General features: G+C 33.7%; 2 protein-coding genes and 2 long non-coding RNA genes across 19 annotated transcripts; 2 read left to right on the top strand and 2 right to left on the bottom strand.

The window, feature by feature from the left end:
• The first annotated feature begins 11,764 nt into the window (after nucleotides 1–11,764).
• On the top strand, nucleotides 11,765–16,761 carry LOC134282852 (uncharacterized). Its single transcript, XM_062765241.1, has 6 exons — nucleotides 11,765–12,197; nucleotides 14,670–14,909; nucleotides 15,184–15,413; nucleotides 15,703–15,851; nucleotides 15,967–16,083; nucleotides 16,341–16,761. The coding sequence occupies exons 1-6, from the start codon at nucleotides 11,891–11,893 to the stop codon at nucleotides 16,597–16,599; spliced, it is 1,302 nt and encodes a 433-aa protein (XP_062621225.1). The 5' UTR covers nucleotides 11,765–11,890; the 3' UTR covers nucleotides 16,600–16,761.
• A 2,558-nt stretch (nucleotides 16,762–19,319) lies between these two features.
• On the bottom strand, nucleotides 19,320–57,070 carry LOC134282902 (troponin I-like). 15 transcript variants are annotated; one of them, XM_062765318.1, is made up of 17 exons: nucleotides 56,961–57,067; nucleotides 56,403–56,481; nucleotides 43,182–43,282; nucleotides 38,639–38,725; nucleotides 35,633–35,710; nucleotides 34,573–34,654; nucleotides 34,061–34,114; nucleotides 32,811–33,041; nucleotides 29,746–29,805; nucleotides 28,323–28,415; nucleotides 24,574–24,694; nucleotides 23,664–23,764; nucleotides 23,502–23,545; nucleotides 23,271–23,309; nucleotides 23,075–23,171; nucleotides 21,601–21,646; nucleotides 19,320–20,492 (listed from the first exon to the last, which is right to left on the bottom strand). In XM_062765318.1, the coding sequence occupies exons 3-16, from the start codon at nucleotides 43,241–43,243 to the stop codon at nucleotides 21,638–21,640; spliced, it is 1,158 nt and encodes a 385-aa protein (XP_062621302.1). In that variant the 5' UTR covers nucleotides 43,244–43,282; nucleotides 56,403–56,481; nucleotides 56,961–57,067; the 3' UTR covers nucleotides 19,320–20,492; nucleotides 21,601–21,637. The 15 variants fall into 15 exon arrangements, with proteins under 15 accessions (XP_062621302.1, XP_062621306.1, XP_062621311.1 ...); XM_062765322.1 differs by having other exon boundaries at nucleotides 38,651–38,725; XM_062765327.1 differs by lacking the exon at nucleotides 28,323–28,415 and having other exon boundaries at nucleotides 56,961–57,070.
• Nucleotides 42,237–45,272, top strand: LOC134282904 (uncharacterized). Its single transcript, XR_009995384.1, has 3 exons — nucleotides 42,237–42,495; nucleotides 44,423–44,548; nucleotides 45,031–45,272. It is a non-coding gene; the product is annotated as an uncharacterized LOC134282904 (long non-coding RNA).
• Nucleotides 57,071–60,721: 3,651 nt separating the features above from the next.
• Nucleotides 60,722–61,769, bottom strand: LOC134282851 (uncharacterized). Of its 2 annotated transcripts, none has more exons than XR_009995369.1 (3): nucleotides 61,509–61,769; nucleotides 61,170–61,273; nucleotides 60,722–60,948 (listed from the first exon to the last, which is right to left on the bottom strand). It is a non-coding gene; the product is annotated as an uncharacterized LOC134282851 (long non-coding RNA). The 2 variants fall into 2 exon arrangements; XR_009995368.1 differs by having other exon boundaries at nucleotides 61,513–61,769.
• Between the last annotated feature and the right edge of the window lie 10,320 nt (nucleotides 61,770–72,089).

Here is a 72,089-nt window from a genome sequence, read left to right as displayed (position 1 = left end):
TAGAGTAATATTGAATGTATGAGGGCGCAAATTTGAAAGCAGTAGACAGACGCTGCAAGCAAATCCCAGTTCAGTATTATCTGCGATGATTTCTAGAGACTTGTGCTTCTAGTTTGTTCAAATCATGACCCCCTGGGAGTTATAAAATACAAGCCCCTCCCCCTCCCCCCCCCGCAGTTAACTTTCAGTTCTGATCTGATATGTGCTTTTTTCTATAGCCAATTGCTCAGATGAACGATGTGGCCCCTGGGCCTCTTGTTTTAAGTTTTGAAATGAAAATACTGTAGGTGAATTTGTACAAAAATTCAATAATCTGTTAAGAAGAGTAATTCTCTTATTTTTCATCCCTTAAGGACAAAGATAAATTTTGATGCACTAGTATATGAAAGATAAATAACTCGGAGACAATTTGTGCAAATTTCATTTAATATAATGAACTTTTAGTTGTCTAAAATTTCAAAAATATGCTATATATTGGCACTTTTCACTTTTTAGTAAAGTATTAGTCAAAGTACTATGTCACGGTTCACGAGAGCAGTAAGCATGACAATTTACAAATGCCATAGTACCAAGTCCGCCGAAATATGGCTGAAATATTGCCGCCTCGGCGTTAAACAATATAAATCAATCAATCGTAGTGCCAAGAAATAAAGGTGCAAAATATTAAGTCCATATCTCTTACAGTTTTTGAGGTACAAAGTGTGACAGATGGAGAGACGCCGCGTACAGTGATCCCTTGGCCCCGCGCTGCTCCACAGACGACACAAAAATGATGTCTATCAAAATCTTTTGGATATCATAATCCAGTTAATCTAATGCATTACAACTCAAAACTGGATTTATGAAGTTAGGTCCAACCATGAGTATGTCAATCTGTCTATGCCAACAATGTTGCTAAGAAATTCTATATGTTAGTCTTTTGCTTTTGATTAATCATTTCAGTTAATGTATATAATGAATGTTGTGATGTTAAGCTTAAGGAAAGGTTAAAACCTTAAACATTTTTAATTTATATTGCAGAGAAGTTGGTAGATGTAAAGTTTGAAGACTGCTTCATTTATTACTTGTGCTGGAGAGATCCCTGTGAATGGATTTGAATCAAAAATGTACAAGCAGTTATATGACAATGATGATGAGAAGAAACTTCCATTTTCCTCTACATGTTTATTAACCTTCAGTTTGCCCCGGGGCTGCTCCTGTGATGTGTTGTCAGCATTGATTGTTAGAGCATTGAAAGAGTCACAAGGTTTCCATAAGATTTGAATGAAATATTTTGATGATGTCAGTTTTATAGTTTCATTTGAAAAGAATGTGACAAGAAGTCTGAAGATGTTCTGTTTAAGCTTTAATCAGTCAAATTTTACCTGTTATTTAGAGCAGACTATTCAGAGAAATGAAAGGAGAGTAGGCATTTTAGAATGTGTTGTTCTGAATTTTCAGGTGTATATATACAAATTAATGACCTCATAAAAAATTTTGCTTTATAAATACTATATACTGGGTTATTTTCGCCTGTGTTATTTTCGTCCTTTCACACTTCCCAACAATTTTGCCATTTTAAATTCGCCCAGTCACAGTTCTGTTTACGAAATTATGCTGCATTTTTTTGAATTCACCCCATTTTAAATTTGTCCACCTATGAGTAGGGCGAAAATACTGTAGATCACTAAATTTTCATGACACCTTATTTTCGCGAGATTGTCATTTACTCTTTGTTAGCGAGACATAATTTTCACGAATTGTTGTTACTTCTCAATAAATTCTTAAGGTATACTATCATACGTGAGAATGAAATTTTCGCGAACTCATTGTCTCGCTTAATTACGTGAAAATAAAATTCTCGCGAATAAAAAGTGATTTAAAGTAGAATGGGGGCAAAAATTTTCCTGTATATAATAGATATATTGGACATTCTTTGTAAATCATAAAATTATTGCTTTTTGTAATGGTTGTGTGACAAGTATAAAGTATAGTTACCTCTATTTTAGGTACTAAATGTATATGATGTTTTCTTTTTATAATTTTCTTTAGTACAAAACCTTAATAGGGTAACTGTGTACTTGTGTGTGTTTTCAAATTTTGCTTTTTAGCTCACCTGAGCCGAAGGCTCAAGTGAGCTTTTCTGATCACATTTTGTCCGTCGTCCGTCCGTCTGTAACTTTTCACATTTTCGACTTCTTCTCAAGAACCACTGAGCCGATTTTAACCAAACTTGGTACAAAGCATCCTTGAGTGAACAGAAATTTAAATTGTTAAAATGAAGTGCCAGGTCCTCTCACAAGGGGAGATAATCAAGAAAAGACAAAAATAGGGTGGGGTCATTAAAAAATCTTCTTCTCAAGAACCACTGGGCCAGAAAAGCTGAAACTTAAGTGAAAGCATCCTGGGGTAGTGTAAATTCTAAATGTAAAAATCATGACCCCTGGGGGTAGGGCGGGGCAACAATGGGGAATCAAAGTTTTACATAAAAAAAAGGAAAAATCTTTACAAATCTTCTTCTCAAGAACCACTGGGCCAGAAAAGCTGAAACTTATGTGGAAGCATCCTGGGGTAGTGTATATTTCAAATTGTCTAAATTATGATTAGTGGGGTAGGGTGGGGTCACAATATGTATTACAAGGGTGAAAACTGGTAAAGAATGGAATGGTCAAAGCTTCTCAGGTGAGCGATGTGGCCCATGGGCTTCTTGTTAATTATACATACTAAGCGGTAAAAGCTATAAAGTACATTCGGAACACCTCGGATGAGTATAATAGTTAACTGCATCCGAAGTTTTCCGGCTATTTGAAGTTATGGCGCCAAATCACATGCATTGTAGGTCATAATAACTGCTCTATATACGAGCTTCCCGGGCTCTGACAGTCAAACGTCTGCAGTCTCCCCATCAGAAAGGTTCTGCCCGAGACGCTTGACGCTCACAGAGCTAGGCTTGGAAGAGTTTAGATGGAAAATTATTAACCTGAATTATTATTGAATTATTAGCAACGTTTGATTGCTTTATTTATTGGTTTGACGAGTTTTACTCAGACACAAGTAGTGATCTGAATTCACCATTACTATTTAATCAGGCACAAGAAGTGAACTGTATTTGATTTTTTTTTCCTCCTGACATTATTATTAACAAATGCATGGTGCATTGTATTGAGTTTTGTTGAGATATTAGCATTTTGTGTCCCTATACAAATAGTTGTTTGCTATAATCTTGAATGTTATTAACAAATGCTTGACGCATTGTATTGAGAAATTAGCATAACTTTTTGTCCCTATACAAATAGTTGTTTTCTATAACCTGACGTTTTATATTCATACTCACTATGTGAAGAAATCACTAGACTAATCTTTAATCAAGACCTCAAGGTATTAGGTCTATTCACATTTATTAAAGGGTTTGTTTAAGGGTGGTTTTAAATAACATTTGTTGGAAAGGGTGGTTTTTATTTCAGCTGATGACTGCAGAGCCAAAGAATAGTTTTGTGTACATTTATTAGAATAAAATTTAATAAAAGATTGAGTCAATTTATATATTTATATAACATTCAGATTAAGGAGCCCCACAATGTAACGCCGCTAAACATAGACAGCCGTCAGTCGTAACATATCCAAAATCTACTAAAACATGGGAGGGACCTTATACCATCATTCAAAACTGGGTGATCTAGTGTATGAGATACAAAGCAGGAACAATGATGTTAAATTGTTCACAATAACTTTCTAAAAAAAAATATTATAGAAAAATTAATGTAGATAATTAGAATTAGACAACAGCTGACTTGACTGAGTGGACATCACATATGATCATTTTTTTTAACCTTTTAATAATTTTGTATCAAAGACAAAAACTTCAATCTTTCCAGTGTCTTCAAGATATCACTCGGCCAGACCATTCATATGCCGGATCGATGGATGTCTAAGAAAGTTTGATTTCTGGCAGCAATTTGCACAGAAAAGATAAACATGGTCATACAGAGTCTTGTCCGCACTGCCGGTACGTTGTACCGTGCAGTTGTTCCTACCTTATGAAGAACTATCTGGAGAGAATGCACAGAGCAAAGATCAAGTGCCTAGGACTTCATCATCTTCTCCTCACAGATCCAGATCTGATACTGGATAGAGACCCCTTATTTCCACTTCGATCTCCCAGCGAAGATTTTTTTTAACCCTGTGACATCATAACCAGATATCATGATCTGCTCGGGTATGCAATACAAGAGTCACAAATATTTGACCGCCCAGGAAAGTTATGAGGAAGGGCCAGTCCAAGTCTACCCCTGGAGGGGCCCAGGTCACCTTTTCAACTAGCTCACATGTTCTGTCTGCGCCCCTCTTTCCACCACCTGCGCCTTTTGTTCCTGTTTCTTCTGTGCCGGCCCCCCTACGTGTACCACTGTGGCTACCACTACATGTTTTCCAACATATTCTTCTGTGACTGTTGCCTCATCTCCCTTAGAGGCGGCTGTTCCAACCGCGTTGCCTCCCTAATCAAAACCTGCTTCTTCCGCTTGTGAGCCTGCTCAGGTCAGATTATTACATATACCTAAGACGCCTGGACAATGTACCTTGCCCTAGGACCGACAGGGACCATTTTGCCTCGGATACAGGTCGGTTCTTTGTTGGTGCTCCTTCCTCAATATTCACTACTGGAGCTTGCCAGATCTTGAAGGACGCCAGAGAGAAAGCCAGGAAGTGCGCGAACAGGAATTTTGAGATGGAAGTAATGCTATTATTTTAAATAAACCCACTAAAACTATTGATACTCATTATTCTAGTGTGTATTGTGGACTTTCTTTGTAAAACAATATCCCTTTAATTAAGCTTAAGCTATATACAGGATATGATTTTAGGCTTGGAGTCCTCTTACTGCTATACAAAGTGCATTTTCTGCAGCTGTATTGGTATCAAAGGGAGGTTGCCGAGCAAGTTTTAAGCTGAGAAAACGTGAACCAATTATAATTATTGTTTATAAAATTTATATAATTAATAATAAATTAATAATATAACTTCACTTTATTTTTTTTAAAAATCCCATTTCAGCCAAAGCGTAACATCTCAGAAGCCTGGTATCCTGTTCCAGGGCCTGTGTTGGACGCACTAGAGACAGAAATTAATTTAAAGTTACAGTAATGTTTAGAAAAACAGCTTGGTTTTGGAGGGATATTTTTCCTTAAGAAAAATTTTAGTAGTTTTTTTAACTGCATATGTGAAGCTTTCATGCACATTATCTAAGAAACCAACGTCGTTATTGCATAACTAGACACTGAGAGACGAATAACAAATTTTCCCACCCTAAATATCCTCTTTTGTTCCATTTCTTGCTGTCACTCCACATGCAGACGAAAGACAGACATAATTAATGAATAGATTAATAATATAAGCTTTATTGTATTTTTTTAATCCCATTTCAGCTGCAGCGTAACATCATTAGATGCCTGGTATCCTCCTTCCGTGCCTGTTTTGGATGTGCTAGAGATTAATTTAAAGTAACAGTAATTTTTAGAAGAACAACTTGGTTTTGGAGGGATATTTTTCTTCAAAACGTTTTAGTATTTTTTTATTGCATGCTTATGTAAAGCTTTCATAGACAATATCTAAGACCCAAAGTCGTTATTGCACAACTAGACACTGAGAGACGAAACACAAATCTTCCCACCCTACCCTCTTTTGTTCCATTTCTGACTACCACTCTACATGCAGGCAAAAGACAGACAAAATTAATGAATTAATTAATAATATAAGCTTTATTGTATTTTTGTTTATAAATACCATTTCAGCCGAAGCGTAACACTGAAGCCTGGTATCCTGCTTCAGGGCCTGTTTTGGATGTGCTAGAGATGCTGATAGAGATTAATTTAAAGTTAGATTAATTTTTAGAACAACTTGCTTTTGGAGGGATATTTTTTCTTCAGAAAAAATTTATTAGTTTTTTTTATTGCATGCTTATGTAAAGCTTTCATAGACATTATCGAAGACCCTACGTCGTTATTGCACAACTAGACACTGAGAGACGAAATACAAATCTTCCAACCTTATCCCCTTTTGTTCCATTTCTGGCTGTCACTCCGCATGCAGGCAAAGACAGACATGGGGTACCATTTAAGGACCATTCATTATCTAACTTAACTTTAGTTAAGAGAACAATCTATTACAATGTTGCCATGAGGTCCATCAGAACAAGAATTTTATTGACCCAGGCAGTTTATTAGTTATCCAGGTTCAATCAAGGGTGTACGGGGATTTACCCCAGGTTATATTCCATACACCCTGAGCACATGCACTTGTCTCTGTAATAAATTTTGACCCATAGTATAATAATTACACAATGTATCTAACTCCAATTTACACCGAGTACCCCCTCCCTTAGAATCGCGCTCATTTACACTTTCAGAGGAAATGCACGCGGGTAAGCTGTTTATACCTGTGTCTTCTACGATAATTTATCTACACAACCATATCTGACATGCTTGTCTTTATTTTCTTCTATCTCCGTAATCAGCTTCAAAACTCTGCTCGCCGAGTGGAAAGTGAGACTCAACCATAGAATAGTATGTTATAGATCTTGAATTTGTTTGGCTAAAAATCTGTTTCTAAAATTATCTCCAATATTGTAAGTTGTGTTCTCTTCCAGTGTAAGAGATATTTTTAAAACTATACAATCCATCTTAATTTGATTGAAAAAATTTAAAAGATTAAGGTGCAAGATCCTAAATTATTTTAGTTGAATCCAGAGCTTGAATTGGTTAACTTAGCCATGCACCACTTTTGCTGATTTCGTGATGTTCCTAGAAATCGATATTAGATGTTTGAGTGGCGTAGGTATTTTAAAAACAAGATCAATTATCAAATTATTAAATAATTAAAATCTGAGCTTGATGATTTCCTGATGTATCTTGTCCCCCTATTAATAGCATATAGTTGGATTTTCCTTTTTAATCTCTCTTGACTGTGGGATATCATATCGAAATCTCTCTTGAATTTTTTTCTTATTTATATGGCTTCAATGTTAGTGTCTTTCGTTGAATGGATTTACCCAATATTGAATCAGGATCTAATCATTCTGAGTATCATAATGGAAAAAGACTCGTTACATTGAGGTTATATAGATCATAGTATTGCATTGAGATTCATCATAATCAATAGGGTGGTGTAGATAGACTGATTGATTGCATGTTGTTTAACGCCCCTCTCGAGAATTTTTCACTCATATGGAGACGCCACCACTAACTTGCCGGAGAGCCACAAATTTTTATCAATTCTCGGCACTAAATGTCATTGAGCAGTGAGGAATCTTTTTCGTGCCAGCACCTACTGCGACATTGGACCTCGATTTATACGGTCTCATCATTAAGGATCATCTCTTTACTTCACGACTCTGGAGCCGACGCTCTAACCAATGCGCCACGCTGTTGGTGTACCCTTTAAGTCCCTTTTTCCATAATAAACATCTTCTAAAGGGTAACAGTCTTCATAATCTATCCTCATAACGATGCCCTCTTCCTCTCTTCTCTTTACAGACCCTGGTTTGTCGATGAAAATCAATTTCTGGCAAGTTGTTTCAACTGCAAATTTTTTCAGAGCAAATTCCATTTTTTATAAATGAGTCTCTACAAACTTCTTCAAAGATGGATCGTCGCCCGCGTGGCGCAGTGGGAAGAGTGTCTACTCCAGAGGAAGGGGTTCGTCCCACCGTGGGACGTGGAGACCGGTCCTTCGGATGAGAACGTATAAACCGAGGTCCCTTGTCGCCGTAAGTGCTGGCACAATAAAGATCACTCCCTGCTCGATGGCCGTGCGTGTCGAGTATAGGACAAAATTTGCAGCTCTTTTCCGGCAAGTGGTGGCGTTTCCATATGAAAAAGTTTCCAGAGACCTCAGATTATATGGTCTCAATCGAAGGACCAATATCCACGTCCTACGGTGGTATTCGAACCCGCGACGTAGAAGCATCCATGCTTTGCGATTCTACAGAGGATGCTCTAACCGACACACACGCGTCTATTTATATATGTAACGTCACCCTTTGTCTCTTGACCCCACCGTCGAGAATTCATATATCACCTTCCTTCAACCAAGCATAGATGTCATCAGCGTTGGTTTCTAACACGATAGTTCTCATGATCGCCGCATCATTGCTCTTTCCATCAGCAAAGAAATGATCCAACTACTGACATTTTATAGCCCGTCGCGATAACCACAACCATTGGATTGACTGTGACTAGCGGCCGATGTTTAGGCATGATGTATCAAATCCTCTGGACTTTTTTTTTAAATTTTTTTATGTTCCGTCAAGAATCAAAATAGCAGGATAGGACCAAAAAAATAGAATAGCAGTATCGGAAGTGCATCTTCTCAATTTATCGCATCAAAGCCGAGGAGATGGGGAACGGAGTTCGAAGTAAGTGCCAATTATGCTCTTTGGATCCTCTGTAAAACTTGGTTGTGTTTGTTTCTACCCACACAAAGTTCCTATTAATATGCAGTAAACCAATATACAATTCAAAACTATCATATATATTCTAATCTGCATAACAAGTGATATTCAGATCATGAATGAGTAATTAAGGAGGCTGGAGGGTCAACAAATTAATCACAAATTAACCACCAGATTTAACTTATTTTTATAAATACGGTAATTTAAGCTGTCTACTTTCATTTCACAAAGAAAAAATTCATACATTTTAATTTTAAAATTTGAGCATTTTCTATATCTTCATATGGAGCTCTCCTTTTAAAGGAGATAAAAATAGTCTGAAAATGGCTGCCACACCCCAGCCTCCTTAATGACAATTGGTGAGAGGTCTTTTTCATGGAAATATTGCTCTCGTCCAACCAGACACTCGGTTGTCCCCGTAAATTGACGACTGCGCGTAAGAATTACGGAAGCACGCGAGTATGTGGTTGAACGATACTACACTTGTATTGGAGTTGCTTGTATTGTAGCCTGGTCCCTTGCCTCATCCTTGCCTAATGTCGGGAAGTATATAAAGCATACCAGGGACAGAGAACCAGACTACTAAAATAGACGCGTCGATCATTGAAGTCAATAAATTTAGGATCTCTGAAGGTCCATGGTTCTATACAATGTTTAACTTTTAGTTCACCCGAGCTTACAGCTGAAGTGGTCTATTCTGATCAAAATTTGTTCGTCCTTCGTCTTATGTGGAAGCATCCTGAGGTAGTATATATTCTAATAAAAGTCATATCTAATTCAAGTCCTAACCCCAAGGGATTGGCTATGATCTCAACAAATATGAAAAGGTAGTGAAGAAAGCAGGGCCACAGAATTGAAGGTGAGCATAGTGGCCCATGGACTTCTTTTTTATATTATACCTCAATCCCTTTTTTAGGTCACCTGAGTAATTGTCGTCGTGCGTTAACATTTGAACATTTTCAGCTTCTTCTCTGCAACCATTCAACCAATTTTGGCATAAAGCATCTATGGGTGAAGGGAACAAAATCGTGACCCCCCCCCCCCTACGCAGTGGGGCTAAATCCACTAAAATTAGTGGTTATGTAGTCTGAAAATAAATAAATGTTTTGAAATCTGCTCTTTTGGTATTTACCAACCATTTATGATGAAAATAACATGTATGATAGAAGAACAAAGTTCACTTTTCCCTTTTTTGGTCCTAAAACTGCTTTGTTTTAGTTAGCAATGCATTGAATATCGCATAGACCTTTGGTGATTGCGTATTTATAAGAAATGACGTAATTTCTGGTTAGTCAAAGCATTATGACGTCATGAAATGCGTCATTTTCCTCATATTCCGAAGAAGTCCACAAAAACGGCCAATTTTAAAGCTATCTTTCGATATTTGATATAGAGCACAACCTCTGATCTAAAATTTGCAACTAGTAAATGATAGAACTGTTTCTGAGGATTAAATGACATGTGTTATTTTTTAGATCAGAGAGTGCGCTCATATTATTTTTCTTCACTGAAAGTACTACCTAAAAATTCAAGATCATTGCAATTTCATGTAGCCAGTTCTCCAAGACCTGGACTTTTAGGAGAAAAAAATTATTAGGAAATGAAAGCACCATGTCTCTATTTTATTTTAATGCTTTAAATGGAATATCAAGTGTTAATCAATCAATTAGTATATCAACAGGGCCATTCTAAGCATAAAGTGAACCGAGCTCTTTCCAGAATTTTAAAATATGTGCCCCCAAGGTCAGTGGTTCCTGTTGGATGGGGTGCACAACTGATTATAAAACTGAAAACGCATTTTCTCTTTGTTAATGTGATCTACCTCTGGGTATTAATTAAGTAACCAAAGTAATAAAGCGAAGTGTATAGTTACAATATTAAAGCAATGGCACCTCTTTCGAATTGTGAATTTCATGGCCTTTGGTTTAAAAAACGAAGCAATGCAATTGTTGTTACATGATACTCAGTTTTTTTTTTAAATCTTCATCGCACCTACATGTAGTGACTGTCTGTACCAGCAATAAGCGGCATGAGGACGCCATATTACAAAATAAAATTTATCCATATAGGAATCACTGTCTAGTGAGTAGAGTTTCGCCCGTTATGCAAATTCTAGGTTCCCAAGAAATTTTCGTTAAAGATAAATTAAAATTTTTCAAATCCAGTTCATCAAATTTTCTTAGCTCTACCCCCTTTCTAACATATTCTTTGAATCGATTTCTGTAAGTATATGTTAAAAGTTTGATTATGATATAAATATTAAGGTAGACCACAATAGATAGGCCAAATTTTTCCTCAAATTCAATTTTTCTGAAAGTTTAACTGATAAGATACAAATCTCTATTTATATGTAATGTGAAATATATTCAACCGCGCATTTTTGCCCAAACAGTTTGATATATGGCCTATCTGACCCCCGTAAGAAGATTGTGAAATCAGAAATTCGACTTTAGTATAACATGCATGTATAAGCCTTATTTGAAAATTATCAATTGATCTATTGCAATTTTGTGTAATACTCTTTATAGAGATAACCTTGTTGTTACTTAAACTCTGTTAGTTATATTGACTTAGTTAGATATTACGTGAAACTATAACTACATATCGGCGGAATTGAAATTTTACATGTAAATATCCTACATTTTAAGTTGTCTTACGAGAAAATGTATAATTCAATTTCAAAAAAAAAAAATCACAGAATTATTTAAATGGGTCCCAGAATAAAATGTGTAAAAATAAAGAAAATTGAACCAGTGGTTTCAGATATTTTGGCGTTTAAAAAAAATCAATGGCAAAATAACCCTATAAGATTCAGTAAATGACGTCACAATGTTTGACCTCTTAATATGATCTAGACCTTTAAAGTACATAAAGAATGGAAACTCGTCATATATGTGTCCAAATATCAGTCCTCCACTATTTGTTGAACAAAAGTTACGCTATATTAATTTAATAACAGACTGTTATGTGCTTGATTATGGCATTTAGATAACGTAAACGCATTTTAAAATGTAAGCTCCCAAGTGAACAATATATAGGATTCTCTGATTTTTTTTTCATAAAATATGACGAAAAGATGCCACAACTTTATGTTTTTCTACAGGGATCATTCATTGTTGTCAATATAGTAATATTCTTTTTTTTTCTCCAGTACTCTTTAAGAAATGAGTGTTTTGTACTACCTTAAATGGATCAATTCATGCCGATTCATTAATTATAATAGCTGTGTAAAAAAAAAAAAAGCTCATTCAACACGTGAGTTGTTGTGTATCTAAAGCACCAAGTTAGCCTTACACAATGAAGGTCGTTTCTTATCTAGTAAGTGAAACTCTCACGTTGGAACCAACGCAGGTTTTATTTATTTATCCATGTGTATGAAAGGTCGAACTTTTAAACAGAACTGACCACTCTATCGAAAGATACACGCTTTTTCTTATTCAGTATATATACTTGACATTTGTTTTGATGAAAATGTCTTGGAATTCCATTGTTGCGTTTATGATTCTTCTGTCCTCTTGTGATGGTGTACGCGAACTTGGAAAAATTCCTCTAAATTCGGCGGCATTTGCTAATGTATACGAAAATCCAAATGCTCGATCTCCAAGTGAAAAATATGACTTGCTTCTGTCAACGTTTTCTGGAAACCCATTTGTTTCAGGGACCGTCAGTCTTTACCGTGGAATAGGACAGCAGATCAAAAATCTCGGGAGTGTTCAGAAAGAAGTTCTTGCCGATCGAATGTCGTGGCCCAATGAGGTGGCCGGAGTACCAGGTTTGACTGTTTTAAGACTCCTTAGCAAAATAGATTATTCATTCATAACTGTAATGCAGTAAAAGTTGCTACATCTGGAAGATTTCAGAAACATGATACAATAATTTTATTGTTTTAGATGAAAACGAAAAACGCGAGATATGGACTTTTATTACTTATCATGAGGATATATAGAAGCAATTTCATATGCTCTAAGTTAAATGTAATGATTCAGTACAGTTAAATTATTTATGAACAACTGTTCAGAGAAATTATTAATGTTAAAGGAGTATTCAAGTTTAATTATCACGCATTTTTTGTAATACAAAAAGTCTACACTATGCATGCAACTATTCCATTTTTAGGTCACCTGAGTAAACTCAGGTGACCTATTGCTATCTGTTTTCGTCCGTCGTCGTGCGTCGTCCGTCGTGCGTTAACATTTGAACATTTTCAGCTTCTTCTCTGCAACCACTGAACCAATTTCAACCAAATTTGGCATAAAGCATCTATGGGAGAAGGGGAACAAAAATTGTGAATTTCATGGTCCCTGCCCCCCTGGGGCCTGAGGGGTGGGGCCAAAACCACTAAAATTAATGCAATCTTTAAAAATCTTCTTCTTTACTCCTGGACATCAAGCAGTCAAACTGTTTGCATGATTGTAATCAGCAATGAGTCCTCTACCAAAATTGTGAAATTCATGGCCCTGGGGGCAGGGGTTCTAGTGCTAGGGCGGGGCTAAATAAGTAGGTAGTGAAAATGCATTATTTCTTTGAAAATCTTCTTCTCTACTCCTGGGTATTAAATAAACCAACTAAGTACATAGTTATGATGAGCAAGAGTGCCTCTACCAAAATTGTGAATTTTATGGCCCCAGGGTCAGGGGTTCTGGTGTTAGGGCGGGGCTCTATTGATTATATAGTGAAAATACATGAATTCTTTGAAAATCTTCTTCTCTGCTCTTGGGTATTAAATAAACTAACTAAGTACATAGTTATGATGAACAAGAGTGCTTCTACCAAAATTGTGAATTTTATGGCCCCAGGGTCAGGGGTTCTTGTTTTAGGGCGGGGCTCTATTGATTATATAGTGAAATGCATGAATTCTTTGAACATCTTAATAATCCTTTGCTCCTGGTTAATATACTAATGATCTAATTACATATTTAAGGCCAGGATTTATTTTATTTTCAGTTTTACAAACCCTCCGCTAAAGGTTTTGAATTTTCAGAAAAAACAAAACAATTTTTTTCTTTCCGATGTCAAATTTGAGTCGGGATCGAGATTTCAAATTTACGAACTCGCACTTCCGGTTTTAAGATGAAATGGCGGGTAAATAAAGCTAGATCTGAGAAGATAGCTTGGTTTAGTGTAAAATTCATCGATACGAGTGCCATTCAAAACGTTTCACCCGTTCAAAGGACAAATAAAATGCTGACGACTTTGTTGCACAATGACATGCTGGTGAGATAATTATGTATTCGTTTCAAAAGTATCTGTCTGTAAATTATTTTCCTCCCCCAGGTTTTAAACTGCCCGTGGTAGCTATTGCATATTGCCAGCGACATTGTTTAGGTCTCTGTTATAATAGTCTAAGCATCATTCTTCAGAAAAGGGTTGCTTATGCATCAGATGTAATGAATAAAACTATGAGAGAAGTTAGGTCCATTTGAGGAAGAAATAAACAATAACCTGGAGAAAAAAAAAATCAACTATTAAAAGGCAAGAATATACAAATGTATACAGGCATGTAGTATCATTTGTATCAGCCAGAAAAATTATTTTACACTTAATTGAAAAAATGTTCACCCTACTCCCCAATACTCCCTGTCTGTTTTATGATAGGAATTATAATTTTAGGCATCAAGTAAATTTTAGAACAATGTCTACACATTCACCTAACAAATATTTAAAAAATGAAGATATATTGAAAGACTTTTAAAGAATTGATTTTTTAAAATATATTTGACCAACATCACAAAATTTATATAACTGCCCAAACTGGCAGATGATGAAATAAGCAATTGAATGTTCTACTTTCCTATTTGTAAGCATTATGTGTCCAGTGGTAAGGAGCCTATTAGAATAGCATAAAAAAGAATGTATAAAAGTTAATAATTGATTTATTTCAAAATTTTTTTTTATTTCCTTCTCCTTCGGGACTTTTTTATTCTCATGTTCATAACTAAACCTAAACATAAAAAAAAAAAATGCTGGCCTTATAATGAAGAAAGGGGCCTCTTTCAAAATAGGTAATTTCAGGGCCGCTGGGTAAGGGGTACCAGGGGGGTACTTTGACTAAAAATGAATTAATGCTGTGAAATCTGCCGTTTGATAAGCAATGGTGCCTCCTTCAAAATTTGTGAATTTGATGGCTTTTGGATTAAAACACGAACCAAATACAATCGCTGGAAAGTTGTTACATGATACTCAGGTGACCTGTAAGGCCCATGGGCCTCTTGTTTATATAAATTCTTTAATTTGATTACTTTAGAAAGCGTCTTTGGGAAGCGTATGGTGGTCATTCCTGACGGTTTTCTAGTCCCGTTTAAGGACGACGGCCACATATATATTGTCGATATATCCGGATCTACCCCCAAGGGACCGTACAAATTGACGGACCACACGGAGGGAAAATGGTTCTACCACCGCGTGCTATGGAAGGACATGGATGGTGATGGCGATTTAGACATTGTCACGTGTAGGGCCAGAGAGCCAGTTTTCTCAATTTTCTGTACGTTTCGAATTATACTAAAATGATTACAAGTTTAAATCCATAAATATTTACATAAGCGATTAGAACTTTTTGCAATAATAATAAAATTTACACTCTTAGAATAAAGATTCATGTTTATTCGTTTACATCTACCGAGTTTTGTTTTTTCCGGTACAACTGCAATCTCAACAGTACACCCAATATTAAGTAATTTTGTTTTGGTTAAATAAGGAACACTTTGAACAATTTTGATATATCTTGTTTCAAAGATTGCAAAGTAATTCTACTGTAGCATCAAAAGATACAGAACTACTCTGGCTAGAAAACCCCGACAGTCATCAGTACACATCTCCATGGAGACAGCATGTAATCACACATGGACCCGATGTTTACTTTCGAAATATAAAGCTGAATACGACAGATGGGGAATATGACGTCATTATTACGTCTGAGTTCTTTGCAAAGAAACTTACCATTCATTGGACAACAGACAGTATGAATAGATGGAATGATTTGTCAAAGGTTTCTGTCTCTCTCTCTTATCTGTTAACGTATATGTATAGATCCCGCCTTTGGGCATCTCAACTTCTCGGGCCTTTCCGACCAGCGGAAAAATCCTCTGACGGAAAGACCCGAGATGATGCGATTGGCCTTTGGGTAGAGCAATCTGCGTTGCAAAATGATAAAAAGATATTTTTTTAGTTATAGTCTTTGTGAAGAGTGAACCAGAAAAGTTACTTTTTGCTCAATTTTGGATTACAAATTATACAAAAATTGAGGTTAAAGTTTTATTTATATATTTCTTTATTAGGTTCATTCCAGAACAGTGGACGCAGCAGCCGGTGCCTTATTTGACATCGAGGTCAATGACCTCAATGGTGATGGCCGTAAAGACCTCCTCGTGGTTTCCAATGGAATGAATGGAAGTGTGTTGGTTTATGAAACTCCAAAGGACTTCCGGTAAGCTTAACTACAGTGGAAGGCAGTCAATTTGAAAGGAATTAGTTTTAATTTTATATAAATTTTACTAAATATATGACACTTTCTTCTATTTACTTTTTTAAAAAATGTTTAGAACGGACAATTTCCCAAGACACACGATAGCAACAAATTTTGTTCCAAGAACAAAAGGCCAAGGAAAAGGTGCTCCTGGATCAGCATTCTGTATTCGACCTCGTGCTTCTGACAAAAGGTTTGTTACAAAATGATTAGTTATGTAAACGGGGAAGCATAATGTCTCATAATTAAAAAAAACTTATTTCGATATTACAGGAAGACACTATTATTGTACACTTTTTCTTATTACTATAGACATTGAAATTACGAAAAATCAAACATGGAATGTTACTGAACCGGCCTTAAAGTTAAAGAAAATATTTCAGGACGACAATATACGCCAAAAATACTATTTGATATTTTAGAATAAATTGATCATACTTTTCTTTACAGTTCACGACCAATGATTCTTGTATCTGGTGACGATGACGGACGAGCTTATTTCCTAGAACCCAACAGTAACAATGCCCTGGACTGGACGTATACTAAAAACACATTCCATGACGCCGGAAGCGGAACTGTGGGACAGATCGCCTTCGCAGACGTCGATGGCGACGATTTTATTGACCTTTTTGTGCCAAACTATAATCTTAACGATGTCTCTATATATTCTTTTGCACCTACTGAGCAAACTGTTTTTGGTTATAAATGACTTTTATAATTGGTATTAATATCATTTTAAGGTTCATATACTACTATTTATATTTTCATTTTTATATTCATCAAGATTTTAAAAGCTATGGAATTTTATAATAGTTATGTAAAGCATATATTGAAACAATTTTCATGCAAATATTGAAATACATATAACTACTATAACTATATGTACATTATGAATGTATGTTTTCTGCATGCTTGTTTATGCAAATAAATGTTAAATACACGTATAAAATAAATACATGTAGCTGTTATTAACAAAAGGGACATGAGTGGTACCTGCATGTACACAAGATCACGAGACTTGTTCTCTTTTTGAATGTTGGCCTTATCTCCAAGTGTTTCGTTTGTCTAACTTTCCCTTTCTATATTATCAAGATCTTGACTTCCTAGGATAAAAGGTCATTTTTGGCCATGATGCTGTTTCTCCTAGAGCCTTTAGTATCCATCTTGCTTGGATGTGGGTATCTGTTGTTATTGTAAGATCATCAATGAACCCATTACAAATAGAGGGAGATTCCAGATGTTGATGTCTTGGGACCTCTGATTTTGCTCGTTCCGGCTTTGATGATCATACTCATGCCCTTTACAAACATGATCACTGAGATGGTACAACCTGCCACAATACCCTTCGGCAGTTTCTGCCAAGATGTTGTATAGCTGGCTGTTGTGAAGCGTAGCTGTATCCCACTGAAGTAACTTTTTATGATCATCCAAAAGTGTTCTGGTATATGGTAGTGCCCAAGGACCTCCACTGTGAGCGTATGTGGGATCGTTCCTTATGCGTTTGCTAAATCTAACTTAACCACCGTGAGATCTCTCTTTCTGACATTTGCTTCATGCAATAGTTTTGTTATGATGCAAGTATGTTCAAACATCCATGTACTCGTCCTTTGTGTACTGATGTATCCACATGCTGATTCTTGCACATGTAAGATGTGATCCTTCTCAGCAGGACTGAGAAGATTTTCCCTTCTACATTTAGCAATTAGATTGTCCAAAACTGATTTATCCCCTCAGAGTTCTCCTCCTTGGTTACAAAGCACTCCAGCCTTCTGCCAACAAGATGGAATCTTCGATCGATCCCTTTCCTCCATATCCCTCTTAATAGTTTCCATGGGTGTCTAACCACTCTCAGATTCTCAAACCCATGCCATCTTGTTTTCTTGCCTTGTAACGATCTTTCGGCAAGAAATTGATACTGGTGACCCATAAAATCTTTTCAGGCAGTACACCATAACAGGAATGCAAACAAACTTACTGAAATTCCCCTGGAAATGAAACCTTACAATCTTACAAGATATAAAGCTTTCATCCAACCTAACCATACAGTTTTAATCCATTTAATAAAATGACGAAGGACCGACGTTTGAAAGGAGGTACTAGGTATTTATTCATTATTTCATCTTCCCATATATTATTGAAAACAATAAACACGATATGGAATATTTAAGCTTAAAAGTCCATTGCAACAACAAAGCAGGGCAAACAAAAACATCTAAAACTTCATAGTGGGATCAAGTGCCATGGAGGAGTAAGCATCTCCTGTCCACCAGTCATACCCGTCGTGTGCTCTTTGTCACGGACTACGTAAAAGACTAACAGTATGTGAAACGTCAGATAGTATTCGACTTTACGTTATTCTGTTTTTGCTGTTCATACCCTTGTTTCATCGTCTTCTTTGCCAGTAGCTCGTTTTGTTTTAGAAGTTTAATCATAAACTGCATAAAGATGCAGTTTATAGGGTATATTGCTTCAAAAATATGGGAGGTTTAAGATACTAGAAGAATTGAAGTATAAATCATGTTTATAATACAAAATTTTGAGGTTAGGTTACAAACTCCTTTTTTTTCCTTAGTAAAATATTCAAATATGAAACAGGTGTGTCAGTCTCTCTGTTGTATATTTTATATCAATTTCATAGGATATCAAATCACCTTAGGAATAGAAACTAAATTTGTTTATTGATAAATGTCGTGGATTTATCTAAATATTGAACTGTACAAGCCACAGCAAGAAACTTCTCTCCATGTAGAAGTTTTTACATTAAAAAATTCTGCTTCACATGAATACAAAAATAGCTCTGCTAATAATGCATGAATCCATGCTTCTCAAATAAGACTTTATATATAAATCAAAATATGACTTCTGCACAGTATCCTTACTTTTCTTAAAATATCAAATATTTCTGTATACATGTAATACTAGTATATTGCTTTTTTGGCTACAAAAGTTGTTTGCTGCATTCTGTTTGTAGATGGCAACTGCTGATGTAGTACCCTCCCTCACAAAGACAACCGTCTCATATGAGGTCATAATTGAAGTTTTATCAGATTTGTAATTGACTCTTTTCTATGGGATGCTAGTGCCAGGTTTTTTATTCGACTTCTAGTTTGTACCATCCAGCGATAACCATTAAAGGTGTAGACTGCATGTGCAGGATGTACATAAGTACATGTAGATGCTAGCACTGTTTTTGGTGGAGGACTAAAGGAGTTTGTGTATATGGTTACTTTATTTGGCTGTGTGTTCAGATTTTGGAAAACTTGCTCACTTCTAGAGAAGATAAGTAGGTACATAACTATAGAAAAGGTGTAAATGCCTCCTGACTTACTAATTTACTATACATGTTCATGTACCTCATACAATGCATCATTTCTATATTTTTTCCATTTGTACAGTGCCCTTGCCTGAATAATTACAACAAAACAACTGTTCTTTTTGGCAAGGAATGAGTTTATTGCTCGAACAAAATATCCCATCTAGATCTTACAGAAACTTCTTTTCACTAAAGAAAACAAATTACATATTGGATGTCATATTTCATCCTGGTCAAAGTTAAACACAAGTTTCCACCCAATGGACAAAAACTGTGTATAAATAAAGGGTTGGGTTCTTCATAATTGGCCAAAGCATTTTGCAGTTTTCAATGGGTATACTGTTTGCCTAAGACAAAAATTAAATATGTTGGAAGCAATATTTTTTAAAAATCATTATAATTAGGAACATTATATAGATAAATCTTGAATATTATCTATGAAACATATATATTATATTAAATAATTTGAACATTAATTAATTGCAGTATTATATTAATCCTTGCTGCTAGTCTTGAGCAAGGAGTCTATAGCTAGGTCACACATATTTACATATACACAGCAACTGTCACAATAAATAGAATAAATGAAACAGATATATCTAAAAGGCTCTATAAAGTAATTAGTGGTTAAAAAACATCTGTAGGCAATTAATCCTAAAAAAGACCAAAGGTAGAATATATCTTTCCACCTTTTATTAACATTTTTGATGTTAAAAAATTTCATATTCCAATATAATTTGTTGTCTATTGGAAAAATCAAAGATTTACATGTACAAGCATGCAGCAATAAAATATTTTTTGGCAGGATAAATAAGTTTCAATAAACAAAACTAAAATTTAAAATAGAATTCCATATTACACAGCACCTTTGACTACGAAAATGAATATGCAATTCACAATATGTTTGTGAAACTATCCCTTTCAGTAATAAGAAAAAACTTTCATACATTCATAACCACATTACATTGTAATCATTTAATATTACCATACATTTGTATGAGATAGCTAACATGTTTACATTATACATTCTAAATTTACACTTGCTATGAGAAATTAGCCACAGTCCAGTCAAAACAATGCTTCAGAAAAATTAAAAAGAGTTCGAAATATGAAACATTTTTATACTGCATGTGTCCAAAATAATTAAAACAAATGTAGGTCGAAGAACATTGGAGTCACACAGGAAGAGAACGTTGAAATCGTGGGTTACTACAGGATAATCGCCAAATAATGATGTTTCCTTTCTAAATTCTTCATTATTGCTATAATCAGCTCTTCTTTGTCTATTTCTGTATAAAAGAAAGAAAGACAATAAATGAACCTTAAGTCTTTATCACATATACTATTGAAATGGAAAGGTCATCACATCATTTCAACAACAATGCAAGTAACAACATAAATACAACATAATACCCGTACTTCAAATTCTAATTTTTTTTTTTAAAATAAAAATATTAAAACTATATTTGATTAAAAAAGTCTGCTGATTCCACTTTAAGGAGGAACAGCCCTCTGCTAAAGGGAAGTAATTCTTAAAATTTAAAAATTCTTTTAAAATACCTTCAAAATGTGGTTGCTGTCAAATTTTGCTTTTGAAAATTATTATAATTTATGAGTTATAATGAAATGAATTTGTACAAGTTCATTTCATTATAACTCATAAATTCCATTTTGAAAGCAGGGGGGTGTTCTCCTTTTATTAACACATTATGTACCATGCTTTACTAGAATTACAAAAAGAATTTTTATAACCCGTTTGAATTGATGAAATTTATTCATTAGCCTTTTTTTTTTTTGTTTAATTCATACTTCAATTCAAGCAGGATATTTTGAAGTCCAAGGGGAAAAACATGACTTAATCTTACTACTTTATTCCTAAAAGCTTACCATCAATTATATTCTTGTGTGGGAAAAGTAAACACTTCATTAGAGGAAGTTTTAGTTGCAGATGCAAATTAAAAATATTGCAAACAGGATGAATGAAATATACAGTTTAAAATTTACAGTCATTCATGAAATTTTCTATAATGGCAATTTTACCCAGCTTGAAGGATGTCTGGTAAAATGCAAACTAGTACAGAACATGTAAAATGCATTAAGTCTTAAAAGTGGAATAAAATAAGCAGAACTATAAAAGTATCTGGATAAAATTCTACTTCAAGATACTGTTATATGGAGAAAGAATGAGGCTAAAATAAGAACTACTTCAAGATATAAAAAAATTAAAATTATCAAGATTATAGGCAAAGGAGTGCAGTTGTTATATTTATTTGGTCTGTGAGCTTGGCAAAATGAGTTTATGGCATGGTGAATTTAGGATATAGGAATGAATTTCTAAAGAGTGATCCAGGACCATTTTTTTGCCTTGAAGGGGGGAATAACTCCTCTACAACATACCTCAATATTTAGCTAGCGTAGAAACCATGGTGATAATTTATTCCGCCTGAAAAGAGTAAGTTTTGCCAGCATTCCAGAACAATGTAAACAAGAAAGTATTTTCACTCAGCATTACCCAGTCAACCATCTATAGTGATGGCACCAGTGTAGTTTGCCAAACATGTGACCAAAAACATAAACTGTCACAATACAATTTAACAAATCATACAGAAATGCAATGAAAACATGGAAGTTAGTACAAAGGACAAGGTCTGGTGATGGCCATATCAATTTTAAGCCTCTTGTTTGTAATACTATAAATAATTAAATAGGCATTTTTAGGAACTCGAAGGTCACTAAAATTCTGTTGACAAATCAATTTACATTGCATTTATGATTAAAGTTACCTTACAAAGCATTATAGAATTATTAAATTTGTGTCTCCCTCACTGTTTGAGTACATATTTATATACATAAATTTATGAACAAACTGCTAAATTTGTTCCCCCTAAACATCCCATTGATATAGTATATTGATAACATATCCAGAAGACAAAAATGTGAAAATTTTTAATTAAGAATCTGACTTCTGATTTGTATTTAATTTGGAATCACATTATGGTATAAAGGGACTGAAGTTATAAAACCTAGTGTAAGATATCCTAAAATTGGCTCAAAATGGTCAAAAAGCTACTTTGTTCTTGAAAACAATAAGTATATTTGAGGTTAATACAGAAAAGATCACCTTTCTTTGGTTTTGATTTTTTAAACTGTTTTTGAGAAGCTGCATCTTTATTAGTTATCATAATTTACAACAACAACATTGGAGGGATTTAATGGATTGAAACACAATTTTTAACTGTACTAAACATAAAAGACTTGTCTATACATGTATGACAGAGTTGTTTGATTTTGTAATTTGATTGAATTATTACTTTCATTACTTGATTTAAATTGGACTTAAGCCTACATCTCTTCTAGTCATGATCAGAATCGATAGAAAACATCAGTAAAATTGATTTTGAAAAATTTGTACACACATTTACTGACATTTTCTTAATGTCAATCAGTGTACTGAATGATGCTAATTTTGAAAATTTGAAACATCTCATTCTTTTTTGCTTGAAATTAGAAATCATATGTATTTCACTTGAAATATACCATTTTTTAAATATCTGTTCAAGGAAACGTATATTGTTTGAAAATATTTAGTGAAATATTACATGAGAACATGACCAAACTTTTTCTGATGGCGAGAAAAGCCAGGAAAAGGGAGAAAAACTTGAGTGGAAAGAAACATCAAAGATGACAAGAATACAAAAAAAAACTTCAGTTGATTTTGTTTTGTTACATGTATATTAAATAGCTTTTGAAATGGTCCAAGATAGCTTTTTTAAAATTAACTTTCATTATTTCTCTCCCTTTAAAGCCTTTTTAATAACACTTTAAAACAAAAGCAAAAACTGAAACCAGAAGCTGAACATGAAAACCTTACCTTTTCTTCTCCTTCTTCATCTAATGCATATTTACTCTGGCCTGTTGACTTCAAATTGCCACGAAAATCTGACTTATCTTTCTTAAGCTTATCAAATCTACAAGACAAAACAAATATGTAATATATATACTCAAGGAATTAATAACTAATAGACTTTGCAAACTAAGGAAAATTTGAAATAGAATAGTTTGCTTACTTGCTCTCTTTGTTGACTTTTCTAAGAACTGGTTTAATGCTGAAAAATCAAAATTGTGAACAGTTAGTAAATTATTTCAGTAAATAAATGTACATATGAACCATCATCTACAAGTGTAAATGTACATTGTATCTAATTTGTACAAATTACTGGTATTTTATCAATGGAAATAAATCCTCATTTGAATATGAGGATAGATTTGTACATGTCTGCCACTGCATATCTACTTACAATTTTCCTTTGGAATCGTTGACCTTAAGAGTTAGAGAGTTGATCTATGAATAAGAGAAAAAAAAATGTGAATACATTGTAAAAGGACAAACATATGTGATAGCAATGACCATACTGTTTACACATCACCATGGTAACAAGTGTGTTACCATGACTACTTACTTCTGCTTCCTGTTTTCTGACTTTCATGTTCCAGTCATACAGTTCTTCTTCTAGAGTGGCCACTAAGGTATGCAGATCCTTACACAGTTTGGCCAGCGCAGCTGTTAAAGGTAGGAGAAAATGCTTTATTCACAAAAAAGACATAAAGCAAGCAATTTTGGCATAAATTCATCTTAATTAAATCTTTAAACACAACATTTTTTTTTGCTCATTATGAGTCTTCTAGATATAATGAAACATTTGTATAAATATCATTCATAAAAATGACATTCATATAACATGCATATGCTTTAATATATTTCGGGAAAATTTCAAGACAAGCATCCATTGTTTTAAGTTTTTCTCAAAATCTAAATTGACATTGTATCTACTTAAAAGTAAAAATACAAGGCAAATAAAAACAAATTAAAAAATGCCAACAAAATACAGTATGTTGGAAATCAACCACAGACAACACCAAAACAGAAAATGAAAATACAACCAATGGCAATGAACATAAACAAACTGATGTGAATAGCATCTCAAACTTCAGTTGCTTTTTACTTCCATACTGTACAAGTCCATTCCAAAAAATTTGATAGTTGTGATCTAAACAGCTTTGTCCTGCTGTACCAAACTTCAGGTAAATCATGCTTCAAAAAATCATGCCTTCAAATGGAGAAAAAACTTGTCCATTGCAGAATACATGTAAAGTAAATTACTGTCTGTATCATGCTTCAACACTGAAATAAACATCTGGCAAAAATGCAATAGACACCATGCCAATCCAATCTAATGTAAGATGCAAAATATCAGGATTCAAATGTCCACAACTCATGCTGCAATGCTTCATGATCTTTTTGACCTTTTGAAGCTGCAATACTTCATGCTTCTTTGAGGCTGCAATGCTTCATGCTTCTGTGAAGCCTACCCTTGTCTTTGCCTGCAGTGTCACAGGGTGGAACTCTTTCATTGATGTATCTCTCCTTCTCCTCTGCCTTAGCCTTAGCTTCGTTTCTCAAATCCTCTGCTGCTTTGGCCATAATGAGAGCCTTTGAACAAATTCCAGTAAGTGTTTCTTAATCTGTTTTCCAAATATTTCCTCATGTCAAATTCATGCCATTCCCATGCCAATTGGCCCCAAAAAGTTGCAAGTCAAAAAATGCCATTCACTTGTACAAAGTCTTATGACTACAAATGTTTATGCCAGTTAAGGCAGGAGACTTTGAACTATTAACTGGATGTAGACTATAAATTTCATGCAAAGTGACTTTACATGCTGTTTTGCTCAGAGCTTTACACATCTTTGATTCAAAATACATTTCAAGAAGTGGTTGTGTCATTTCTTCCATTTAATACATTCCATGACTATTTTGTCTCTTAAAGTTGTGCATATCTGAAGCAAAGACTCTGGGATTCTTCACAACAGTTAAACTATAATTCAAATTATCCTGTGTACATTACTATCTAAACAACTGTGATACATTCTTTTCTAACATAGTGCAGCCTGAAAAATATGAAATATAAGAATTCTACAAAGGCAAAAATTGAAAGAGATCAACAAAAATACCTTTACTCATGCTTTCCAGATCAGAAGGGAGGGGGGTAACTCTGTGCAATGCTCCAGATTTTAAATGTGAGCTTTGAAAGGATGAATCGCTGGACATGCTCCCTTCATCTTCATCATCAGCTGACTCAGATTCGCCATGCAAGTCCTAACAACAACATGCTTATGGTCATGCTTGTCAGAAATTCTAGACACTAACTCTCAACATTTTTTAAATTTAAAACTCAGAATGTGCCTTTAAATTACAATGGCCTGTTGAAATTCTTTCAAAGTTGAAGCATTATTTTGTTTTTAAATTAAACAGTTTCTTTTACAAAGTTGAAAACTTAGATGTTATGATTAGTGTTATCAAAATTTATATTAACAGTGTATCTGAAAATTTATTATGAAAAAAAAAATCATTTCCTTTGGATGAGAAGTCTAATGACCAGAAAAAGGGATCATGTAAAATACATCTACATTGTCAAAAAGCTACAAAAATATTCATTGTTCGTTCAAATTAATTTAATTCTGTAAACTGAATTATTTATGATTCAAGAAAACGAGGGGATCGATCAACTCATATTAAAACAAAAAAATTAATCAGAAGAAATACAAGAGGCCCAGGGGCCACAGCGCTCACCTGAGCACATCGGCTAAGAAAAATACATATCAGATCAGAACTAAAAGTTTACTGAGGTTGGGGGGGGGGGGGAGGCTTGAATTTTAACCCTCCATGGGATTCTGATTTGAATGAACTAGAATCTACATTACCTGAGAATGATTCCATATAAATATTACTAATCATGGCTTTGAAGTACTTGAAAAGAAGATTTTCAAACGTTTCCCTATTTATTCCTATGTAATCTTTTGATCGGCCATTTTGGCCACATCCTACCCCTGGCGGTCATGATTTGAACAAACTAGAATCTACACTACCTGATGATAATTTCACATGAGTTTCATCTTTCCTGTCTCAATGGTTCTTGAGAAAAAGATTTTAAAAGATTTTTCCTATATATTCCTATGTGAAACTCTGATCGGCCATTTTGGCCCCATCCTACCCCGGGGGTCATGATTTGAACAAACTAGAATCTACACTACCTGAGGATAATTTCACATGAGTTTCATCTTTCCTGTCTCAATGGTTCTTGAGGAAAAGATTTTTAAAGATTTTTCCTATATATTCCTATGTGAAACTTTGATCGGCCATTTTGGCCCAACCCTACCCCTGGGGGTCATGATTTGAACAAACTAGAATCTACACTACCTGAGGGTGATTTCACATGAGTTTCATCTTTCCTGGCCCAGTGGTTCTTGAGAAAAAGATTTTTAAAGATTTTTCCTATATATTCCTATGTGAAACTTTGATCGGCCATTTTGGCCCCACCCTACCCCCGGGGGTCATGATTTGAACACTACTTGAGGATGATTCCACATGAGTTTCATCTTTCCTGGCCCAGTGGTTCTTGAGAAGAAGATTTTTAAAAAATGCCACTAATTTTTCTCTAATTCATAATTATCTCCCCTTGGTAAAGGGCATGGCCCTTCATTTGAACAAACTTAAATCCCCTTTACCAAAGGATACTTTGTGGCAAGTTTGTTTGAAATTGGCCCAGTGGTTCTTGAGAAGAAGATGAAAATGTGAAAAGTTTACAACGACAACAACAACTACGACGACGACAACGACAGACGACGGACAAATGTTGATCAGAAAAGCTCACTTGAGCCTTCGGCTCAGGTGAGCTAAAAAGGAAAGGAATTCAGTATGAAATTTAAATAGAATAGAGTGATACAACAGTAAATTCTGCAATTTCATTTTTTTTTCTTTCTACGCTATTAAAAATTTCTTTGGGCTAGTAATAATGTCAAATCCACTAGCCTACTGGCTTGTGTCTCAGAAAAGTTTTCGTAAAGACTGAAGATGAAGTGTTATTTGAATTTTTAAACTTAATTAATGGTCATGTGACTTGAAAAACTTAATTTAAATTAATTGGCCTTGGTACTATAATTTACCTTGAATGAAAGCATACCTTAACACCGCTTTATAAAAAAAAGCTACAAAATATTATTCATGAATTTGACATCAGGTCAAGCATGGATGTCTGAACAAAATTCTGATTGCTTCATACATGCCAACTTTTGAAAATTTTCTTGGGGGAGATTTCGCGTAACGACATTTTTCAAAGTTCTAAATTCGCGGCATTTTGTCGTGAAACTAATATTTTATCATTTTTTTTTTTAAACACCAATCTTATTCATTGTGGACACATATTTATCTATAATCTTTACCTCTTAAAGTGTTTTCTTCTCTATCAACTTCAACAAAAACACAACTTGAAATTTTACAAAAATTCATTTTTTAAATCAACAATAATTATTTAATACAGAGATCAACATAACCCATCCCTGCCCTGAGCAATAAGATATATTTGCTTTAAATTACAGAAAAGGATGACACAATAAAATATTATTTACAAATATTATTTACAAAAAACCTAAAGAAAGTTATATGTATTCAGCTACTGTTGATAAATTAGACATTTTTGTAAATCTACTTAAGCATGTTAAGACACATTCATCAAAGGAATTAAGATGAGGATTGACAGTTCTTATTATAACCAACACAGGCCTTCTTTGCTGTTTTGAGGAGGTCCTTTGAAGGTTTAAGGGTATGGCATTCCTGAGCAATGCTTGATATTTTATTTTCATGGGGTTGTAGCCGACACGTTACTTTTTCATACAATATTCTAAGATTCATTCCATTTTTTATTCATGTCATTTTCATATGCAAAAACTGTTATTAAAGTTAATGTACACTTAAGCTTCTATAACAAGAGCATGCAAGACAGAAGAGAGAGTTGCAGGCAATATTAATGAGGTTGATGGTATATGAACTGTTTTTGATTTATGGATGAATTTTTCAATTTAGTAGTTTTCAAAGAAGGGGATAAGGATTGAACGTGTTTCTTATCAAAAATACATATCATTATAACATTTTAAATTTCTGAGCAAGAAATATTTTTACATATATAATGCACTGTGCAAAAAAACTGCAGAATATTTGAGAAATGACTGATTTTTGGTCTTGAAGTGCATGGATATGACCTACATTCTGAGTGGATATGACCTACTTTGAGTTTATTCTTCTTTTCTTTGTCTAGGCCTCCCAACCCTTTCCTCTTGCGAGATCTCTTCTTTTGTTCTTCTTCCATCCTTCTTGCTGCCTACGAAATGGAAATAACGCCTGTCCAATTCACTCTGCCCTAAAACACTCCACCATTTTCCTTGTCATGTGACATATCACATGATCAGCCTTCTCCCTATTCCCATTTTTTTTCAAATGAAGGCCAGCACCTCTGTTTATGCTGTGCTTTTACTATTAGAAGTGCAATTTTACTGGATAGTATAATATTTGACGATAATATACACTTCTACAAGACAGTTATTTCAATTGTTTATATATGTATATGAATACAGAGGGAAAGTCTATCTGAAATTTGGCTGTATTAGGAGTTTCTTTTTATTTCTTTTTTTTTTTTTTTGGAAAAAAGGAAAAATTTACTTTCGAAAAATGTGAAATGTGAGATTAGTCATGAGACACAGGACGAATGGGAACACTTCACGACTCTATACGCCATGTGCGAACCATGTGGCAATGTCTATTTCTATGGCATTCCCTCTATCCTAGGAGTCTAACGCTTTCAATTTTTTTAATTAATCATGCATAGAATTAACAGTGGTGATTTTCTACCATGCAACTAATTTCTCTGTGTGAAATGACAATATTAAATCTCTACATTTTTTCCCCTGTGAAAAATCTGTTCTAATTAGAACTGAGCAATTAAGAAATCATCATCAATTAATTTTCTACTAAATTCCTTGCAAACATATTTCAGTCTTGACATGTTTTTCATGAATTTGTCTTAACTCTGTTAAGTAAACAACAAATTCATTTTTCATTTTCAGATGGAGGAAATCATCACTGTTTCATCTTATGACATGTGGACACACATTATATCAAATGTCTATACAGTAAAAATTAGGGAAACATGACTGACACAAGTGTCATGCATGAATCGCATGTTTATATTCTTATAGGCAGAGGAGAGGGTTTCTACTACGATGCTAAAAACTTGATATTTTATCCTGAATAAAGTGCTCATACAGACATAACTGTGTGTTTTCAATATCAGTATACTGTATCAGAAGTAGTTTGTATGTACTAAAAAATATTTGCCTTCTGCTGATCAATTTCTGTTTTTTTTTTTTTTTTTTTTTTTTTTTTTTTTTGTAAATAAATATATGCAATGACAAAATGTATTCAAAGATTTTTTCTCTCTCTTTTTTTCTTTGAATTATTGCAAAGTATATAAAAACCAAAGCTACACATTGATCTACAAAAAACTATTAGCAAACAGAAATACACATTGCCACTTTATAATTTTTTATCTGATTTAGTCAATTTTCAAATAAATTTTTTCCCCTTCTATACAGCATCCTTAACATTAACTGAATGAATTTTTGAAATTTCTGATGATTTGATTGGATACGTACTTCTTCTCGCTCCGCCTCTTCACGTTCCAATCGCTCGCGCTCGATTCTCTCTTCTTCTTCCTGATTCATAAATGATATTAAAAAATTTAAAAAAGTATACTATTTCAATGAAGTTTTTTTAGTCACCCAAAATAATCCTAAATACTGTATACAGGTTTTATTGCCCCTTAAGACTTATGATTAATTTTTTCCCATTTAAAATTTCCCAAGATGGAGTTAAGAGATGCACTGTAATGCACCTTCTTCTCCATTTTCCCCATATAAAATTTGCCCAATTATTAATTTTCATGGAACTGTTTACGTGTGCTTAGCAACTGCCTCTGTGAATTTCGAACCCGACGTATTTAATATGCAGAATGATGGCACGCGAGGGAACATAACTGTGTTCAGGAGGGCAACATAACTGTTTCCGGTGGAACATAACTGTATCAGGCGTGATACACAATAAAAAATATTATATTTGTGATATATCAAAAAATGTTATATAATGAAATCATAACTAGAAGTTCAATACTTCTTACTTATACCTACCTGAGTTTGAAATGTCCCTTCTACTGTTATGACATCAATTGCAAGACTTACCTTTTGAGATCCATTTGTACGGTGCCAACCATTGGTTGTTATGGTAACTGGTGTAGCAACAACAACAACATCCTAAAAGTTTGAATGTGCACATGCCATTATAAGCCTGTTTTCATGCAAGTTACTTTGCCTTTTGTCACATATGAAAAAGAATTTTAAACAATAAAAAAATAAGGTGTGAGTAACACAACAAAAGAAAAATGTTTATATTCAAATGTAAAATGCAAGCAAGTCAACATAAAAACAACATATTCCATGCAATTTACCATTGATTGCAAGAGACCAGCTGAAAATAGGAACAGTTTCAAAAATCAGTGAACAATTCTGAATCTTTCAAATCATTAGGTTTCTTTCATTAAAATATTTCCAAGTGATCTTTGACCTACTTTCTGACTATCTACAGAGGATGTTGAAATTGGCCTTGACCTAGCTGGAGAAATGACCTGGTTGTCTTGAGATGAGGCTGAGAAAAGGTTAGTTCTGGAAGGTGAGAGAGGTTCTCTGTGAATTGTAGTGTGGGACACTTGTTCTTTGTCATTTGGAGATGGCAGAGACCCTTGTCTATCAAACTGCCATCTTTCTGTTACTTTAGATCCCATTGATTTTTGCCTCCTTAAACTGGTGGAGCCTGGCTCGGGTTTTCCTGCTGAATCTACCTGTGACCATTGTCGTCTTATTGAGGAAACATCTTTAAATGACTCTGAGCGCTCAAGGTCTGTGGGTGTGGTCACATGATTATCATTTAAAGATTCCTTAGAAGTTATAAATTTGGATGCCAACAGAGTTACTGTTCCTGATTTGCGTGAGGCACCATTGTCCATATTTGATGTGCTTGTGGCTTTAAAACTTGTGGCTAAAGGAGATTTCTGTGAATCTGCTGGAGGGTGCCATCTGTCCAACACTTTTTTACTTCCGAATCGGGGTGAATCCATTTTCTCCTAAAAAGATATAGAAATAGTTAAAAAGATTTCTGAATCACTTATGTGCAACTTTGATTTTTTTATTGAATACACAGTTAGGGACTTACTGTAATGTTAAGATGTCACTTGCAATCACTTGTGTGCAACTTTAATTTTTTTATCAAATACACAGTTTTTTTTGTGAATAGCGGTTCGGGTTCGAAGGTTACTTACTGTAATGTTATGGCGGCAAGATGAGTTTCACTTGCACTTAAAGTTGTGCCACAAAAAACTAGCTTGCCACCTGTGTACACACAACGCGATCAGGCAGTTGCAATATCCATGTAATTTCTTTCCCTATTGTGATATATTGCAATACAAAATACAAAAAATATATCAACATGCCTTATATAGTTACTCATAATCATGTTTCATCAAATCTAGGGTTTTAGATGTTTGAAATTCTTACTTATGTTTTCTTTCATAAAAAGCTTAAAATTATATTATTATTTTTTTACAGAAAACTGATCAAAAAAGTTGAATATTGCTTTCCATACCCGCTTTTGGATATCTTTGAGTCTATCTGTTCCAGGGGAGAACACTTTGGCATGATATAAATGTACGTCTTTGGCTGAATCCTGTTAAAAAGAAGCAGATTTTTAACAATATAATCTAAATAAACAAGTTTTTTTTTCATATAAAAACATAGTTCTTTAAATATTTCACAATTCATTACATGTATTTCCTAACCTTTGGTGAATTTTGCAGAGAAGATTGAAATTTGTTCAATCTTTCTTGGACATGTGACTGACTTGACTCATCCAAACTAAGGTTGCCTGGCTGAAAAATGAGATTCAGGAGCTATTAAAATATTCTGTATTCATTATCCAATTTCTTTGAAAACCAAATGCCAAAACAAGAAGGTAAAGGTCATTTAGCTTACATGATGTCTTCTGTTAGATCCGTCTTTCCTCAGGACCTCAACATGAAGTCCATTTGATTTTTGCTCCTCCATCCTGTCCTCAAAGAACGTCTTTAACTGACTGGTTTTGTTGCTCTCTGATTTCCTCCTATCCATTTCTAACAAATTATTGCCTCTGTTTGAATGATTATTCCAACTATCCTCATCAATAAACAAGTCCTCATTCACTGTGTCTTTTGCACTTTGTAAGTTGCGTATCCTCTCGTTAATTTTCAATTCCTGCTCTTCTCGTTCTTTTCTCTGTCTTTCCAGGATATTGTCAATTTCTTCCTGTGTAAACCATGCAGAAAAAGACATGCAGAAACAAACGTCATGCTGTTATGTAACAAGCATATGTTGTTATTTTTGGGGACACATTAAATAAAATCTTGGGTATGAAATCAAAGCAAACAGTCACACAATATTTTTTCAAAATAAAAACTTCAGTAATACATTTACAATTTTTTTTCACTACTTTTAAACACTCAAGCATTTCACTTACTTTAATGTTCTCTATCCTCATAAGTGTTTGTTGAATGACCATGATTTGTATTCAACGCTTTCTACCTTTTTGACATACTACCTTCTCTCCTGACTGACCCAGAAGTTAACCTTTGACCTACCCTCTTAGCACGTTCTGCCTCCTCTTGCCTTCTTCTTTCCTCGTCCTGTCTCCTTCTCTCTTCCTCCTGTTGTCTCCTGATCTCCTCCTGTCTCGCCCGTTCTTCTGCCTCCTCCTCTTTGCGAGCTCGCTCCTCTTCCTCGAGCCTGTCCTGCTCGGCTTGTGCTGCTCGACGCTTGCGAGCTTCCTCCTCTGGGTCTACTTGTGGTTCTTCGGGAGCTGCTGGGGTGTCCTAAATGTTGACAGATTGAAATTAGTATTTATTTAGGTTACGACCTATCAAAATGTCAAGGTCAATCAAAGTCAAAACTGAAGATCAAGATGTGTACTGATGGCTTTATGGAAAAATGAAATATGCATGAGAGCTGGTGGAAGATATAAATGTATCAACAATCTTATTATAATGGAAGAAATGAACAATGAAATAAGTATTTTTAAAAAAAATTATAGATCATATCTCATATATTTCCCATGTACCTCATTTTCAGGTATGAACGTGCATTTAATAATACTAAATGTACAGAAATAATTTTCTTTATAAATATACTTGCAAGCAACAATTCTTAAAGACTAAATACTACTGACAATATCTATTTCACAATATTGACATATAAATACTTTCTACATAAGCGAACTAACAATTCTGATTGATCAAAAATTTCTTAAATCAATGCCATTATTAGGTATGGCAAATGTTGTGCATATGGGTCAAACAGTGATGACTGGACTTCATTGGAGCATTGGGAATATTATTACTTTCTTATAGAAACACCAGAGGTATTGGAATATGGACAAAGTTTCAATGGATTCAATAAATTCTAAGTCTACTCCAAGGGCCAAAGAGTGTAGTGTAAAGAGTTTGGTATGTCCTTCTTTTGAAGGAAATGGATGGCTAAAGGTCATTTTAAAACATGCTGCTTGAGTGCTTATAATTCTACTGGACATATAACATGCATCTTACAAGACAGTGCTTTTGTCAAATACCCTTTCACCTCAAGGAGATTCAGTATCTTATTTGTATTAGGAGGAGCCCATCATTTTAACAATAATTTGGGATTTGGAAATCCATGAAAATGAATGTTTAGGACGATTTCTATTGATCATTCTATCATCATTGGTAACTGGGGATTGGGCAGTGTGTGTGTGTGTGCGAAGTTAGAATGAATGAGGATGAAATTAGTGCAGCTAGCTCTACGTATTGTAATGGATTTGATTCTGGAGCACATTTCCATGGAAACAACACCGTTTTACCTCCTCGTCATATCCGCGTCGGCGACGTGAACGCGTGCTTGTGTATGATGATTCCTGTATGCAAATGAGTGGTCAAACACAAATGAACAAACACAAACAATCAAACGATTTACAACTAAATGTCCCAGATTGCTAGTCAGAATGATCTAAAGTAGACTAGAGTCCTAATCTATACATCTAACTACCTAAAGAAAATGTTAAATGGATCTACAGTCTAAAAGTAAAGAAGTCTATATCTATCATGAGTCCTTAAATTTTACACTGCATTCCTTACTCTTTCTCAACCCTTTTAAATAGATTTGGTAGATCAATTCCTTTCCACACCCCCAACCGCCCCATACCCTCTTACCTATTCATAATTATCAAAGAATACTTAGACCTGAATTAGATTGGTAATTTCTAGACTACTTTATTAGAAATGCAAAATCTAATTTGCCTATCTCCTATCAAAAGAGCCAGAAAAGTTCAATTAAAAAAACAAAAAAACAAGACTTCAACTTTAACCTCCTTACCTCAGTGGCATCAGTTTCGTCCTCTGTACCTCGGCGGCGACTGCGGCGACTGGTGGTGGTTTCCTCTGTGGTCTCCGAGGACCTACAAATCAAAACCAAAAAACGTTTGAAAATCGCTAAGATTATTAATGCATATCTATATAAAATCCAAACATTTCCTTTCTTCAATCATTTGTTTAAAATTCTCACTTTGTTTTGTAAATCCATAAAATCAGTTTGAAATAGTGGGAAGAAATACCTTAAAATATCATTATTTGTCAATTTTTAGTCCATATGGTTAAGCACATGTCACCTAGAAATATTTTTCATGCCTTTTGCATTCAATCATTTAAGTATTATATTCCAAGCTTAAATGTCTCTGAAAACAATACCTTCTTCTGCACACAGGTTTTGAAACAAAGAATTAATGAACTTTGAAATACTCTAGACTTGGGTCGTCTCAAGCAGAAGTATAACAGTCAGATCTTGTGAATGTCTCTTAAAGTGCAAAATATTCCCTTTTTTCAATTTAATTTAAATGTTTAGGCTCCATTTCATTGGCTATATAAAAGATTAAATGTACCATGTATCTTACATATATATACGAACCAATAAATTCATTCAATTTTGAATACTTTAATTTTAACTGTCAAGTAACGGTCGATTTGTTAATCAATTTCAACATCAAAATTTCTTCTATACATTCTACTGCTTTTGTTATACTAAAGTGAATGTTATTTCAAATTTTATGTACTGTTATATGTCACTTATCATGATATATTTGACAACATTTTGACAATTTAAATGCTTCAGCTAAAAATAGATATTTGGGTCAATATTGCAGATTTTATCTTTTGTGAAGGTATCATTCATAACTTTTTCATTTGTTACAAAATGCTTCTTATTTAACCATTTTTAAACTTTTGTGTATGTTTTCTTCCTTTTTTTTGCAAGAGATAAAACTTGTAAAAATTCTGGTATTCAAAATACACATAATGAGCCACAAATATAGCCACATTACAAGGTGGCTATGATAATACACAGTATAGTGCCACATTACAAGGTGGCTAACTCATCTTGCCTGAGCCTCATTTCTCGCCTCTCCCTGCGTCGACGTTCGAGCTCATCCTCCCCGTTAATTGCATTTACCCCGGCAGCTCTGTGTTAGTGCAGGAAGAAAAAGAATGGATGAAAAATTCACACACACACATTCCAAAAACTTGGATGCTAGGGAAAAAGGTCAGAGAAAAACTGTAACTATTGTCAATTTCATAAAACATGTTGGCAACAGGCAATTTAAGAAAGCTATGATGTCATGTGATTTTGATGACATCATCATAAAGTGCCAACCAACTAAAAAGCTGTTTTAGTGAATTTAATAAAAGAAAAATATCAATTAACCAAACCAATATTAATGAGAATAAATTTTTAATTTTGAAGTTTAATTTTTTTTTTTTTACAGATATATAAAGCTTTTTAGTTGGCATGACCTAATTGTTTACAGATAGAAAAGTTGAAGCAGCATTTAGACTTCAAACTTAATTGTTTCTATAATTTATGGTACTAATTTATGTGACATCATTCAATTAAGAATCTGAAGGATATCATGCCAATAATTATGACTTTAAGATAAAATTATCTTACAGAAAACATGGATTTATAGGTTGAAGTGACTGAAAGAAATTATTGTTCTGAAAAGTTCAAAATCATGCTCTCAGATGAAAATGAAATCTTGCTAAAATTAACATATATGATATGATATTGTGATCTACCTTGGAATTCTAAAGGAAATGTTGATATGATCTGTTAAAGATAACATTCTTTAACTGTGGCTTCAAACGTGATGTTTTAATAATGATACATATCTAATGCAGAGTGATTGCCCTTTGAATACATAGTAAATTTGCATGCAAAGTAATGTTTAATCCTCTATTTGCGAAAAAATATGTGAAAAAGATGAAAGAGATATTTATCTTATGAATATATCCCCATCTTTACATCATACTGGCTGCAGTGTTATCTAAAGAGGTCAAAAATGTTTTTAAAATACTTTCTTATGGTGCCACCTTATCAGAAACAAATCTTTAACAAAGAGTCAATATTTTCTTTTAAGTAAATAAACTATCTTTTAAAAAAAAAAGTTTCCTTTTTTCTTGTGTTAATTTATCTCTTGATTTCACAGGAAAAAATGTGATCTATGTTAGCTAATCTTTTCTGTCTTTTAATAGATACATCTAATCATACGATCATTGTTTAGGGTATATAGCGGTATGGCTAGAAAGCTCGGAGCTACGTTTTTCTGACTGATTCTTGCCAGCCTGTTAGATAAATCACGGCGTGCAACTTCTTGGAATACGTCCAACATATTGCCTTCCCGAAAAGTGATTCTCCAAATGTAGTGTTGTACACTTGTAAGTGTTCCTGCAATCTGATGACTCTGCACTTGTTTGTGAGGAAAAACAGCTCGAAAAAACAGACATTAACCTCAAATACCAAATTCTCTCCACAGATAAACCAGAATTTTGCGTGTTTAAATCAGGGAAAATTTCATTATGATGATATGTTTTTATGATGAGTTAACATCAAACGTTTTAAGGGAAAAATCTCCTTGACCTTGACCTTCAAAAGCCAGCTTGCAAAAATTTACTAGCAGAAACATTGCACGCTACTTCAGATTTTTAAAAAAATTTTTACAATTAAACATTTGAAAACTTTGGAAGTACTGTTTCCTATCTTTTTTAGATGTGCCCAAATTTTTACACAATAAATTGAAAAAAAAAAATTCAAAAATACCCCAAATTTGGACTGAAAAATTACAAAAATAAATTCAACCTCAACAAATGTTTCTTCAAGCACATACATAATACTGTATAATAAGATTACATCCAAAAATTATGGCATATGCTATTGCTATAGTTATCTTTGCAGCACCTATATCAGATAATGTGCAATAATTGTGATAGACTGATAATGACAGTGTAATATAGACCATGTGGGGATTACATAAAATAGCATCATCTGCCATTTCTGCAGAAAGTACACACATGTGGTTATAAGCTGGCTGCCCACTGTGCAATATGTTGGGTTCTATGCAATGTGACTTATGCCACAGATAGTAAAATTTTAATATCTACTGGATTAGAATTGTATATAGCAAGCAAATTTTTGAATCTGAGTGTTTTGAAAACTCAAGAAAAAAAAATTCTCTATCCTTTCACTTTGAATTGTCTGCAAAGTCTCAAAATAGAAAAAAAAGAAGTTAGGCCATAATAAAAATATTCCTAGATTCCTAGAGTCCCCGCCCGCCCCGATTTTAAACCCCCGCCTCGATTTTTTTTATTTCTGTTTTTCTTTGTCTTAATTCTGATCGGGATCGGTATTCATCTATCATTCTACTTTCGTTTTAAATCCCGTGAATGTCAACATGATTTTGACAGCTGAAAAGATGGTAATTGCTGTAATACACGATATATTTTAAATAAAAAAGATTGGTGATGATGTGAAGTAAGAGATAATGGAACCTTTACTATGACTTTATTCTGGTATTGTAGATAAAATTACACCGATTGACTAGGTCAATAAAAAATCTGCAAAATTGAAAAAATAAAAAATACAAAATAAAAGCCGCCCGCCCCGATTTTTTAAAAAATTTGGATGAGAATCTAGCAATTTATTTATTATGGCCTTATTTTTAAATTTCTATCAATATACCTCAAAAGTTTCATAGGGTAGTGTTACAGCTTATCTAGAATTTACTGTTAAGTTTATCTAAAACCTCAGCAGACTTGAACATTTCCTATTCCCTTTAAAACATCTTCACCTTTCAAAATTAAACTAAGGATTTTAATTTACTATAGAAAAATTAATTTACTATCAAAAAATGAAATGTCTTTTCCAATTTAAAAAGAAAAAATGATTAGAGCTATTTAAAAAAGCTGGCTAGTAAAAGACCTACATGAAGTGCACATTCCTGTAATAATTAGGCGATTATTGTAATGAGCTATGATTACTACACTAGATGAAGAGCAGGTGATAATGGTGGAACATGGTTATAAACGTCCGACTTTATGCAGCAAGATGCACGTACATGAGCTTCAACCTTTCTTCCCGTTCTTTTCTGCGTCGTTCTAGACGTTCCTGTAGGTGAAAGTCTTCTTCGCTGGTCAACTGTAGCCTGCGTTCAATCATGCACAGCAAATCATGCAAAAACAAATAAACGTAAGAAAAAAAACGACATTCAAAAATAAAATGATGGAGGGGGAGAAATAAATCATGTTAAAACAGTTTATTAATTAATATGCAAAATGGGAAAAAATTAAGGAACAGGTTGAACTTTCTTGTTTGATCAAACACTATGTAAAATAACTGCATTTTAATACTGATGAAAAATTCTGTTGTTGTCAATCTTCAGCTTAGACAATTTTCATTCAATTTAACTGATTATCACATTCAGTGATGCTTTAGGTGTAAGAGTAATATGTTTCAAAAACCCATTTAATGATTAAAAATGTTGATTTTTTACTTTGTCAACCATGCATTACGTCTCTCTTAAATAAATAAGGTTTACACTAAACTTTCGCAATATATGACTTTGTTTATAGTGTACTAGAAGAATTATGTTAAATATCTATTAAAAGTCCCCTCTCCCCATCCTATCCCCCTTTTTCTTCAATGGTTGTACTGTATGTGTTCTGTTTTGTATCTCCAGAATTTGCTGATCCAAGAGAAAACACTGACAACCAGTGCCATTAAATGAAAAGTGCATTGAACTTTTCTGTTCAGCTGGGCTGAAAATTAGTTCTTTTCCAAGAAAACCTTTAATGCAATGTACACCATCATACACAATCGATCATATTGATCAATGCAAAAATTTGGAATCCATTCTTTCAATTCAAAATGTATTATAATTCTAAAACTTTTGTCTAATTTAAAAAGAAAGCTATATGCTTGGGCAATGGCATCTTCATTACATCAGCTACTATGTATATCATTATTGTATATCAAAGATTACCTTCTGCTTCTGAACTTCTGACAACATAATTTTTTGCATATGTCAATTATCTCAAATTTCACTGTCACAGTGAAAATCAATAATAATTCAAACAACATGTTAGGATGAAACTTGCTTTAAAGCAAAGTGCCAAGAACAAGTAATTTTGAGTCAATAAACACAACTTGTTTTGGTTAAAGAAATAATTAAGGTATCATTTACAAACATGACGGATTGTATCTTAATTAACAGGTTAGTCACGTAATCAAATCCATAACCCCCTTTACGTCACCTATTTATGACATCAACATGAAATTGCATTGACCGTTTATGACTTAAATTAATTAAATAAGTCATCATTCTATGAATCTGTATTTATATAATATATAATAGATGCCTCATGCTCAATTTAGTCAATTAATGTAATAAAATGAAAAATTTGCAAATGTATATATCATGTTTAAAACTACATAATTTCTGTAAATATGAATTCACTAGTAAACAGTGTTTGTTGTAAGAATACTTTACTGTACTGTAACATCTTCTACAATAAGCATTTTTTTCCATTCATATTTCCAATTTGAAGGAGATCTTCAATGCGTTTTGAGAAGATTTTCTAGGTGTGTTAAAGCAATCTTTGCCTCTCTTAGAGAACTATGGAGAAGAGTATATAGTTTGTATGTGGGTGTACGCACAGCAGCAATACACATCTTCATGTCTATATAAAGCTCAGGGAGCTCACTGCAGGCACTGACGCATTACCAATGGCTGCTGAGATCCGACAAAATAACAGATTTTTTTCCCTGAATATTTCATTGCATTTAGATATCCTAGCTGTTTTTTATATATTTTTTAATAATAAATGATATATTGCCGACAAAATGTATCACTTTATACTTTCATAGTACTTGAAGATTTCACTGAGCAAGTAAAATTTAACACATCTTAAATGTATGAGAGTATTATCGATTATTTATGCATTTGTAGTTAATGTAAACAAAACATATATCCATCTCTCAATTTCAGTACCATGCTTATTACATGTCCATATGTACTGATGAAACACTGGCAAATGTAAATACCCTGGTTCATGTATGATAAAATATTTTCAAGCCCAGAATATATTATGTATCAAATCATAAAATTCTTGATATTGTTGACATCTAATAACATGTCACCCCTCAAAAAGTAAAAATCTATCAAAATTACCAATCACAGAAAGTGCACCTGTGTGCAGGTGAGAGTAAATTACACTTAGGCTGCAAAGATAGCATATAAAACATGGACCCCTGGAAATTTCAGAGGTGGGATCAGGTGCCTAGGAGGAGTGAGCATCCCCTGTTGACTTTTCACACAAGCCGTAGGCCTATGTACTGTAAATCACTTTTTACAAGTGCATAATAGTATTCCTTAAGATTATATAGAGCAATAACCAGAATAAAATTTTGTATTCAATGACTCTGGAAAATAAGAAAAATTTAGTGATCTACAGTATTGATTTGGTGGACTTTTCATGATCAAATTCAGTGTAAAAACAAAGGCCTAACAAATGGTATGAAACAAGAAAGCCAGAATATGATCCACTTGATAGGTTAATTTTTGGCTATCATATTCATTATAACTAATATGGGATTTAAAAAAAATGCCAATTAAATGAGGTTGTTGAAATCCCTGTAACATCAACTTATCAGTGAGTAGCATGCCTCACTTAAAAAAATTGATTGTACACTGATCAAGCTCTTTAGCGAATAAGTTGGGAGATTGATGTTACAGTTATCATGGTTATCAGGCTTGTTCTTGTTATCAATTTGTACATTTTTTAAGTATGAAAAAGAACAAATAAAATATGCACATTGGTAACTATTTCCAAAAGTTGTTCTGCAATCATTGATAAACTATGATATGACTTAAAGATGATTGCTTTTAAATGGTCATAATCTAGTAAACTTAATCTTAGTTTTGAATTTATGCTATTTAAGTGTGCAAATTGTAGAACATTTTAAAACATGTTAAAGATTATCATCCAACAAGAATTATCATCATAATTTGTGAAACGAAATGTGCTTTGATGAACGTGCAGATTTCAATTACAAGTTAGCTTTCATATTGTTGTTCAAAGTCATCAAATTGAAGCATTAAATGTTTAATATGTATTAGAAAATAAATTTTTTACCTTGTGTGAGTGCAGTCCAAGAAAGAAATGCGACTCAAGAGAAAATGGTGAATCGTAGGATATATTACAAATGAATTATTGTACGAGTATACAAAAATAATTAATTGTGATGCTTGTTATGGGGCTTGCAGACAGGGCATTTTCGGAAGAGTAATATAAAACTGAAATAAATTATGATTTTTTCCCCCTATATTTTGCATTTTAAAGTTAAAACTTGCATATGTGACTGAAATTTGACCCAAATCTGCGAAATGTTCCAAGAAATATGCTTATTTACTACCCAAAATAAATTAAGATAGAATCCCAAAGTAGCCTCTCGTGCACATGCAGAAATCATATATGTCATAAGAGATTTCCATGATACAACCAGAAAACACAAGGGTTGTCAAAGCAACCGAATTCCACAGAAGATGCCCATTGCCCAAAACATTGTCGCAAGAATTGTTAACAGTAGTACTGGTAAGAATAATTTGGTGCTTTACTGCATGTGACATCCATAATGTCAGCAAAACTTATGCATGTTCTTCATTACCTACGACAAATGTAATCCCATTAATGGGTACTTGGTAATAAAATAAAGCATGTTTTATGTACCAGGTAGAATTTTTATGCAATCATTATTGTGCAATCGAGTTAAGACTTTGCTTGCATATATTGCAGACATGGATTGAGTTTGAATGTGAAAACTACTGTATACATAGTGGTGCTTATGTCCATTGGTTTCCAAGACCAGACAACAGAGTGATGAGGGAACCAGCTAGGAAACAGATGGAGATGAAAGGTAATTCTCTCGACATCAATCATCTTTATATATACAATGCTGATTGTACAAGTCATTCAAAGGACTTCAGTTCAAAGAGGAAGAGCAAATTTAAAAGTATTTTCCTTTGGGTGTCTTAGATCATATTGCAAGAAAGTTTAAACAAAAATAAATTCCAAGGGCAGGAAATGAGAAAACTGTGGTTAACAGGAGTAGATCATGAATCACTGCCCTACAAACACCATAAAAAGTTGTCTGTACTCTTATGGTTTGTTAAGTAACTTGTCAGAATGATTGATGATTTTGTGTATCTATAAGTGATTCTCACACCGTTATCCTTATTTCATTTCTTTGGTGAATGAGTTATGATATTTGATTCAAAAATTAGAGAAGACTGACAACAAAAGAATACTATCTATTTTTGTTTTCTATCAAGGGTTTTCTACTTGTAGCACTACCCGAACAGTTAATTAGAATTAATTTTGCTGCAAAATCAAAAACATGCCGCAATGAGGTTTCATGCTTTTAGTTTTGTTTTCAGGGAAATCACTCCAAAACTTTTCAAAAATCACAGAAAACTATTCAGATTCTAATTAGGTCAAACAGTTTAGCTCTTTTTTATTTTAAGGTAAAAATATCTAATCTTCCAGGGGAAAAAAAAGGGGGGGGGTCATTACTAAAGTAAAAGCTAAAAATAGACATCTTACCCAGCTTCCTCCTGTTGCCGCCTGCGACGACGGGCCTCGCGTCTCTCTTCTAATGTGCTCATGATGATATGTGTGGATTAGTCCCTACGAAAATGAAAGCCCTGAAAAAAAGAAAATATTTTTATTTCAAATATTCCATTTTTTATTTGCATTATTTCATTGGAATGAGTGTGCATATTGTAAGGTAAATATTTTTTTTAATTACATGTATTGCTGAATCATTTTAATGGGGTTCAACATTCTTAGATATCCAAATTTTATAACATTTGGAAGCAATTTCATTTGTGGGTAACTTGTTTATAGAGAAAATTCAACCAACCAATAATTTGTCAAAGTTATCAAGGATTTGTCCATGGGGATGTAAATTCATGAGTATAAGGGTCGACCCACAAAATCTCCCACAAACAATGATGATTCCAGAGTGTATGATTTCAATAATCAATTTATATATACATACAAAAGCTGAAGGTTCATATGCATGTACTGAGATTTAAGATATGAATCTTCCAAGTGTACACTTGGATGCTTGCATGTCAATTTCTATGATTAATGGAGACTTGCACTACTTCGGATTCTTTTAAAACTCTGAACCAATGTTTCGATCATGATCTGCAAGAAGATGTTTGCATATTATCTAAATGTTACCATTTTGTAGGCAATTCTTATGTAAATACCTGTGGCTAAATTCAGAAACCCCAATATCATAATATTACCCAAAGACACAGTATACATTTAATCACGCTTTCATATACAGGCCCATTTCTTCTGCTAGGCCCATTTCTTCTGCAGAGGAAGATTTTTAAATAACCAAATCAGTCTTTCCTTTTTCTTCATAATCCTCTCCTCCCTGGAGTATGATCCTTGATTGGAAATAATTTAAATCCTTTTTTGGAAGGATGGTTTGTAGCAAATTTGGCTAAAACTGGAACCATAGTTCTGAATATCGAAAGTCAAATGTATTTGAAAGGAAAGTAAGTGACAAACTGAAAAACAAACTGTATTCAGAAAACTAACTTCAGCTGCTGGTTCAGGTGAGCTTTACACACCCTCACTCCCACACACAAAAAGCTCTAACAATTTAGGCATCAAGGACAGGAATCCAGAACATGTCAACAAAGAAAAATATAGTGTAAGTTATGATAACATATCAACTGCATCAAAGATATTCAATTAATAACTCCATTTCCTTTTCTATATGTTGATGCGATGTGTATGTGTGTCTTTATGTATACAAAACATAGACTGTAGCCTGCTGAATCCATGCAGCTGTATTGGTTCCAGCTGAAGGCTTCGGTACACCTGTCCCCATCCCACTGGAAGCATCAAGTGTGAATCATACCACTCAACAGTTCTCAACAAGGCCCAAAGTTTGTAAATACAGGATAGGTTTCTTTGGAAACTGTCTTGATCTCTGACATTTTTGAGATAGCAGGTCTCTTTGTTCAAAGCCGAATATGGAGATTTTTGAGTTTTCCTTTACACACAAGACTTTTAGGTTAATTGATGTTTTATCAAATTTATATGTGTTCTGTCCATTTGATTTTTAATATGTCAAGGCAGTTTCAAAAGAAGAGGAAATATTTTAAGAATTCATGAAGAAGTTAACATCCTTCCATTTTTTAAACAAATAATTGAACTGAGGATTTTCTGCATCAGACATTTTTCTTGAAAATCTGACTCAATTTGCAATTGGTCTATATTGGCATTATAATTATACATGAACAATGTAAATTTGCAGTCCCTTTTTGTCACAGTATAATAGAAATCCCCAAGCTGTCTTTTGAAAAAACAATCTTGTTCCTTTCACTCCAAGTTCAAATAATTGCAATGGAATTCAATTCCCATTTAGGAAAATAATGTATATCCAAAACAACATGTTTTGTCAGGGTTTACCAGAAGTATATCAAAGACAACAGAAGCTAACATTTATTGTGTGTTTACCAACAAATGACAAGCTCCTATTAAGATGTGGATGAAGCAGCAAATTAATGGAGCCCAGAAGAGACATAATGCACCAGTGTGTCTATAATGGTGTAATTCAAGATAAGACATTCCAGAAATGTTTCCTAGCATAAATGCTTAGAAATCTTTCACTATGCCATTACTGTTAAAAAATTTGATCCTTCAAGCATCCATTAAACAAGTTTAATTGCTTTTTCATAAGTGTATTATTTAGGATACTAATCTGATGTTTTAAAGTCATTAAGTCTTGGATAACTTCAAAAAAAAAATACACACCAGAAACTATAGAATGGCCTCATGTCAAAGAAGCTTAAGTTTTACTATTCTAAATTTCTTAACTTTATTGTAATTTGGTCCTTATTAAAAAGATGGAAAGATGAAAGGAAGAAACAATCATCAGAGTTCATGTTTACATCAACTAATGGCCAGTGTTTGTCTTAGTATAAACCAAAGGATGGGGTTTTCCCCCATCTTATGTCTAAACTGTAGGTCACATTTGAGCTTTAACATACTGAAGAGGCCCCAAAGCGTGGGTCATTTTCTGGTCAGAGCTACCAACCCTAACCACAAAAAGATTACATACAAACATACATGAAAGCAAGACATGTTACATGTCACACCACAATAATGCCATACAGGACTTTGACTAATAATGGCTCTCCAACAACAAGATATAATGAATACACTGTTATAAACCTTGTGACAAGATTAATATCATAAACTTTTTTAAGTTTTCCATAAATCTGTCATAAGCTCATTCAAGAAGTAAATATGTACATAGGTTAACTTGAGCCAGTTTGAAAATGTGCATGATCCACGCATCCAAATACCAATAAGTATAAATAAGAGTAAGCAACCCTAAATTATCCGAATATTGATGTACGATCCGATTTTCGATACCTCCTGCCGTATCCCTTACTGAAGGAAATATGATATCTTTTTAATATAAAAGTTTATTACGTATACAGGGATCACTTTGGGCTGCGCCTTTGCGCCATTGGCGCTCAATATGTGTAAATGGCGCACTAAAAAATTAGAAAGGGGTCAGTCTGGCGCATGTCTTACAGATATGGCGCTATAAGATGCAAAACTGCGGGTCAAAACTCTTATCTTGGTGCATTTTAGGACCGTTTTTAAGCTGACCGATTGTATTCATGACGTATCCGAGCATACTGTTACTTCGTTAAATCAGACTCTTAGTCGCGAATGTTCTCTACACCAGCAGAGCATCTGGTTGATCAAGACTAAAATCGGAGTTGTACATGGAATATTTCCTTCGTTTAGATTACGCTACTAGGAATTTTTTTTACCGAATACTGAGTCAATTATATTTATTAAAATTATATTTAATGATTTAAATAATAAACATATGAAAGTAATACTCCAGTAAGTAATATTTTCTAATAATATTTCTTAAAACTTTGATTATTTATTTCGAAACAAAACAAGTACAAGTTATACTCATTGTGTATCCAGACACTTGCCCGAAATGCCTCCAAAGCGAAGGTTGGTATTGGGCCAACTGACCCAAAACAACGAAAGCTTTCGTTTGTTTTACAGATAAAACGACGGAAACTTTTTAATTCCCAGATTCGGCAGAGGTCTCTGATTAAGAAAAACAGTCCAAGACGTTGACTCCTAATGTCAGCGTCAACGATGGTCGCCATTTCCAGTCCAAGTGGCTAACTTTGCATCCGTGGTTGGAATTACATGTAGATCAGATGGGACTAAAATGTTTTGCAAACGAATAAAAATTTTCTCATTTAAGTTTTTTGCGTATTTTGCTCCGAGTTCTTTGCATACAAAACCAGTCCCTACCATCTGAACCAAATTTAATCTGCAACTGCCCAAGGTAAATTCAGTCATGTAAGTTTGCTCTCTCTCAACAACCTTCGAGAACTAAATCTATAAAATCCAAGGGGCGAGGAATTAACTCTCCAATGTATTTTTCAGTACTGAGATGAAATTAAAAAAAAATCTTTTATATTTATAATATTATTGATTTTATTTAAAAAAAAATTAAATTTGTTGTGTCAGAAATGGCATTAAAAAACCCTCAAAGACCCATCATATTTACTTGAAATTCATCACAAAATAGCATGGAAAATCAATTTCTCCCGGGGGGCTCCGCCCCCCTGGACCCCCTACCGGGGCGTTGCCCCTGGACCCCAATGGGGGCCTAACGCGGCCCCCATACCCCCGGCGTATGGCCCATGGATTTTAATGTTGATGGGCCATTGGCCCATCAACATTAAAATCCAGAGTGATCCCTGCGTATATAATTCACATCTCATCTCGTCTGAATGATGTCATAGATAATACAGACAGACAAATCGCAGATCCAACGCTGTGGAATGCCACATAAAAATCAGGCTTAACGTGTAAGCAATTTTTTTTAAGAATTTGCCAATAAGACTATATAGCCACTGATGAGAAAAAAAGATAAAATTTGATTGGCTCCAAAATATATACTGTATAAGGCACTTGTGTGCCCTGGAAGTATGCTGGAGTGAATGGCTGGCACTCCATCAATTTTTTTTCTCTCTCTCTCTCCCTATCTCTATCCTACTTCACTATCTGCTTCTTATCACTCAAGAACACTACAAAAACCTGCTCTCTTATAACAATGCCGTCTCCTCTTCCACCCTATAGCTCTATACCGCAGCTCAAGGTGATCTCAAAACCTTCAGAAAATTTTCTGTTAACACCCATCGCAAGACATAAAAATGTTTAAAGAGCAAACAGATTTCACTGGAATTCTCTTATTTTTACTTCAAGGAACCATGGAGACAGAATCTGAAGCTAAAAAACTTTGCAATCTCTCAGTGGTGCAGTTTTTATCATGGTGATTGAAATGGAGAAATGAGTAATGCTCCTTAAAAATTGTGGGTTTATTTGATTTCAGCTGTTAATTAGCCATAATTTCCTCTTATTTTGAAAATGCTTCATGACCACAACATCCTAACAGCTAGACCTTTGCTGGAATGACAGATTACATAGACCATTATGCCTGCAGAAGCTATTCAAGATTGTCTGTAAAATCCATTCAAGGTCAGAAGGATTGATCATTACACTACAATTAGCATGCTTCCAAAACAACAATTTGTACTTTTATATTCTAAGATTCTTGCAAAAATTGTATAAAAAATGAATTGATTTAAGCACAATTAGCCCTTCCCAATTGCCTCTGGAATCTATGAACAAAATATGATGAAACTTCAAGAACATACATGTATCAGGTTTTGCAATCAAGAAAGAGGATGAAATCACAGAAGTTTTAAAAGGGTACATGGTAAAATCATCTCCATAATTATGGTAGTCCTTGGAAATTTCTCACTAAAAAGTTTTTAACACTTACCAAGTTTTTTAGTGCTTACACAAACTATAAAGCAGTAACACAGTGATTTACTCCAAAACACATGAAACTACTTAATTATCCTCCAATCCAAATCTGAAGAAAAACAAAAATTTTGAGGGAAAGGAACTCGAAAGTTTACAAAAAGAAATTCCCAATATTTTTGACAGATCTTCTTGTTCGTCTGAATGTTTAGGAATCTGTGACAGAAGGGGCGAAGTCTGCAGAGCCTCTGATTAACCAAGACCATATGGGAGGGGCTCACCAGGGGGTGAACTCTGCCAGAGATGTTTGCATTGCAGCTGACTCTGATCTTTATCAGGAGATGCTGATCTTGTCTAGGTGTCTCGACTGTCTAGTGGCCCCACAAATCATTCATTAGAAATCCTCTAATTGACATAGCCTCACTCTCAGCTAATCAGACCCTTCACATTAAACTTTGGCAAAAACTCACCTATACAAAAATAAGCTCCTCTTCCTCAAATAAAATATTAATGCTACCTCCCTTTGAATAAGAATGTCATCTAAAATTCTCCTCCCTTATTTTTTTTTTGTAATACAGAACCTTGAGTGTACCACAAACACAATCTTTTGCCAAGGAATTTTACAACTGCAGAAAACTGTTGTAGGCCTCTCTAAAGAAGAATATTTTCATTCAGATGGTATGTACAGAGCTGATAATGACCTGGAGAGGGTAGCTCAAGATGTAACCAATCAAAGTCTTTAGATCAACTTGGAGCTGAAGATGCAACTTTTTATCCTAGAGGCCATTCAAGGGAGATAAATTTGACTGCTCAATAAAAAGTCATTGGATTAATTGACAAAAATAGTGCAGCATTTTTAAAATGTTGATGATAGGTTGTAATAAATGCATAAAATCATCACAATATTTAAAGGATATTAATTTAAGCTGATTGTAGTTTTCTAGAATTCCCCCACCCCCTCCCAGACAGACACACAAGATTCTATTAGCATCTCTCACCCCCTGCTGGGCAAGATCTGGCTGGCATTCCTAAGTAAAAAATTATGTAAATTCTCTGTAGTATTGCGAGTAAACGACCCCCAGAACCTTACTCCACACTTAATTAGCAGATATACCTTAAAGTCTTAACAGAATCCTCCTCATTTACCTCAAAACCACAAAACTGAACCAAAAGAAAAAAAATTGTTTAGGCAAGCTGTAGACAATTAAGGTACAGAAGTTTGATTAAACTGCAGTGTTGCACCTCTTAAAACAGCAGTCAATTAACTTGTTAAATGCTTCTGTATTGACTCACTGCTGATAGATTGGTGAAATTTTAAGATCAACCAAAACAAAATTTTGCTGATTAATAACCATTTTAAAATTAATATTTACAGTGATACAGTGTTCAGCTGCCAAGCAATGTCACTCTGGTGGCTCAGTAGCAGCAAGGGAAGCAGACTGAGCTACTTATCAAAGGTTATACATGTGTAAACCACATTTTTATGACTGAACAGACAACAGATACTCCTAGAAAAGGGAGATAACTCTAATTGCTGCCAACATATTCATAATTTATTTCTTGCCAAAAAAAAATTTATGACATGTACATTCAATTACTTGTATATTGGATATTTAATATAAATTTTCTGACACTGATAAATCCTTGAATGAAAATTATAAATCTGTCTTGTCTTTAAGAATATAAGCTAGAATTTTAACCAAGTAATATTGTTTGACTACAAAGACCATTAATCAATGCCATTTATGGTAATATGATCGATATGTGCATTATCTTATTTTTATTTATGCCTATTTCAACTCATTTTTCTTTTCTTTCAGGAAAATCACAATGTATTGATAGCAGTGTAACTTCAAATTCAAGAAAGGTTGACAGATGTCCTGGATCCACCCCTCAAGATCTCAGTTCAAGGAGTAAAAAAGAGGAAGGGTGGATTGTCACCCTAATTAAAGTTAGCCAAAAATGTAAAAGAGTGGAAATTTAGGTCTAAGAGAAAGAAGAGAGAGACAACTTAGCTCCTCAAGTTTTTTTCTCTAAAAGAAATAAGGACCATGACACCAGATTATCCATTTGATGACCAGCTATAATGACCCATTATGATTCTTTTTCCATACACTTTGTCCACAATAGCATGCTAACAAGCCTGACCCTCAACATTCAAGTACCCTGTTTTCTTATAAATTACTGTGCTTTAATAGGATCCATTTCAGAAAACATTGCCAACAGTGTGAATGATATATTTTGCACATACAATCTCTCAAACATTACAAAACTGAATTAAAATGAAGTGGCCTCTTCAACATCTCTGATAAAGGGGGTATACCTGTCCATATAAATTAAAGAAGGAAAAATGTGTCATCCATTCTAATGCTCTGCTTTGAATACATTAACCAAATTTGAGTGGCCGAAGAAAATAAACTCCCTTTCAGAAAGATGTTTTATTAGGTCCAAACAATGAGAACTGACTTATCACCTATGTAATATACATGAGATATAGTCAGATAATTTAGAATGTGGAAAGCTTTTACAAACACAATTTGAGAGAATGTAGGATTAGCAATAGGAAAGCATTTCCTATTGCTGTGTAAAGAAATGACATAAATCATTAGTTTTCATCCTGCAGTGGAATGTGTCATATACAAGACTATTGAATCTTTTTAGATTAAGGGGGAAAAACCAGTGCACATTCAATATTTCAAGAAAATAAATCTCTTCTGCTTTAAATTTTTAAACAATCTGAATATAGTTGAATGGTTTGTGATTAAGACACATTGAAGCTATACCAATACATGGGCCCTCTCAGAAACATCTGATCAGAACAAAAAATCAATTAAATGATGCAAATTCTCAATACGAACAAGCAAATTCAAAGAATTGTGGTCTCCTTGCTTTTATAGTCTCAGTGTTAATGCAGGTGAAATATATAAAAGTCCTATCTCTTCTCATTCAAAAGTTATGACCAAGGTTAAAGTTTTTGTGACAGATGGACAGCTAGATTGACTGACGGACAGACGAATGATATTTTATGTCCCCTCACTTTTGCAAAAGCAGGGAACAAAAAAACATGATGCATGTAAAATTTTCTCTGTAGTGAGTAGGAAAAGTGAAACAAGATATCCTCAGTAGGTAAATTACTACCAACTAATGCATTATTTATCAACAGTATAACCTAATGAGAAGATAAAATCAGAGTTATCTCCCCCTCCTGCTGAGAGGGACACCTGGTGATTATGTCGAATATTTCACATCTGGTCCACTGGTCAGTCTGTCTGGTCATCAGTTCATTCATAAAGTGTGTCAGTTTCCCACTTGACCACTTCAGCATGAAATTGATCATTTAGACTACCTGCCAACAATATTTATCTGGCTCAGTGCTTAATTAGATGTAGACTTTTACTTATGTCAGTTCAAATAAATCTTATCTCTCCGGTTCTCAGCCATTGGGTACAAAGAGACCAATAAACCACTCTATTCGTGGTCAGATTGTCATTCAATAAGGGGATACATATGGAAGTTAATTTAATTGTTGTCTTCTATAAACTTAACTGATTATAGAGGATATTGCCTAAAAATAAAATCTCATATATCAAACACATTGTAAACATTTTTTTTCTTTTTCCTGATTTAATAACACATTTCATAATGATGGCATACAAAAAAATTTGACGAAGGAAATTTTAAGAACTCAATTCTAAAACTCAATCATTCAAAATTTTGAAAAAGACAAAACAGAATTAAAGTACAGCATTTCTTAAAAAAAAGAATTTCAAATCCTGGCTATAGTCATCGTCGGTAACCCACGGGTGATTCACGTCGATTCTCTCCATCATCTTGCGGACTCAAAACCTGTGGTTTGCGACGATGGGCTATAGTCACCTTAATCTTACCTACAGGGAGTTATATCTTTTTATGGTCCCCTTTAAAAAATCATTGAAAAGAAAATTGGTAAACAAATACTGACATGATATGTAAAGATGCTGTCAAAGAAATGATGTACGAAGTGCCTGCTGTTACCACACCACTGAAAAAATATGGAGGTCAGATCTCGTTAAAACTCCATGGGAGGCCTGCTCAGTCTTTTATAAGATGAAAATCCCTTTGTAGAAAGATGACGAACAGCACACAAGGGAGATTAGCAGAACTGGACCAGAAGACTAAACGAAAGGTCCTTGAAAGGAAGATGACGGGTATAAATAGGTATACTTAGTTTGTGGAACTAATAGACAGGCAAGGAGAGTATATATACATGTACTTGTGTGACTGAAAAACATTTATTATCAAATGATATTTTTTTTCATATTGACAAAATAAATGTGTGAAATTAGGGAGGGAGAATTTTAAATACAGTATCCTTTATTTTGATTTCAATTTAAACTCCAAGCATCTGTGTTGTTGAAAATAATTTGACCAAGTATAAGAGTTCAACCTAATCTACCAGGTTAAACTGGATTAACTAAGTCACTAAATATAAATTTCTTTATTTGCAAATTAGTTTTGTGCCAGCAACTACTAGCACGGATGCCTTTTTTTGAGTTTGCATGTAAGTAGCTTTGTGCAGTCCAATTTCCGAGTCTATAACATAAACCCCTTGGTGTACATTTACCTAATTTGGCTTCCATCTGAATTTGATCTAGTATCTAATATCTAATCTGGCAGATTTTGTTGCATTGCATGTAAAACAGTAATTATGTACCAGTCTTCGCCACCTTTCCTACAAATGCCATTGCATCCCTCATAACAACAAATTAATGCAGCTCATTTACAACCTCTGAAAGGATGGCTCTTTGATGTACAAAGATAAGTTGCAATTTTAAAGCTAGGTATAATTACTGTCATTTTTCTTCTGTCATTTTTGCTGCATGCACTAAAAACTTAAATGCTTTCAGTAAAAAACAACATGCAAATACCTAATAAAACTGAATCTGACATATTACTATCAAAACATAAATCAGTGAAGAGAAAAAAGTCTAGACGATAAGTAAGAATGATATCTATCTCCATAAAGTTAAATTCTTCAGTTTATGAGCTAAATCCAGAATGCCAAGATTTATTATTGAATGAATTGTAAAAATATTGCCCAACAAATTGTTTTTGACCTTTTGGGTTCCAGTTAAGAAAATAAACAAAGATTAATTAAAGTTTTCATGACACGAACTGGAACCTAGGGGGTTAATGTGCATTAAGTACAAAGATATGCCTGATTTCAATGAAACTTAGCAATGACAATAGTACCACATCGCACCACTCTTTAACACCTGTGTTGGCAACAGTTGTATTGTTTCTGCAATATTTTCTTGTAAACCATATCCTCAACAACTGGTTAAGATTGTTTTTTCAGATGTCATTCAACATATAAAAATGTCACATTTGATTTTTGCTTCTGATAACGTCAGGTGTATTTATGGACATTCACATTGGCTCTTGGTTCATGAATGTAGAGTTTAACAGTGTCCAAATAGTAAAATTAAGAAAGAAACAAAAAACTGTATTGACATTTATATCCCTTGAAGCAGAGTCAGGGAAAACAAATGCATGATTTAGGTTAATGGATTTACTTCAAGATTTTTCCTTCAACAGTTAACCCTGTTTGCATAATTATTTTAAAACTGTTTTGCTTCCTGACTGAAATTTATTACATTATGCAACTTTTTATCTCTTGACAGATTGCCGCTATTTATGCAGCAGACGTCATGATTGCTTTAGTGAAATTGAATCGTGATGCATTAAAGAAACACATTAAAATGGAGAAAATATCATAGTAATAATGGACTGGGATTCAAGAAAGATTATGAAAGATCATATACTCTAGAACTTCTGCTTAATTTCAACATCATGATCTTTCAAGAAAAGCCATTGCACTTTCTTTACTTTCAACTGAATTATGAAGTGTTCAAGAAACACATCAAATTGAAAAATAAAATAATAGAAATAATGGAAAAGGTTTCAATAGAGATTATGAAAGATCACATACTCTAGAAATTCTGCTTAAATTCAAACTCATGAGCTTTCGATAAAAGCCATTACACTTTATTTACATTCAAAGATTAGAAAATTAAATATTTCTGAAATTATACCTACATCACAAAGAATAATCACTAATCCATCAAAACAAAAGCCTCTATAATGTTTTACTTTGACATCTATCATGATTGCAAAAAAATGCTTTGAGAAGAGAATTTTAATCAAATTCAAAATGAACAGATGAAATATATCAACTTGAGGAAGAAGGACAAGCTACTGTCAAACAAATATGATATTTTTTTTTAAATTTAAGATTTGGATAATAAATTAAGAAATTCAGTTGAACTTTTAGGCATGAATCCAGGAGTTGAAGTGAGGAGGGGGTTGCAAAAAGTAGGCAGGAGGTCTGGGGGTCACCTTGAGGCCCCCAGTGGGTCCAGTTGGGGCCTAAGGGGTGAAGCCCCTGGAAACACCTCGATTCTAGTGATTCTGTAGGCTAAAAATGAGGTCTACTGAGTAAATATTGACAATTTCCATAGGGAGTGTATGCTGGGTGCACCCCTCCCCCCATTTAAAATCAATCAAGTGATAACTTAATATATCTCAAATCCAAAGACATATCAGTTTTTTCTCTGTGCCATCAAGTTTGAGTTAAGGAGATTCGACTGTATATTGACAGTCCAATACCTGATGTTACCCACTATGATTATATAACTCTACACCTTCTGTTCTCTTCTGTGTATACTGAACTGTGTAGAATTTCTGAATCAGCCAATAAAAAAAGATTCTGTGACCTTGTTAATTGATTTGTTGCACAGATTAGGATTAAATGAAAGGATTTATTCACAACAAACTTGGACTGCACCCTTTAAAAGTGCAGCATTGTTGATTTTTAAGTTCATAATACACGCCCTCAATTAACAAACTCACTGAAAAAATGCTGACAATTACAATATGTGCTTGCAATTAAAATGATCGTTTCCTTGCCAAACTATGCTTTTCAATAAAAGTGAAAGCTTAGTGCCAGTTGTTAACCATAGAGATCAGAAGTTGATGAGCCTAGAATCTCTTGGCAAAATCCTACATAACATTCTTTGTACAATTGTCAGCTTTCTGCACTTATCAATCAAAAACATCTTCAGATAAAGAAATCTGTCTGATTTCTATCAGAATTTGTTCCAACTTGGTGAGGAGACCCACATAAACATATATTATATAGTAAGTTTTTTGCACCTTGCCTCTCCCCTCTAATAATCAATTTGTTGGATGGGAACTTCTTCAAGGAAAATGCTGATTTGCAGTGCCCTGGAGCAGTAAAATTAACAAAGCAATACAAAAAAATAATATAAATCCCAGCCAGCAGAAAAAAATTGTAGGTTCTGCTAGTGATGTATGGCTGGGTCGACTTATGGTACCTACTTACTAATCATGTAAAGAGGGATAGTGGCGGCTAGGCCATCTGGCTTGAATTAGATGTGTACTGTACATATTGTACATAAGCTCTTATTCTTTGCCTCTACTGATAATGAGGTGGTGTTATTACAATACCCTTGTAAGCAATGCAATATGACCCCCAGACAATACAACCTGGGGTTAAACATTAATTCTACACAATGCATCACATAAGGACTGGAACCCAAACAGAAAGGGATAGAAGGCATGTTTTTTTACCAAATTGTAATAATGCCTGTAAATCACTTAGATCTTGCTAAATCTGGTTTTTGTGAAATGATTTCACACAAATGTAAAATATAATACTTCTCTCAAGATTTACATTGTATCCTACCTCAATAGCAATTAATTCTAAGAAAATGAATAGAAGTCAGAGCATTTTGAATCTGCATCCAATAAAGGTACACAACTTTAGAAAAATTATATGGTTTCTAAGTAGAACCTCTACATGCTATGAATAGTTGTTCATGCAGTCCTGAAAATATTGTCTCATTTCTGTAGACTTACCCTGAAAAGCTGTTAATTGGTCCAGACAGCTTATCTGGTTATCTCCCCTTAACACTTCAAAAATGGCACCTCAGAAGCTCTACAAAATATAAATGCCAAAAATAAGTACATAGCGAATATTCTTTAATTCCCTTTTAATGCTTTTAATGGATGTATGAATTGTGATTTATACAGTGAATGTTATACATGTATATGATATGGTAAATTTCCATGTAAAACATCAAAATCCTTTTGTACATTTCTTCCATATAGTTTTTGATATGTAAGCTATATATGACACTTCAGTCATAAAATTAATATAATTAATTTTCAAATTCATAGCAATTTATATCATTATGCACACTTATAAACATAAATGAAGATAGGTATATTTTTGTAAACATAGGAAAATTGGGAGTGTTAAAGTCATTTAAGCCTACAAAGTAAAATTTCTATATCCAATAGCTTTGTGAATCCAAAAACTTAACCACCTTTAGTTAGGGAATGTTTGAAGTGAAATTCTAGGTTAACACTGCACAGGAAACTGATATATGGAGGACTGGAAAATATAACCCTTACCTTGCGACATGCAGAAATAAAACCCAACCCAGAGAGAGGCAGAAGATCAGAGACAGAGAAGATACAATGCATAATCAAAGACGCAAAATAGATCCATATGAGAGGCCCTCCAAGGGGGCAACAGATTACAAAAAGGTTATGATATTTTTTTCCAAAACATATGGAGGGAAAAAAATAAGAGAACAGATCTTGAGTGCTGATGTTCTTAAAGCAATATCACAAATCATTTATGGTCTGATTCTATGTAATTTGTAAACCCTTTAATTAATTAATCTGGCCTCAATTGTGACATTGCATGAACACAACATTCATGTCGGTGATTATGGTTAACAGATGCCAATAATTGTCTGCGAGTTTTCTGAGGGTTTTTAGCTCTTTCTCTTTTTTTTAAGGGTCAACATGCATGCATAAGAAGAACAGGTTGTCTTAGCAAAAAACAAATTATCTGTCGTAAGGTAACATTTAATCAGGACAAAAGGTCACTGTTGGAAAGATAATAATCCCTTCTTTCTACCTAAAGCAGAGCTGGTCATGCAGTTATGGAGGAAAAATGACACCAATAAACATTCAGTGAATCTTAATAAAAGAATTTCAATTATAAAGGTTACAGATCTTAAACTAAGTCAACTTGACTCTCAATCCATAATCTGAATGAATAAAATAATTTAACCAGCTTTTATCAATGTTCAATAGGTCAAAATCAGGATTCTTGACTTACGAGGCACTAAACCTCTTAAAAAATAAAATTGGCTTTGCAGTCAAACTATTACAACTTCTAATCCATTGCCACTTAAAAAGATATGCATGATGGTACTTGATTTTAATATCATTTTTCATATGCAAATATTGGCCTGCATCTCAAAATATACTGTATACATCTGCTGCAGCAATAAATGAACCCTGTGTTGCACCCCATATTCTATCTATGAATGTAAGTACATAAGATATTTGCCTGGTTAATTGGTAAAACCTGAAGTATGAACACTTGGATAATTGTCAGAGAATACCACTGACATTATTCCATAGCCCCTACTGACACATTGGAACAGTTTGTCATACCACTGTAAACCAAGATTTTTCCAGACTGTTAGCATCATTGGGTCATATTTTAAGTGATTAAAATGTTAAGTGACTAAAAATTACCAATTGTTAAGCCATTGCTTTTATATGGAATTTGACTGCAGAGTATTTGTCTATCTGAGCAATACATAGAGCTCATGGCAGGTGTGTCCGATCAACAGGGGATGCTTACTCCTCTTAGACACCTGGTCTCACCTCTAGATTTCCAAGCGTCTGTGTTTTATTTCCTCTTCACAGATTTATACTATTTTAAGTTTTTTCAGACTGATCATTCTTCATTTAAACTTTACCCTTTTCGTTGTTTTAAATTGAAAAATTTTCTTTTAAATTTACCTGTTGCCAAAATTATTTCAAGCATATACATGTAGCAAATTCAACTGCCCAATTAGAATCTTTTTTTAAATCAGCCCCTTTTTACATTAATTAAAACAGTAAGATGACTCAACATAGACTAGGACCTCTGTGTGTTGGTCTAGGACATTTTACCAACCCAGAGACAGTGGTTCAACATGGAATGTCAAACACGATCTGTTACTGCATTAACCTGTTACAGGGTGTTAAACCCAACAAATGACCAGATTAACTAAAGCTAGATCTGTATTCACCAATGTAATTTTAGAGATAAACTATACTGATGCCAAAATTCTTACCCAATTCATATTATAGACTTGGCATGCTTGTGTTTAATTAGGAAAATGGTTTGAGGACATCCAAAGATCAATTTCATAAAATGTTTCATTTGTTACAGTAAACATAGCATATATGGGCAATCCATTTGAACATATTCTTCTATATGCATCATAAACACTGAAAGTGTGCTTTAACCAAAACCATTCAAATCCTACTGCCATTTGACATGACCTTAAAATGACCATGTCCTTGATTTTTATGAATATCATGCATGGGTTCAAAGTCCTTGTTATCTCTGACTATACATTAGAAATATTACTGCAAATCACTTTTTATTCGCGAGAACATTATTTTCGCATAATTACGCGAGACAGTGTGCTCACGAAAATTTAATTCTCGCGTATAATAGCATTCCTTATGATTATATAGAGCAATAACCACGATTCGCGAAAATTTTGTCTCGCTAAACACGAGTCAATGACTATCTTGCAAAAATAAGGTGTCTCGAAAATTTAGTGATCTACAGTACTTCACCAGATGTACACAATGATAGACAAAAAGCAAGACAATTAAGTATAATAGACAGACAGCAATGACATTAACAAAAACAACAATTCACACGGAAAAATTCACGACACAGACAGCAATTCCATTCAGACCAATAGACAGCAAGGATAAACAGTCTGACAGAGGGCAAGGATATCCAGACAAAGAGAAATAGAATAGAAAGACAGCAAGCTACTAAGATGGACAGATCCAGGAGCAAGACTAAAAGGACAGACAATCAGACAAAAACATCATACAGATTGATAGAAAGACAACAAGGTTAAGCAAAAGGAAAACAGCAAGGCTATAAAGTTTAATAAAGACAGATAGTCAGATATGTCATGTAGATTAATAGAGAAACAAAAGTTTAATTTAATCAACTGATAGCCAGTCAGTCAGCATTGCCAATATAGTTACTAAGATTCAGTTTTGAAATGCTATATGGCAAACACTGCATGAACCATGTTCCGAGCCAAAATTAACCTACTCTAGAAATACATGTACACTGTTGGGTTTGAACTTAACATAAATCTACTAATGATGAGATTCTGAAAAAAAAATTCAAATTACAAATTGGCACATGAATCTTGTGTAATTAAAGATTGAGTATCTGAATGTTGCATAAACCTTCTGCGTTGCAACTTAAACATTGCATTCAAAGAATTTTGCTATCTACGAAATCTTGGATTGAGATTTGACAGTGTTCTCTTCAAGTCTGCCTGTTAACTAGAAATAGTAACAAGTGTTGCCAAAAATACCCACAAAAGCCTTAAAATAAGAAGTGAGTAGCATTCACCAACAGTGATAAATGCTGCGTCTTTCATCGCTTTCATTAAAAGTCCCGCACCTCAGATCTCCACATTTTTTCCTTATTCAAAATAAGGAGAAAATGCGGACGGGAGTATTTGGACTAATTTTCCGCATTCATTCCAGATTTTCGTAGATTCAAATTTCCAAATTTTCTCCGTATTCAAAATATGGAGAAAATGTGGATGGGAGTATTTGGACTCTTTTTTATTCTCTCCAGATTTCCGCATTTCCATATATACAAAATATGGAGGTATTTACTTGGTTGATAAAATGCGGAAATACGGAAATCTGGAGAAAATACGGAGTTAACCACATGGTTATAAAATAGCTAATAAAACCGCTACATGATGCATACATACATAAATATTTACAAAACCATCAACAATGTGCAAAATTATATACAATTTATTATATCATTATGAGAAAAAAACATAAATGAATGAACAAAATTACACATTGTGTTCATTAGCAATGTATTGGATCTTATATCTTTGACAAACAAATAGGAGCATGTATGGAAAAAAAACTGGAACTCTTATTTAAGCCACAAGTTCATCATGGAAAAAATGTGGCATTTTTTAATGTTCATATTAAATAAATGGAAATTTATTCATTCTATCTAAGCAAAAGTGGGAGTGAAATGTTCAACACTATTAGATATTGGGGAAAAAATAACAATTGACATAGCATTGAATATTTACAAAACAAGAAAGAATTTTAGACATTTTTTATCAATCTGTATCACATTTGCCATTTTCTACCTGCATCCCTGATTCATATTTCTCACAATTCAATTTATATCTCAGGTCTTTGCTTTACACCCATCTGTCCAGTAAAAATTTTCTTCAGACTTCTTTGTAAATTGTAAGGTCACTGCATGTTTAATTTCTTGCAGCAGCACTTGCAGTCGAATTGGCAAATCCTATCAATTAAAAAAAAAAAGTACTTAAATTATAACGGTGCAATATTAATAAAATTTAAATTCATTGCTTTTATTCCTTTTAAAATCTTTTTATAAACACAAGTTTGGGTTCTTCAATTTTATATTAATTTGTTTAAAATATTATTTATAATAATGAGAATCATAGTTGACTGTTTTTAGTTAAACAAGCAATAAAAAAAGAAAAAAAAGAATATATATACCTCAAACATAACCATCCATGGACCAAGCTTCAAGCCTGTTAAAATCGCAGTAAGTTGAATAAGCACTAATTCTTTTTCAGAAATCTCCTCCTCATGCACAGACACTACCAAAAAAAAAAAAAATGTATGGTAAATCATTGCTAGAGATTACACCCCATGGCTCCCCAAAATTAACACCTTAATTGTGGTTAACCATAATAAAATTCTATGAGCTGATTGAAAGATTTGAATCATGGGCATATTGGCTGAAACGTACGTAGCCTGGTAGCTCAGTCCTAGGCCTAGAGTATTTCTTTTCATCATCACAGTGACACACATGTTAAAAAAAATATGACTGACCTACCGCGTATGAAATATGTGTATCTGCATCTTTTGGTTGATACAGCAATACGATCTCAGGCTGTCTGGTCAACAAACTTCTTCCTTTAGACAGAGCAGACGTTGCAACATGGAAGCCAAGGTTAAATTTGGCGGTCTGTTGTTTAAATTAATTGATCACTGAGCCCGACTTTTTGAAACATTCTTCCGATCCCGATCAAATTGTACATAACATTCAGGAGAAACAGAGAACTGCTGTTAACTCCAAGACAGTTTTTATGCACCCAAATTTTTTCGGGGTGCATATTGTTTTTGTCCTGTCTGTCTGTTTAGCTGTATGTCTGTCTTTTTGTCTGTCTGTTGTCAACTTTAACCTTCACCATAACTTTTGAACAGTGAGACTTAGAGACTTCATATTTGGTATGGATACTCCACTACAAAAACACTTTCAACTGACACCAAGGTCAATGACCTTGTGACCTTGATTGTGACCTTTATGCTAAAAATAGCTTTTTTCGAACTTTCGCCATAACTTCTGAACCGTGAGAGATAGAGACTTCATATTTGGTATGCATACTCCACTAATTAAGCACTTTCAATTGACACCAAGGTCAATGACCTTGTGACCCTGACTGTGACCTTTATGCTAAAAATAGCATTTTCGAACTTTCGCCATAACTTCTGAACCGTGAGAGATAGAGACTTCATATTTGGTATGCATACTCCACTAATTAGGCACTTTCAACTGACACCAAGGTCAATGACCTTGTGACCCTGACTGTGACCTTTATGCTAAAAATAGCTTTTTCGAACTTTCGCCATAACTTCTGAACCGTGAGAGATAGAGACTTCATATTTGGTATGCATACTCCACTAATTAGGCACCTTCAACTGACACCAAGGTCAATGACCTTGTGACCTTGACTGTGTGCTAAAAATAGCTTTTTTCGAATTTTCGCCATAACTTTTTAACCATAGATTTTAGAGACTTAATATTTGGTATGCATACTACACTAATAAAGTGCTTTCAAATGACACCAAGAACAATGATTGTGTGACCTTGACTGAGACCCATTTGCTAAAAATTGCTTTTTAGAACTTAATGTTGCCGCCACGTGCTACTGTGTTTCACAAACACATCTTGTTTTTGATGAAAAAATTCTAAGTCCAGAGCTCCGTATATTTTCCAGATGAAAAATATTCTAAGTTAAGAGTTCAATATTTTTCCAGATGAAAAATAGACTCAAGAATTCTCCGTATTATTTCCGTTTATTTTCCAGATTATTTCCGTATATTCTCTGCTTTTCCGTATTGTTAATTTTCTCCGTATTATTTTCCACATTTTTTCCATATTAAAATGAGGAAAAAATGCGGAATAATGCGGAAATCTGGAGATCTGAGGTGCGGGGTGCATCATTAAAGTCTATTTCATTAAATTACACAAATTGATGAGTCAGCCATTCAATTTCTCTGTAGACACGATCTCCAGAGCCCGAAATAATGTCTGCCTGGTTAAATCTCGGTAAATCAAAGGTTATCAAATTAATAGTTTCTCCTCTTTACAACACTAAGCAGATCAAAAGACCTGCACGGTTTACCTTAGCCTGCTGAGTGAGGAAACAAGTCAAAACTTCAGGTGTCTGTGTATTCAGAGTTTATTTAATTTCTTAAACTCTCCCCTTTCATTATTGCTCATAACCTTTTGTTGGTGCATTAGAACTACACACTAGCTTCTGATGAGAAGATGAATAAAATATAATCATACTTCATTATTAGTACATTGAATATTCTTGTCTGAAAAAGGGAGGGGGCAAAAAAAACATGCCTATGGTTTACAGTGGACCCATTATTAGGTTCCAAGTCAATTTGTCCGGATATGTGAAGCGTCCAGATACCTGAATTACCAGTTAAACAAAACAAAGTAACATTAAAAAATTTCGTTCCGATGAAAAAAACATGCCTATGGTTTACTGTATATCAGTACCCATGATAATGACAAGAATTTTAGGTAAAGTGGCATTTGTTAAACCTTTTTGAAATAATTGCAAGGTTTATATAAATGCATTATATTAAATTTACATCCAAGTTTAATTTGGGAAACTTTTTTCTTTTTTGAAGGAATGCTTCTTGTTTATACCCTGGTATATTAAAATATTATAACAGCAGGGAAATAAGATAAGTATTGTAAAATGTATTCCAAAGAAAGGTGAATGAGATCTATTAGAAACCTTGAGAAAAAAAAAAACATCCTTCAATATACAATTTAGCATAAATGTCTGGGAATAACCTATGGAAGGAATATGATAATAAGAAGGTTTGCATTTATAGATATGAATTGTGACCATGCAAGTACATGTAAAACAAATATTGGAGTCAATGAACTTATTCCAGACGGTTGGTCATTGGTATGGAGAGCTTCTAGTAGTACTGGTCCCATAAATATGGCGCTAAAATAGGAACCGCCAAAGGCGGTGTACAATATAATATGATTTGTCAGTAAATAAAAGATTGTTGGTTTCAAACTCCCTGTGGGCACTTAATGTTATGCGACAATGTTGCTTCCCTAGACAAAACACTAGATGGCCATTTGTCTTGGTCAATCCAGATGAAATGGGTTACCACCTCAATTATGCAGAGAGTAATTTAACCTGCAACTTTGTGGCACAATGTCCCTCATCCCCTGTGCGCCATAGAAATGGGGTATTATTAAGGTCTTGTCTTTATATGAGCCTCATCAATCCTCATGGCAATTACATTTTAGCAGCTAGGGTATTTCCCGATTTGGAAAAGATTAATTAATTAATTAAATAACTGCATTTACCTGAAGAATGCAATGTTCAATACTAAGTTTCTGGACTTAAAGTAACTTTTACTGGTAGCTTAAATTATGCTAAGTGTATATAATTTCTATTAATTTGAATATTCTGTGATGAAAAAAATTCAATTTTTGCAAAGTTTAGACAGCTTAAGGGTAACAGATATATTACTGTAACTTGTTAATAGCAAGGCCCAAATGCAGAAAAGAAAAATATTGTAACAACTAACAAGCACATTCATCATTTAATCAACAATTGACACATATAATATAAAATAAAATCTATCTTTCAAAAAGCTTTGCAGGGTTTCTTTTTGATAGTGAGTACTTCACTTACAAAATTAATGAAGTTACATTCATGAAAATCAGAGAGATTTTCAAAAGAGCAAACTGCTAATTACAGACCATCTGTATCCCCTCCTACCTCTTATAGAGGGCAGAGTAAACAAAACCCAATGTCATTCCTTAACCTCCAGAGTATAAATCAATCCAATTAGAGAAAACTTCAAATGAGAAAGTTTTCGGTGAGTACTAACCCAGGGAGATAGTGGCCTCTCATCAAACTTCTCCTCGAGAGAATCGTCGACTCATCTACTCTTATAAGTTATATAGAGCGCCACTCGAAAAACACTTCATACACCTGAAAAGATCAATCAACGAAACAACATTTACCTGATTATCAGCGCCTTCTGCTCACCTAAGAAGAATCCAATCTGTAATTGTAGCCAAAATAGATTTCTGACATGATTTGGAAACTGTTTAGGGTGGAATTACAAAGGAGACTGTTTGCTCACCTCATTGGTTGTCGAAAGAGGGGAAGAATTTATGGCGATAAGATTATTATCGTTTATTTTTGCGGGTCTTGTTTTTCTGTAAGGTGAGGATTGAAAAAACAGCAGGTAGTGACGGTATCCATTTTAATGAGAGTAAAAATTTGACGATTTTTTTTTTTTCTTTCAGTAAATAATGAAATCAAAATAAGAATTTGAGAAATGTAATTCCATATTTCAAAAGAAAAATCTTTTATTGAAATATTATTAAAGACATGGGTGATGTTATCAGAGAATTGTAAAGTTTAACTTTCCAATTTTAAAGTTTTTCCAAACAGAAGGTGAATGACCAATTATCTCTATAGCTGCAGCCTAACAATATAATATTGGCTTTATCTTTCAGAAGAAAATCCCAAACTTCCCTTGGCTTAAAACTGAAAACTGATAAGTACATGTGTACTGAATGATATCTGACTGTAATTAAATCCTAATTAAATTTTCACTTCTCCCCAATTTGATAAATATTCAACTGATACACAATCAACAGCATTGCCCCCTAGAATGAAAAAATTCTACATGCAAAGCTAATTTTGTATTTTGACCTTCTGACTTAAATATGACCTTGACCTGACTTTCACCTAATAAGTTGTATATTTCATAGTCTATGAGATATGGTGGTCAATAATGCAGATATATTCAGCCAATCAAATACTGGTAAACACACAGACAGTCTAAATATCAAAAATCTTTTTTTTAATTTCAGAAGCGAGGAAATTACGATATTGATTTTTCTGTCATTAACTTTTCTAATTGAAATACTAGTAGCCTGCCTAGAAATTGTTTAAATAAAGCTGTCATTTCAAATTAAAAAAAATCTTAAACCAGTGTTTCACAACCAATCTAAAGCTTCAAACATGGCAATCATTACATTGTCAGAAAATTTTGCTGAATAAGCTAAATAAATCAAGACTCTCCATGGCTCTACAAGTTTGAACAAAGTGGAAATAACAAAAATTTTCTGGAGAGCATATACTACATAATGATGCAGAAAAAAAGCATGGAAAAGCAATTTCATGGGTGGTTAACAAATTTTGATCCATATAGTTCAAAACCTCTTATCTCTATCAAGATTATCCTACATTTTCATTCAAACCTCCCAAATACTACAAAACACTTTAATCTGAATCTTTTCTGTGCATGTAAGTCAGCTTTTGAAAATGAATGAAAAATGCCCCATAGGCTTTAAAATTCGATGAAAGAACATATTTGCCTTACCATGAATGGAAAATAAATTTAATTTACAAACCTACTGCTCTAAAAAAGAAGATATATGTATTCTTTTATAAGTTAGGGCCATGTAGATAAAATCTCTCACACAATTTCAATTTCACACTTGTTTAACACTGTTAAACATCCTTTGTGGCTGGATTCTGTTGTAAAGTGCGAAGAAAACTATCGCCATACGCCCATGGTACCATATTGTCACAAGCATCAGGGGCCATTAAAATGATGGGAAGCAATTTCCTGGATATAAACCAACATAAAGAGTGTAAAGCTATCTTTGTCCCCATCTCCAGCTTTAATGAGTTCTTTTATGCAAATTTGGAGAAAAAACGCTCCTTGCCGAAAAGTTTATGAATGGGCATAAATTTCTGCTGGAATGTTTACTACTTTGTTTGTCAATAACAGTGATGTTAATTTGAAAATTCCCTTCCTGCCAATTTTTATGGTGCTTAGGGAAAAAAAAAATATTGTGCAGCAACTGCAATTAAAAAAATATATTTTTTCTCTATACTTACTTGCATATAGCACATGAGACTAAGGAAATGCGCACCTCAGAACTCTCTTAAAATTCCAAAGTGAAGTTGGAAAAAATTAAATCCCTGTATAGTTATAATCCCTCATAAAAATGAATAATTGCTCAACAAATTCATTTTTGAAATTGATAAAAAATAAACCAAAGCCTGTTAAGTGTAGCTCCTTAACCCCTCTGACCCCTACAGTAACTATTGAGGACCTTCCAATAGCTTTATCAATAGGTTATCTGTGTGTAAACAGCGGACCTATAGTCAGGGATTCCGAATCCAACTTATGATTCATTACATAACAGCTGGGCTTATTATCGTTATTATCAATAGGTCCACTTGTATAGGTTCTCCAGAATCAAATTTTAAAATTACAAGAATTTGGACGTACAAATCTAAAAGTACATGTAACCAACTGAGTAGATTTTTTGTTTAAAATTTATCTAATAATGATATGCATATCAATAAAATGTTAATACTGATCTTATGTTTTTTCAGTGGTTAAATGCATGATAATTTTAATATTTAAAAACTTAATTTATCTCTAATCAGTTTAAAAGATGTTGCACATTAATATTTATGCATAAACAAAAACACTAAATTGAATTTTATACAAAATGTTTACTACCTAATTAAATTATACATAAATTGACAGATTCATTAAACTTACCTTCCGATCAACACAAATGAACAAGAATTAAATTCCACACCTTTTCAAACACCGACCTGAATTTCCGGCCAACTTTAAAACACTGAAAGTCGGTATAGGAAATGCCCAGTATCTGTCATGTATACACACAAACACACCTTGAACCTTAAGAATTACAGACCCACTACCTTATTCAAGACTCTGTCAACATTTCATGCTTCTTAATAACACTTTAATTACTGGAAAGGATTAATCATATACTGATTTGACATAAGAGTATATTAATGTAAACTTTATGGCTTTCATTAAATCTGCATGCATATTTTACAAGAGGGGGGATTAAAAAGCAACTGGCCTTCTAATGTCTTAATGACAGAATGAAAATAGAGGAAAGAGAAGATTACAAACTTTAACTAGCCCTTAAAATAATCTGATTTTCAGATCAAGGAAAAGAAAAAATCTGGGAAAATTAATGATCTCATGAAGGGCTCTTGTGAAAATATGAGTGACAGAAAATGCTTGCATTTAATTATCACCTCAGAGAAAATCTGACAATCATAATGAATAAGAAAATGTGCTATGAATATCAACAGAAAACAATCAAGGCTATATGCACATTATACATGTATTTTCAAACAAAAAAGATGTTTTTGCATATAGATAATTGTTTATACATCCTGGAGAGTTTTAAAAGTATATATAATTAGCAAACTGCTTCAGTATTCAAAGGAAGATGAAGAGAGAGAGATAAATTATATCACCACAATTAAATTAGTTGATTTATTTATCTGATTTCAAGAGGTGCATATGTACTTGCATCTTAAGTAGAAATTCATAAGATGCCAGTAGTACTAATAGAAAACCTACCAGTAGGGTGGGAGATTTTTTTTAGCCCTGCCATTCAGGGTAGAGAGAGAGAGAGAGGCAGAGAGAGAGAAAGAGGTATGTGAACATCTTCAAAGAGATCCAGAGAGAGAAAGAGAAACTCCCATCAAAAAAGTGCAGATATACTTTTAAATTTTTAATCAGAGCATATTTGTGGCATTTTAAATATCTTTTCATATGAATATATCAGACATATAAATTTAATGCCCATTGAAGAATAAGACTTATTTAAACCATGATTTTAATCCAGGACTGTCTGAAATTTTGAATACTAGTAGATGAATCCTGACAAAAATCTGCAGACAAAAAAATTTTCTAATCTGTCATTTCCCCTAATTAGCTGAACTGAAGGGTCACACTCAGCTACAAGTAGCTGACATTGAACTAATTATCGGAATATCTTCTTTATTTGGTTATTACATGAAGCAAATCAGTGACAGTGTCAAGAAATTGTCAAAGCGATAAAATAGCTGTATCATGAGATGTCAGATAAATTTCAATTCTGGTGGTAAAAATAAAATATAATTGTTGTTTGCACTTTAAGATTTTATTGACAAGAACGAGGTCCTACTATCTCGAGCAGTTTTGATAGATAATCATCAGCATTAGCTAACTGGTCCTAGGGAGCTATCAAGGGGTTTGGGGGGCTTAAAGGTGTAGAAAAAGATTAAAGATCAAGTTTCTGGCCTTATTTGAACATTTATTTCTTTGCGTCACTATAGTGTTTTGGATGAACTGAAACATTTGTCAGAGGAGAGTTTTGTGTTACACAAAAAAATGTGGGGTCTTTTTTCAGGATCAACAGTAACACCTGTTAGCTGTCACAGGTTATCTCCCTTAGCTAGCATTCCAGCCATCAAAAAATGCCATATATTTCATTAAATGGGATTATACATCACAATATACGAATGTCGTGAATCTTAATTTTTTTGTATAGTGCAATAGAGCTACAGTAATTTGATATCAACTTCTCGATTTCACCCTTAAAACAGACATGCAATTTGTGCAGGAGTATATGAAAGAAGAGTATTCTCCCTTTCACTCTAGGTTCAAAAACAAGAAATGTCCAAGAATTGGGGTCTAGCTAAAGTTCATGGAAGAGGGATACTTATAAAGCTGAATTTCAGTAGTTTGTATCTCAAAAATATACATCTTGAACACCATGGGTATGTCCAAGTGAATTGGAATCCCTATAGGGATGTTTCTTTACATATTTTACCCTTAATATCTCAAACCCTTGAATATGTCAACCTCTTTTCTCTCTGTCCTATTGAGTTCAAAACAACTAGGTTTCACTGTATGTTCTTTAAGCAATTAAAGATGGTTTATTTCTAAAATACACAGAAAAGGGGATTTACATGTCCTTAAAATTATGCATGCATGTATACAGAAGAATTATTCAGTTTTCTGCAGGCTAAATTAAAAAAAACATATATATCAAATGAAAAATTTTAACTGACTTTGGTCAAAAGAAGGACACTCTCCTCTTTTCATATTAAAGATCTAACTTCATTCAGTGTATGTATGTGAATACATACTAAAAAGGGGGCATGATTTAATTACTGTGCATCACAAAGTTATTCCTTCTCTTATTTGAAGTTAATATTTTTACACTTAATAAAAAATATTAACAGATTGATAATAAACTTTAATGTCATTGATCATCAATACATTCAATAAATCATTGAATTAATGAGCACAGCCCAATACTACAATTTTAAAATATAAATCAGAATTGGTTTCATAATTTTTTTTTATTGATGACAACACAAGTCTATCAATCATTTATTGCTCATAATATAATGAGCAAAAACATAAAAGTAAAATTTATTAAAAATTAATTAAAAGAAGGACAATAAATCTATATTACTTTTTACATGATGTAAGTGAAAAAGTGAAGAAAAAAATTGAGTAAAAATTGAAAAATTGTATTAGAGAAAATAGACCTGACCTGAACTGCTGCAGAATTTCACAAAGCTTTCATCCTGAGCGCAAACATAAATTCTAACTTTTTCTTTTTTCAAAGGTGGGCCAAGAATTCAATTATCAAAAGAAGAGGCGTGCACAGCGAAAAATTCCAGTCAGTTATTAAAAAGCTTGGCCTTATGTGTATTGATGCTAATTCACCTATATTGTTACTTGCCGTTCGGTCACGCATGACTGAAGATGACCATGAGACATTTGACCAGACGACACCTCATCTCTAGTGTCCCTGCATTCCTGAGCCTCCGACAAGTCGCTAACTGTAACCTGTATATAAATATAAACACAGAGGTTTTTTTTGGTTATTTACCTGAGCCCATTTGTTAGCCGATATACACTTTATAGGGGGGACATAAAGAACAAGGTTAGATACAAGGGAATTGTGTTCAAGAGATCATTTGTGATTAATAGTTATTTAACCGCAAGAGACTTCGTGGACAAAAATGCCTGGGACTGGAATATCATAAGGCCAGACAGTTTATGTTACGAATTTGTCACAATAAATTTACATTTTCTTATTGAGATGGTAATGATGTATGTCTCCATTGAAATTTAACTGCCGTATAAAACTTGAATGAAAATTAATTACGCTATAGAAAATGGATTGCTTTTGCATATGAAATTGAAACTGTAAATTCAAATTGTATACAAATCACTTTCTTAAATACAATGAATAACAATAAATTTCAGTCTATTTGCGACCCCCTCTCTCTAATATTGCAAAATGAAGTATTTCAAATTAGATTTGATAACATTATTTGATTTAAGGAAATAAAATAAACAATTTATAATGTTACCATATTTTATTACAAAAACGTACAACGATATTTTCTTTATAAAAATATTTGCCAGGAAGTCTTTGACTAGACTTGACAGGAAGATAAATGGAGAACTAAATGAGAATGTGTAACATTAGTCATTAAAAAAAGGTGTTTCAGAGAAAAACATTCTTAAGGCATCTAAATTACATGGATTCCAAAATATGTGCCAGTTTTTCCTGGGGGCAAAATTTTTCTGCATGCAACCTTTTATTGGATAAAAAAAAATTTACAGTTGTTTGTCTCTACTTTATTTCGAAAACCACACAAAAGTAAATTATAGTGTTAAGAAATAATTTAAAATGTGAGAAATATAATTGTGTCAATTTAAATTTCTAATGAATTTCAATCATTTGCAACTGGAATGGACTTCTTTTCCTTATAATTATCTTTTTCTAAGGGAGAGGGGTGGAAACTTGTTTAAATTCATTATAAAACAAATATGTGACCTAATTATATAATTTTGTTAATTTTACCTTTGATAATGAAGAATGATGGATAAGGTGTAAACACTCACAGCTGATTCCATATTGAATTTTACAACCCCCCCTAGGGGGTCATGATTTGAACAAACTTGAATCTACACTACCTGAGGATGATTCCCAATAAATATAACGAAGCCTGGCTTTGAAGTACTTGAAAAGAAGATTTTAAAAGGTTTCCCTATGATCCTATGTAAAACTTTCATCGGCCGTTTTGGCCCCACCCTACCCCCGGGGGTCATGATTTGAACAAACTTGAATCTACACTACCTGAGGATGATTCCACATGCGTTTCATCTTTCCTGGCCCAGTGGTTCTTGAGAAGAAGATTTTTAAAGATTTTTCCTATATATTCCTTTGTAAAACCTAGATCGGCCATTTTGGCCCCACCCCAC

Source organism: Saccostrea cucullata, unplaced genomic scaffold (genome assembly GCF_032062105.1).
Source record: "Saccostrea cucullata isolate Sc308-1 unplaced genomic scaffold, CSIRO_AGI_Scuc_v1 ctg406, whole genome shotgun sequence".
NCBI lineage: Eukaryota > Metazoa > Mollusca > Bivalvia > Ostreida > Ostreidae > Saccostrea > Saccostrea cuccullata.
The sequence above is the reverse complement of the archived record's forward strand: the minus strand, read 5'-3'. Positions and strand labels throughout refer to the sequence as shown.

Bases quoted from the DNA above. Each gene is read 5' to 3' on its own strand.
- LOC134282852 (XM_062765241.1), top strand. From the start codon at position 11,891: ATGAAAATGTCTTGGAATTCCATTGTTGCGTTTATGATTCTTCTGTCC. The intron at 14,910-15,183 runs GTACGTTTCGAA...ATTCTACTGTAG, and splicing joins GCCAGTTTTCTCAATTTTCT to CATCAAAAGATACAGAACTA. The intron at 15,852-15,966 runs GTAAGCTTAACT...AAAAATGTTTAG, and splicing joins GAAACTCCAAAGGACTTCCG to AACGGACAATTTCCCAAGAC.
- LOC134282902 (XM_062765316.1), bottom strand. From the start codon at position 31,259: ATGGATTCACCCCGATTCGGAAGTAAAAAAGTGTTGGACAGATGGCAC. The intron at 23,546-23,663 runs GTAAGTAGTCAT...TCTTATTCATAG, and splicing joins TCAGAAAACAGGAAGCAGAA to ATCAACTCTCTAACTCTTAA. The intron at 23,172-23,270 runs GTAAGCAAACTA...TTTGTCTTGTAG, and splicing joins AAAGTCAACAAAGAGAGCAA to ATTTGATAAGCTTAAGAAAG.